This window comes from Schistocerca americana, chromosome 5 (genome assembly GCF_021461395.2).
Source record: "Schistocerca americana isolate TAMUIC-IGC-003095 chromosome 5, iqSchAmer2.1, whole genome shotgun sequence".
Classification (NCBI taxonomy): domain Eukaryota; kingdom Metazoa; phylum Arthropoda; class Insecta; order Orthoptera; family Acrididae; genus Schistocerca; species Schistocerca americana.
Genome location: NC_060123.1, coordinates 295,632,334 through 295,704,422, shown reverse-complemented (window position 1 = coordinate 295,704,422; position 72,089 = coordinate 295,632,334).

Sequence of the window (72,089 nt, the reverse complement as noted above, 5' to 3'; positions counted from 1 at the left end):
AAATTCCAGAGCAAGTTACATGATGACCAAGACTTAACTTCAGGGAAGTGCAAGTGTTTTGTCCTTATGTAGACGTGTGGTAGAATATTGTGTGATTTTGGTTGTTTGATTATTATATAAAATTTCCTTAGTTCAAATTATTCCTTTTTAAATAGGTGTGATAATTACTGTCAGACTTTGTTTATCAAATTACCAATATGATCAGTAGCTATTAAAATGTACGGAATCAAGTTATGCATACACTACAGAAATTCCTGACTCTTAGGTATGGCATGTATATTGATTTTAAAATGTGGACATTAAGAATTATGCAATTCTTAATTATGGCAATTAAATATTAATTACTGTTCAGAAAATTTAGCCTGTCGATAGTATGTTGACATATTCAGAAAATTTTTAGTGGTTTAGTTACAATATGAGCTAAAAGTTTGGGCTATTTTAACAATTTAATTAATTATATCTCCTGAATTAATTAGGTTTAAGCTAAAATAAATATGTCTTTCAAATGAGCAAAATTTTGTCTACAGTTTAGAGATAATCTCCTTCTCTGAATCTATTTATTAACTCACTAAATTTTTATGAATGCTTTTTACATTGAAAACTTTGAAATACAGTAACTTTTGAAATGTGAGTATTGTACATAATTTCCAGCAAAACCAATTATTATAAAATGTTTGGAAGAATGAATTGCATAAACTTAGTAAATACACTCCTGGAAATTGAAATAAGAACACCGTGAATTCATTGTCCCAGGAAGGGGAAACTTTATTGACACATTCCTGGGGTCAGATACATCACATGATCACACTGACAGAACCACAGGCACATAGACACAGGCAACAGGGCATGCACAATGTCGGCACTAATACAGTGTATATCCACCTTTTGCAGCAATGCAGGCTGCTATTCTCCCATGGAGACGATCGTAGAGATGCTGGATGTAGTCCTGTGGAATGGCTTGCCATGCCATTTCCACCTGGCGCCTCAATTGGACCAGCGTTCATGCTGGACGTGCAGACCGCGTGAGACGACGCTTCATCCAGTCCCAAACATGCTCAATGGGGGACAGATCTGGAGATCTTGCTGGCCAGGGTAGTTGACTTACACCTTCTAGAGCACGTTGGGTGGCACGGGATACATGCGGACGTGCATTGTCCTGTTGGAACAGCAAGTTCCCTTACCGGTCTAGGAATGGTAGAACGATGGGTTCGATGACGGTTTGGATGTACCGTGCACTATTCAGTGTCCCCTCGACGATCACCAGTGGTGTACGGCCAGTGTAGGAGATCGCTCCCCACACCATGATGCCGGGTGTTGGCCCTGTGTGCCTCGGTCGTATGCAGTCCTGATTGTGGCGCTCACCTGCACGGCGCCAAACACGCATACGACCATCATTGGCACCAAGGCAGAAGCGACTCTCATCGCTGAAGACGACACGTCTCCATTCGTCCCTCCATTCACGCCTGTCGCGACACCACTGGAGGCGGGCTATACGATGTTGGGGCGTGAGCGGAAGACGGCCTAACGGTGTGCGGGACCGTAGCCCAGCTTCATGGAGACGGTTGCGAATGGTCCTCGCCGATACCCCAGGAGCAACAGTGTCCCTAATTTGCTGGGAAGTGGCGGTGCGGTCCCCTACGGCACTGCGTAGGATCCTACGGTCTTGGCGTGCATCCGTGCGTCGCTGCAGTCCGGTCCCAGGTCGACGGGCACGTGCACCTTCCGCCGACCACTGGCGACAACATCGATGTACTGTGGAGACCTCACGCCCCACGTGTTGAGCAATTCGGCGGTACGTCCACCCAGCCTCCCGCATGCCCACTATACGCCCTCGCTCAAAGTCCGTCAACTGCACATACGGTTCACGTCCACGCTGTCGCGGCATGCTACCAGTGTTAAAGACTGCAATGGAGCTCCATATGCCACGGCAAACTGGCTGACACTGACGGCGGCGGTGCATAAATGCTGCGCAGCTAGCGACATTCGACGGCCAACACCGCGGTTCCTGGTGTGTCCTCTGTGCCGTGCGTGTGATCATTGCTTGTACAGCCCTCTCGCAGTGTCCGGAGCAAGTATGGTGGGTCTGACACACCGGTGTCAATGTGTTCTTTTTTCCATTTCCAGGAGTGTATGTTTCACAGGGGAAATTTATTTACATTAGTTTGTAAGTTATGTAACGTGTGCTCAGGTAATGGATTCCATGACCAAAATTTTTGGTAAGACTAACAGCAAGAAAAGAAAGAAAAATGTAAGTCCTAGTTATTGTAATTAGGAGTATGAAACACAAAATATGATGTTGGCGGCCAAACATGGTTTGTCACTGCAACCTCTTTCCCCCATGGAGCTACACAGATGGCTATTACGAAATGTGAACCTGGATGACTCTGTGGTAAAAAAAATTACATATATATCATGTGAAGTCAATATTTTGAATATTATATCACAAATTTCAGTAATTCCAATTAAGTCCTTGGGGGCACTGGCTGTCTATTAACATTTTTATACAAAAACAGAAAAAAATTACAAAATTTTATCTTTGTTATTTGTGGCATATTATCAAAATTTAGTAAAAAATGAAATTTGAAAAAAATCACCAAATGCAAAGTATTGTACATATTAAATTTACATCAGCCAATAGTCATTAATAAACTTGAAACTATTAACAAAAGGTATTAACTTTTTCAAGAAATGAAAAAAATTTACATCACTATGGGGGCCACATTTTTGCTGTCCATTTTCAACCACTTCACCTTCTCTCCATTTATTACATTTCACAGTCTAAGTCCTTGGTGGCAGCAGTATTAACTTGGGATCACATGAAATAAATATAAAATAAACTCTAATCAGTTTCTTGTAAAGAAAACCATTAAATTCACAACATTTAACTTACACATATCAATGCAAACACAAATATATGTATAAACCTTTTATTAGCTTTTTTATTTTGTTTTTTATTTAGTTATTTATGTAATTTTCAATAATAATCATAAAACTGTTGCACAGTTTGGAAGCTGTCCCTAATTTACCCTCAGGACTCAAATGTTCCTTTACTTTAAATCTTAGTCTCAAATCATCCTCTGCTCATTGTCAAGAAGCTCAGATTTGTGTCACATACTTTGTAAACATTTATAACTCAGGCCCTTTACCTTTGCCTATTTCAACATTTTCTTTGCAGATATAACAAAGAAATTTTCATAGATGTAACATAGAAATTTTCAGTTATTATTATCTTTTGCCAAGAAGAATAGAATCCATTCACCTTCTTTTGAGTATATGAGGCCACTTCAGAAAATTCCAGAACTATGTTCACAAAATTGTTCTGTGCTTACCTTTTACTTATTGTGCATAGTCTCCAAAAAACTCTCCTCCACAATTGATACACCACTTCCACCACTGTTTCCACTCCTGGAAGCAGCTTTGGTATGAGTCTTGCTGGATCACACGAAGTGCTACCTGCAAATTATTTTTTATCTCATCTATCATTGCAAATGTTCATCCTTTCAATGCAGTTTTCAACTTTGAAAATAAAAAAAAGTCCACAGGGGCCAGATCTGGAGAGTATGGAGGATGAGACAGCTTGGAGATTTCATTTTTTGTGCAAGAGTGACTTACCCAAAGAGATGAATGTGCATATGCATTATCATGATGCAAGAGCCAAGAAATATCTCACCACATTTTAGGCCATTTTCTTCTCACATCTATTTTGAGGCACCACAACATGTTCCCAATAGTGCCATAGATTAACAGTTTGTCCACGTGGCATGAATCCATAATGAACTAACCCTTCAAAGTCAAAGAAAACTATCAGCATGGATTTGACATTTGACCAAATCTGCCAAGTCTATATATATATATATCTGCTTGTGTCTGTGTATCTCTGTATGTGCAGATGGATATGTGTGTGTGTGCGAGTGTATACCTGTCCTTTTTTCCCCCTAAGGTAAGTCTTTCTGCTCCCGAGATTGGAATGACTCCTTACCCTCTCCCTCAAAACCCACATCCTTTCGTCTTTCCCTCTCCTTCCTTCTTTCCTGATGAAGCAACTGTTTGTTGTGAAAGCTTGAATTTTGTGTGTATGTTTGTGTTTGTTTGTGTGTCTATCGACCTGCCAGCGCTTTTGTTTGGTAAGCCTCATCATTTTTATTTTTAGATATATTTTTCCCACATGGAATGTTTCCCTCTATTATATATATGGTAGACAACGATGTGCACAAAACACGTTAAAGGGTGGAGCAATTTGGGAAAATTTCGAAAAGACTGCGTGTAAATGTATTAAAAGGAGTGGTTTTGTGGTGGCAGATTGTGAAAATGAGGCTAACAATTGTCTGACGAAGAAATAATGCCGTTAAAACCTGTGGGAAGCGGCTAAAAAAGATCAGTGATGTGGGAAAAACGGAAATGGAAAAAAAAAAACGAAAAAAGGGAGTTATTGGAACTAGCCGAAATGGCTGTTTAATAGTTGAAAGGAACTGTTTGTGAACTGGAAACGGTGAATTTTGTAGCAGCAGTATTGTTGAAAGCGGAAGAAAAAAAATTTTTTGTTTATGGTTTGGAAGTGGGTTACATATTATTGAGTATATATAGGTGGGACAAAATTGTATGGTAGATTCGGTAAAGAGGAGAAGGTGAATACAAAGTGAAACTACTCGCAAAAACAGAAAGAGAAAATAAGATGACAGAAAAGATTTCGAAATGCAACAGTGAAAATAACAAACGTAATTGTTGGGTTCAAATTAATGATATGAATATAATAGCGGGAAACATTCCACGTGGGAAAAATTATATATAAAAACAAAGATGAGGTGACTTACCGAACGAAAGCGCTGGCAGGTCGATAGACACACAAACAAACACACAAAATTCAAGCTTTTGCAACAAACTGTTGCCCGGAAGCGGAAAGACTCACCTTAGGGGGAAAAAAGGACAGGTATACACTCGCGCACACACACACACATATCCATCCACACATACAGACACAAGCAGACATATTTGTGTGTGCGAGTGTATACCTGTCCTTTTTTCCCCCTAAGGTAAGTCTTTCCGCTCCCGGGATTGGAATGACTCCTTACCATCACCCTTAAAACCCACTTCCTTCCGTCTTTCCCTCTCCTCCGTCACAGCAGGACCCACCTCCTCTTCCTCAAAATCACCCTCTCCAAACCTTCCAGGAATTTCTGACTTCCAGCCTTGCCTCTCAATCCTTCTTAAAAAACCTTAATCCTACTCCCAACATCACCACTGCTGAAGCCCAGGCTATCCGTGATCTGAAGGCTGACCGATCCATCGTCATTCTTCCGGCGGACAAGGGTTACACGACCGTGGTACTTGATCATCGGGAGTATGTGGCTGAGAGACTGCGTCAGCTTTCGGACAACACCACATACAAAGTTTGCCAAGGTAATTCCATTCCTGATGTCCAGGCAGAGCTTCAAGGAATCCTCAGAACCTTAGGGCCCCTACAAAACCTTTCACCTGACTCCATCAACCTCCTGACCTCACCGACACCCCACACCCCTACCTTCTACCTTCTTCCTAAAATTCACAAACCCCATCATCCCGGCTGCCCCATTGTAGCTGGTTACCAAGCCCCCACAGAACGTATCTCTGCCTAGGTAGATCAACACCTTCAACCCATCACATGCAGTCTCCCATCCTTCATCAAAGACACCAACCACTTTCTCGAACGCCTGGAATCCTTACCCAATCTGTTACTCCCGGAAACCATCCTTGTAACCATTGATGCCACTTCCTTATACACAAATATCCCGCCCGTCCAGGGCCTCGCTGCGATGGAGCACTTCCTTTCACGTCGATCACCTGCCACCCTACCTAAAACCTCTTTCCTCGTTACCTTAGCCAGCTTCATCCTGACCCACAACTTCTTCACTTTTGAAGGCCAGACATACCAACAATTAAAGGGAACAGCCATGGGTACCAGGATGGCCCCCTCGTACGCCAACCTATTCATGGGTCGCTTAGAGGAAGCCTTCTTGGTTACCCAGGCCTGCCAACCCAAAGTTTGGTACAGATTTATTGATGACATCTTCATGATCTGGACTCACAGTGAAGAAGAACTCCAGAATTTCCTCTCCAACCTCAACTCCTTTGGTTCCATCAGATTCACCTGGTCCTACTCCAAATCCCATGCCACTTTCCTTGACATTGACCTCCACCTGTCCAATGGCCAGCTTCACACGTCCATCCACATCAAACCCACCAACAAGCAACAGTACCTCCATTATGACAACTGCCACCCATTCCACATCAAACGGTCCCTTCCCTACAGCCTAGTTCTTCGTGGCAAACGAATCTGCTCCAGTCCAGAATCCCTGAACCATTACACTAACAACCTGACAACAGCTTTCACATCCCGCAACTACCCTCCCGACCTGGTACAGAAGCAAATAACCAGAGCCACTTCCTCATCCTCTCAAACCCAGAAACTCCCACAGAAGAACCACAAAAGTGCCCCACTTGTGACAGGATACTTTCCGGGACTGGATCAGACTCTGAATGTGGCTCTCCAGCAGGGATACAACTTCCTCAAATCCTGCCCTGAAATGAGATCCATCCTTAATGAAATCCTCCCCACTCCACCAAGAGTGTATTTCAACCGTCCACCTAACCTGCGTAACCTCTTAGTTCATCCCTATGAAATCCCCAAACCTTCTTCCCTACCCTCTGGCTCCTACCCTTGTAACCGCCCCTGATGTAAAACCTGTCCCATGCACCCTCCCACCACCACCTACTCCAGTCCTGTAACCCGGAAGGTGTATATGGTCAAAGGCAGAGCCACGTGTGAAAGCACCCACGTGATTTACCAACTGACCTGCCTACACTGTGAAGCTTTCTATGTGGGAATGACCAGCAACAAACTGTCCATTGGCATGAATGGACACAGGCAGACAGTGTTTGTTGGTAATGAGGATCACCCTGTGGCTAAACATGCCTTGGTGCACGGCCAGCACATCTTGGCACAGTGTTACACCGTCCGGGTTATCTGGATACTTCCCACTAACACCAACCTGTCAGAACTCCGGAGATGGGAACTTGCCCTTCAGTATATCCTCTCTTCTGAACATCTCATTGTCATTTGTGTGCTCCAAAAGCTTTTCACAGATTGCGAGGTGAATGTCTTTCTGATCTTGACTCATGAGCAGTGGAACAAACTTGGTGGCAACAAAATGCATTCCAAATCCATGTCAGGATTTCATGACATTATCCAACTGAAATGTTACATTCTTCTGCATTGATTGGCATGCACAACTTCATTGACATTCTGGACATGATCACAATTCGTAAACATCAAATAGTATCCTGAATGAGAGTCATCTTTAACTTCCGTCCCACCATGTTTAAATCATGTGAACCATTTGTAATACAGTATGGCTTAAGCACTCATCACCATAGGCTTCCTGCATCATTTGCTTGTGTCTCTGTAAAGGTTTTGTTGAGTTTCATGCAAAATTTAATGCAGACACATTGCTGCTCTACCTCTAGTATCTTGAAATTTACAAACTGTGTGACACAACGTTCTACTCAATATAGCACTGAACAATATCTAACATGCATACAACAATGAAACATCTGGTGGTTACACATTAAAGACAGGTGGTGCAGGGACGCCAACCACTTTTCAGTCCAATATACCATTGCTGTGAAATTACCAATGGTCTAGAATTTTTTGAACAGACCTTGTACACAAAGTAATAAGATTTTCATAACATCACTTCATTGTTTCATACAGAACATCCGTACCTAACATTATACAATCACAAAACATAATTATTTTATCAAAATTTGTTACTCTAACATTTTGGTGGTACCAGATCAAAGAGTTTTGGTAGGCTACTGTAACAAGAGAAGCGAAATGCCTCATTTTTTTAATGGATGGAAAGGTAAAGATATAGTAATGCTGCAGAACATTAACCTAATCCCCCTGTCATCAACACAAGAAGAATGAAAGGATAGACACAGCGATATGACAATAGAGTAAGTAACTGAAAGAGGAGGGCCTTGAAAAATAGCTGAAGAACATGCAACAGCAACCACCCACCAATATAAGTTATCATGTACATTAGCAGAAACGAATGGTTGTGGTTGTGTCCCACCCATACCCTAAGAAACCTTATCATTGAAATATTTTTCTACATTCCTTTACTGATGATACTAAAATTTATTGAAATTCTCTCATAATGCAAAATACATAAGTAAATAGAATCAATGTTAGTCATGACAATAATAATGCAAATTAAGACTGTTCTTTTGTTTAAAAGTAGAAGGTATTTTCATGTAAAGCAAGTAATATTCTATTTGTTGGCAGAACTGATACTTCTGATCATTTATGTATCTTGACTCTTTCTTAGTCAAAGTAAACTCATTTATTTTGTTCCACATTTGAATAAAACTCTCATAAATGCAAACACTAAAGTTCACAGTAAGTTACAATAAACGTGCCTAAGGATATACCAATCATAGTGTAGTAAAGTATTTTTTTTAAAGTAGTCTGTACTGATTTGTTTGGTTGTATGATATGTATTTCACCTGCACTGATGAGAACACTATTAACATGACCCATGAAATTTGCCCCTTTTGATGACTACTTTAAGTGATATGGCCATAAGTGAAAAATATATGTAGTACTAACAGTTTTCAGAGATAAAGATAAAAGTGAAGGAACTGCAAAAGGATTTCTGAAAAGAGTGTAGGAGCAGAACTAGGGTACCAAAGGAAGAATGTCACTGAATCAAGAGTGAGGAGAATCCTTATATGTGAAACCTATTGCATGAGAACTATTAAAGATTACTGATTATCAAGAATAGAGAAATTACATAAAGGACATTAATCAGACTCCTCTTAAAAACTTGGCAAGTGTTCTTTTCTGACTGGATCCAATGCCCCAAGTCTGGAGGATATAATATCCTTGCCAGATATTAAAAGCAACCCAGTCAGAAAGAGTGAGTGTGTGTGTGTGTGTGTGTGTGTGTGTGTGTGTGTGTGTGTGTGTGCGTGCGTGTGCGTGTGTGTGTGTGTGTGTGTGTGTGTTTTGCCATTTATGGCAACATTTCTGGAACTCATCTTCTGTAATATCCTCCAAGACCCTCATCATAGCTTTTTGGACATCTTGTGTTGTTTGAAAATGGTGTCCCTTGACCAATGTTTTGACTCTTGGAAATAGAAAAAAGTCACACAGAGTGATATCTGGTGAATAAGGTGGCTGTGGTAGTACTGAAATTTGTTTTGAGGTTAAAAATTGCTGTGCTGACAGAGCAGTATGGGATAGCGCATGATCGTGATGCGGAATCCAATTATCAGCACTGTTGGCATGGACATGAAGAACTATTTTACGAAGTCTTTCTAAAGTTTCTTTGTAGTAATATTGGTTAACTGTTTGTCCAGGAGGCACCCACACTTTATGAACAATTCCCTTGGAATCAAAGAAGCACACAAGCATGCATTTCACTTTTGACTTTGACATGCAAGCTTTCTTTGGTCTGAGTGATCCCTTTGAGCACCATTGCAAACTTTGGCGTTTTGTCTCTGGATCTTGCTGGAAAAAAAAAAAAAAACAACTTTCATCACCAGTGATAACATGGCTCAACAATTCTGGATTGATTTCTGTTTGCTCTAACAGTTCGGCTACCACGTTTTTCTGTGATTCTCACATTGTGCTGTGAGAGTTTTGGGGACCATTTTTGCACAGATCTTTCTCATACCAAGATCTTCACTTATTATTAGATGAACCGCTTCTTGACTGATGTTCAGTCCTTCTGCAATCATTTTCACAGATAATCTTCCATCAGATCGTACGAGTTCATGCACCCTGGCCAAGTTGGCATCCGTCCGTGAGGTTTATGATCATCCACTGTGGTCTTCATCTTCAACATTTGTTCTGCCTTCACTAAACATTTTATGCCAATGAAAAACTTTAGCTCTTGACATAACATTCTCTCCAAAAGCCTTCTGAAGCTTGCCATAATTTGTCATTGTGTTTTCACCCAATTTAACGCAAAAAGAAATGGCATACCATTGCGCAATATTATGCAGTTCCATTTCCATGATGAGAGACACAAACACCTGTTAACTTATTACAGCACAACTCATGACTGAGTAGTTGCATCGATGTGCTGCTTGGACTAGAAGCAGCTTACAACCAAGGTCAAAGATATTGTGCCTACGCAAGCCTGTAGGGTTGCCACATCTTGCAAAGAAAATCAGACTCATTACTTTATTGTTGCACCTCATAGATGATTTTATCAGAAGGAAGAATTATCTAACACACCTGAGGAGGCACCATTTGCCAGTTGATGTATTTGCTAAGGAGTAGTGCATCCTCTACCTAAACAAAATTATGACTCTCTAGTAGTTCTTTTATTCTATCAGTAAAATTAATGCCTTCACTCTTATTCAGTTCTATGTTGGTTAGTTCCTTTAGTTTCATAGGTCTTACAGGAGTCACATAAGGTTTTAAATCAACCACATTTTTCAATCAAACTTCCCTGATTTCACATAAGCCAATTCATAGGCATTATCATGAGTTACTCTGATGACTTCAGAAGGACCATGGTACATATGTAGGAACTTCTTAATTTCATCATTCACTTTGGTTCATTTTTCTTTTGTTTTTACCAATACAAATTAACCAGATTTATAACTCTCATTTTTGGGAAAAAAACATGTTTTACATTGTTGTCATGTCCCTTTTTCCATTTTTCTGCTTTCTTTTTCGTTGTTTCTTTGGCTAACCTTAGTTTTTCATCATGTGCTATTTCACTTAACACCAGAAAATCAATATCTTCCTCAATCATATAAGAACTTTTTTTTCCCAAACATTAATACTTACGTTGCAAAACCAGTGGATTTGTTTCACGAGTTACTAATGATGTTCTCAAACTGATGTATGTAATTAGCCCTAGTAGAGTATTTCTTACTACTGTTGATTTCCTCCATTAATCTGTTGCTCATATTGCTTCGAGGAAAACATGTAGATACTGATACTTTTTATATGTTTAATTTTGTGTTAGCCTGTGAACTGCAAAAATCTTTCTGAAGAAAAGTGAAGTTCATTATCTGAAACTAATGGAAAGTTATGGAAAAAAGTGAGTTTCAAATTTTTCAAGAATGCCCTTGATGTTGGTTCTGTTCATAGGATAATATTTAACATGTTTGGCAAAAGTGTCCAAAACAACCAGTACATGTTTGCACACCCCTGTAGATGTATGTCATGGTCCTAGTAAATTGACTGCTGTTAAATCTCTTGGTCCATTAGGTAACAAAAACTCTTCAATCTTCTTCCTCCAGAAATAAAGAGAGATTCATAACAAGAGTAAGTTTAAGATAGCATTAAAAATATTTCTGCTAGAAAAAGCTTTTTACAGTCTAGAGGAGTTTTTAAATAACTAAATAAATAAATTAATGATATCAATATAATGGAAGGAAACATTCCACGTGGGAAAAATTATATATAAAAACAAAGATGAGGTGACTTACCGAACAAAAGCGCTGGCAGGTCGATAGACACACAAACAAACACAAACATACACACAAAATTCAAGCTTTCGCAACAAACTGTTGCCTCATCAGGAAAGAGGGAAGGAGAGGGGAAGACGAAAGGAAGTGGGTTTTATAGGAGAGGGTAAGGAGTCTGTATGTGTGGATGGATATGTGCGTGTGTGCGAGTGTATACCTGTCCTTTTTTCCCCCTAAGGTAAGTCTTTCCGCTCCCGGGATTGGAATGACTCCTTACCCTCTCCTTTAAAACCCACTTCCTTTCGTCTTCCCCTCTCCTTCCCTCTTTCCTGATGAGGCAACAGTTTGTAGCGAAAGCTTGAATTTTGTGTGTATGTTTGTGTTTGTTTGTGTGTCTATCAACCTGCCAGCGCTTTTGTTCGGTAAGTCACCTCATCTTTGTTTTTATATATAAATAAATAAATTGTAAGATTTTAATGTCGTATAATACTAATTGACATAATGCCACTAAGAATGTTATTTAACTTGAGCTCTGTATCCATTTGTGCTCTGTATCTGTTTTTCTGTAGTGCTTTAATGATTCAAGGAAAATATGTATTGTCTAGAAGAGAATAGAAGCAATCAAAATGTGGTGCTACAGAAGAATGCTAAATATTAGATGGGTAGATCACATAACTAATGAGGAAGTATTGAATAGGATTGGGGAGAAGAGAAGTTTGTGGCACAACTTGACCAGAAGAAGGGATCACTTGGTAGGACATGTTCTGAGGCATCAAGGGATCACCAATTTAGTATTGGAGGGCAGCGTGGAGGGTAAAAATCGTAGAGGGAGACCAAGAGATGAATACACTAAGCAGATTCAGAAGCATGTAGGTTGCAGTAGGTACTGGGAGATGAAGAAGCTTGCACAGGATAGAGTAGCATGGAGAGCTGCATCAAACCAGTCTCAGGACTGAGGACCACAACAACAAACAACATGTATTGTCTCTTTCCTGTATTGATGCTCAAAGAAATTACTGTATAAATTTTTATATAATTATGTACTCAAATGCCTGTATATTCTATAAGGTTATCATAATGTATTTGTAAAAAATTGACTTGTTCCACATCCTTGTGAAGGCAACACAGCTGGACCTATGGAACGTGAAATAAAGTCAACAAATCTATCAGTCTACACTGAATGCTTTAACCCTTTAATGGGACATTACTATTTTCTTACTTTTTGACAGGTGTCATGACTGGCTAACCTTATTTTGACTAGCCTCAATATATTATCAAAAGTTAACATAATTTCCACTTATAACATTGTTTTATTTTTGGAAAATCAGCAAAATTGTAATATTGTTTAATGAATTTTATTTTGGGGTCTTTGTATTGATCTTGCATCACCTATTTGCAAATTTTTCTCGTAGATTTTTCTCCCTTCAAAGCATGGATGTAGAATACTTTGATAAATGCCCTGTTCTGTTTCTTGAATATTATGTCTTCTTCATTCTGGCAAATAGGACACTGTGCTACAGAAGATTTTTCACATCCTATGAATAAAAAAGAATCAGCAATAATGTTATCCTTTCCTTTTGTGTATATTACCTCTATTTCAAATTTTTGACATGGAGGTCTGCAAGAAACTCAAAGCTTTGTGATCAGCATAAACAACTCTTTTGTATCCTAATAAGCATCTCTCAAATTCTCAAAATCAAATATATAAATTAATCCTTCTAGCTCTGAAAACCCATAATTTTTCTTGTTAGTATGCAACATTCGACTGGCAAAGACTATGGTCCTATGTTCAAGTCCATTTTCTGTTTCGATGAGTTGAAAAATTTCTACTGCCAGCCCACAATAACTAGCATCAGTACTCATGCAGAAGAGCAAAGAAAAGACTGGATGATACAATGTTTTGCAATTAATGAATTCATCTTTTAATTTTCCAAAAGGTTCCATGCATTCATCTTTCCAGCTTCAAACTATATTTTTCTTTAATGAATTCCCCAAACATGAGTGATTAAATGACTGATCACTTACAAACTTAAGGTAGAAACTGGACAAGCCCAACATGGCTTTCAATTCTTTTTTATTCATAGGATGTGAAAAATCTTCACTAGCCTTAATTTCTTGGGTTCTGGATAGATTATCTTTTCATTTATTGTACGACCCAAAAATGCAATCTCCTTTTTAACCAACTATGATTTGGTGACTTTTTGAACAGCCTATAAAACTTCATCCCTTAAGCCCCAATGCTAAAACCAGTTTTAATCTGTAATAAACATGTCATCTACATAAACATTTATTCTATTTAGTAATTCATTACTGTTGTCAGCAGTGAGCTTGTTGTATTGAGTTTTTTTTTTTAGTGGCTTCATTTTCAGTTTTCATAGTGTGAGTGCACCAGATACTTATGTTCATTCTGTGTGTGGCCATGTTCCATGACATTATAAAATTACATGTTTTTTGTTTTGTTTTGTTGATGCAGATATAGTGTAACTTTTGGTTGCAATAAGGAAAGGAGCAATAATTTATTTTTACTCCAATTTACCATACTTCACTCTGTGATTTTCTGCCAAACATGATTAAAGACATCAGGTTATGAGCCCAGGCAAATGCATACGTACGGTATCTGTTTCTCTTCTGTTAATTAATTGCTTTTGATCATGGAAAACCTTCGTTTTCATCTTGAACTGAGTATTATAAGTCTGACTTACATTCAGCCTACACAAAGATGGGTAAACTGAAAATGTACAGTTTACAGAAATTTGACAGTAAAAATTTCCAACTGTGGAATTATCAGTTGCAAATTAATTTTTTGTGCTGAAAAAGCGCTCGATATTGTCGAGGGGAAACCGAGCCCAAATGAAGCTGGTGAGAGTCAAACCACTTGGGACGACTTAAATGCGAAGTTGATGCTCATTCTATCTACTGCGATGGAATTTGACCAATTGCAATCTGCTATGACATGCACAAATGCAGCAGAAAGGTGGGGCAGACTAAAGACTATTCATGAACAGCAATCTGCAGTTAATAAAATGGCATTGAAGCAGAAAATTTTGGTTGCAGAATGTCACCAACAGACACAATCGCAGAACACACCAGTCAAATTGAGTCCTTGGTACAAGCATTAGCTGATATTGGCGAACTTGTTACAGAAGTTGACAAAATGGCTAAAATTTTGGGAAGTCTGTCAGCAAAGTTTGAAATTGTTTCAACTGCCTGTGATTCATGTAGTGAAGATCAACAAACAGTCGATAATTTGACTTTAAGGTTATTGAAAAAACAACAAAAACTTTTAAAATCTGATGAAAACTCAACAGCCTTGACAGCAGTTAATGTGGACAAAACACACAAGTTCAGTTCAAATACCAGTAACAACAGTGTGTGCATCTAATATGGTCAATAGAAAAAATGTTGAATGTTATTACTGTCACAAAAAAGGACATTTTAAGTCTGAGTGCAGAAAACTTTTAGCAAAACTTAATATGATCACTGATATGTCTGCACACCAAGTTTTGAGTGCAGAACATGCTATGTTTTTGCTCCAGGCTGCATAAACATTTGGGTAGCTGACAGTGCTGTGTCAAAACACATGATGTCAGGCAAAGAGCAGTTCAACACATTTAAGCCAATTCAGTTGGATAACTCATTTGTTCAAATTGGAGACAACTTGATTGTCAAAGCAAAAGGCATTGGAGCAATTGAAGTATTGTCATTAGTTGAGGACAAATGGCAACCTCTCACTTTGGAAAACACATTATATATTCCTAAGCTAAAGAAAAATTGATATTCAGTGGGAGCAGTCACAAAAAGAGGAAAGAAAGTTATTTTTGACAACAAGAGAATTGAAGTTCGCAGTTCAAACCTAACTGCAGCAGGAATTAAGATGGACAGTCAGTGTTATCAAATGTTTCTTAAATGTCCAGATATACTACAGGCAAATCCTGCTTCCTTGAATTCCACCACGGTCTGGCATGAGAGTCTTGGGCACAATCATTTCAGTGGTCTCAAGAATATGGCTGATCTGAACTTAATACCTGGTTTCAATATGAAGAAAGTTGAAAATCTTCATTGTGAACCGTGTCAGTGTGGCAAGATGAAAAGAAAATCTTTTAATTTAAATTTGGATCAAGATCAAAAGTTCCTGGCAAATTTATTCATGTAGATATGAGTGGATGGATGAGAAAACCGTCTCTTGGAGGTGCACATTTGTACATAGTTTTCAAGGATGATTGCACGTCATATAGGTGCATGTATTTTCTTAAAAGTGTTCTGGAGTTTCAGAGACTGATTGAAAGACAAACTGGAAACAAAATCAAAGTTCTGAGAAGTGGAAATGGCACTGAATTCATAAATAAGCAATTTGAAGATTATTTCAAGCAAAATGGTATAAAGCAAGAGTAAACAAGTCCCTATACACCACAGCAGAATGGCCGAATTGAATGAGAAAACAAGTCCATTGCTGAGTGTACATGCACTATGTTATTAAGTACTGACTTGTCTCACAAACTGTGGGCAGAGGCAGTAAATTGTGCAGTGTATATCTTAAATCATTTACCACGTAAAGAGAAGAACAATGGTATGCCACATGAAAAATGGTTTGGAAAACCTCCTTCTTTACGACACTTGAGGAAGTTTGGATCAGCAGCATATGTACATGTTCCTGATAAATTCAGATCAAAATGGGTTAGTAAATCAAAGAAACTGATCATGGTTGGATATGATAGGTATAGTACCACCTCTACAATCCACAGTCAAAGAAAATTACAATCTCCGGCAATGTCTCTTTCAATTAAGAACAAACCCATAGCTTAAACATAGAACAAAGATATACTGAATTTTATCTGGGACACCATGCTGTAGATGATGTTCAAGAGGAGTCTGAAGAGGATGATACTGGAGGAGTCTGAAGAGGATGATACTGGTGAATAAAGGAAAGAAAATCAAAACAATGTTTGAGAGGAATCTGAAAAGGATGATACGGGTGAACTAATGAAAGAAAATCAAAGGATGAATCTGAGAGATCTGTCTAATCTGCAAATACCTGCTTGTTTTTGGGACCAAGATACAGCTTGTTCTATCATTATCTTTGAACCTCAAACTTTTGAAGAAACAATGGCATCGAAAGAGTCATCAAAGTGGAAACAAGCAATGGAAGAGGAAATGACATTCTTCAAGAAGAGCAACCACGCAACCACAAGGCAGTTGGATGTAAGTGGGTCTATCATGTGAAGCAGAATTCTGAGGGAAAAATTGACTGCTTTAAAGCTAGATTATGTGCAAAAGGTTATTCACAATGAGAAGGCATTGCTTATGAGGAGCCATTCTCTCCTGTGGTCCAATATGATTCAGTCAGAGTTCTATTAGCCACAGCAGCTTCACAAGATATGGAAATTAGGTGCTTTGATGTTAAGACTGCATTCCTGAATGGAGATTTGAAAGAAGTTTGCATGGAGCAACCAAAAGGTTTTGTTGTAGAAGGCTCAAATAATGTTTGCAAACTGAAGAAGAGTATATATGGACTCAAACAATCACCATGTTGTTGGAATAAAAAATCTGTACAGTTTCTGACAATGTTCGGTCTTTTGCAACTGAATGCAGGCAAAAGTGTTTTCATGCTGTGACAGATGACACTGATGTTTGCCTGGCACTTTATGTGGATGATGGCTTGCTTATTTGTAAGTCTCCAAAAATACTGTAAAAAGTTTTGACAGCACTGGGATCAATGTTTGAAATTACTGTGGGTAATGGAAAATACTTCTGTGGATTGTAAATTGAACAAAGCCCTTCTACAAAAGAAATCTATATAATCCAGCAAAGATACATCAATTGTTTGCTTCAGAAGTTCAACATGGATGATTCAAAACCAAACTCCACTCCTTTTGATGTTGGAACCGTGTTGTACAGTGGACAGTCTTCTGCAAACCAGCATGAGGTAAAGGAGATGGAAAGCAAACCTTATGGGCAGGCATTCAGCAGCTTAATGTTAGCACCAACTGTCTCATGGCCATTCATCATGTTCACTGTGAGCACAGTGAGTAGGTTTTTACATAATCTGGGTCTCGATCAGTGGCATGCTGTTAAAAGGATTATGAAGTACCTACAGGGCACCAGGGACCTGACCATAAGGTACAAAGCTGACTGTACTTGACTGGTGGTCTACACAGATGCAGACTTTTCTGGTGACTGTGACACTCATCAACAACAGGCTATGTGAGCTTGCCAGCATGTGGGCCTGTGACATGGTGTTCATGCCGGCATAAATGTGTAAGCAGATCAACAATGGAGGCCAAATACATAGCAGCTACAGATGCTGCCACTGAAGTTGTTTGGCTGTGTGGTTTTCTTAATGAACTCAGTTTTCAGTTAGACAACCGACAACACTCCATGTTGACAACCAAAAAGCTATTCACCTGATTAAAAACACAGAACATCACAAACATACCAAGCACATTGACATTAAATATCATTATATAAGTGAACATGTTGAAAATAATGAGATTGAAGTTTATTATGTTTATTCTGATAAACAGTTGGCAGGCTTATTCAAAACCTTTAACTAGAGACTTATCAAACGGAAAAGCTCTATCAATGATCTCAAAACAAACTCAATAAAACAAGAGTGGGAGTGTTGACAACAGTGGGCTTGTTGTATTTAGTTTTTTTTAATGGCTTCATTTTCAGTTTTTGTGGTGTGAGTGAGCCAGATATTTATGTTCTTTCTATGTGCAGCCATATTCCATAACTTTATAAAATTATATCTTTTTTTGTTTGTTTTGTTGTTACAGTTATGGTGTAATTTTTGGTTGTGATAAAGAAAGAAGCAATAAGTTATTTTCACTCCAATTTACTGTATTTCACACTGTGATTTTCTGCCAAACATAATTAAAGACATCAGTTACACAACAGCTAATACATAGCCCTGATGAATACACAAACTGATACATTCAATCCAAAAGGCACCTCACAATAATGATAACACTTACTTTCGCATAGGAAAGCATGTACAAGGACTTGATTCCTTATAGAAACTAGTATTCCAGCACCAAAACTCACATCAACAGAAGTTGAAAATTTGGCACCACGGAATTTGAGCTATATTAGCAGGCCTATCACTTTCCCTTAACACAATTTCATTCAATCTTCTGACATCCAATACCGATCTCACACTCCCAGTCTTTTTGCCAACTACTTCTAATGCAATATTATAACTGCTATCAGATCTTTCTATAATTCCCCATGAAATCATGTTTTTCTGTTTCTTCTTTCCTTGAAAATGGGATTACATAAGGTTTCTTAAAAAAGAGTTCATGATCTTTAAATTTTAATTTACACTCACAGTTTTTACTAATCCATGTTTTCTAGGGAATACTGCACTACTTTGCATTAATATTTTGCTGAATCATCCTTCCTTTTGTTCTACTTTTAAACCATCAATATTTTTTGCTTTGTCTCTGTTGAGTTCAATAGTCTTTTCCCCCTCTCTCTGATTATTTCTCCCGCATGATTCACATTAACCAATTTACCAAGAAAATTTACTTCATTTGTAGTACCATTACAATCAAAAGAACATTTTCCAGCAGAAAAATCGATTTTGAGATTCCCTCTACACAAAAACTCAGTTCCAAAAATACATCAATATTAAGCCCAGGAATAACTAAAAATTTACAGTCCATTCTTTTGTCAGCCAATTCTATGGATAACATTACATCTTCTCTAAAGCTTTTTGATATTTTTCCAGTAGCATTAATAATACAAATTCCAGAAACATTCATGGCAACTATCCCCTTTTTATTGTTTATAGAATCAAAAAATTCTTGAGATACCCGATTTAATTCTCTCCCACTGTCCAAAAGGCACTTAACTACTACTCTTTGTACCTTAGCCGTAACCAGAGAATTCTATATTTCATCATTATTCTCTGAAATTTCTGGTTTGTACAACAAGTTCTCATTTTTTTCTGGAAAAGCTGTCACCTGGATCACCAGAATTGTTTACAACTAAAGTCAAGTAACACATAATAATATCCTCTCCACTACTTACTTCTTCTATACTCCTGTCTTCATTAATAACTCAATTTTTCAGAATTACTTTTTATTTACTAATTAAATTACTTTTTTCATCACAAACAAATTCAAATACATCTTCCTCATCTCACTACTTGACAATTCATATTTCACCTTATCTTCCAAGATACTATTGGTATCATTATCATTATCATTCAATATTTGGTTAACCATTTGATCCTTTTTCTCATTATTATTAGTCTACAAAGCCCACTTCAAAGTTAATGCTCCTCGTATGGACATAGCTTCTGGTATCTCCTCTTGAATTCCCTTGTTCTCAGTTTGTAACAATGGAATGGTATTTTCATTTTTAGTTTCATTAATTTGATCAGACAAGTTTTCAAATGAATTATCTACACTACTACTACTACTACTACTACTACTACTGGAAATCGCTCAGTTTAGTTCCAAACAAGAGCTACTAGCTTCCTCTTTAAAGCTATTTACTCCTTCTGTGTTATTCACTTTCATGATGACGTAGCCCATAATTTGGTTCTTCCCATTTCCTTTCTGGTATACAAGCTGCTTTCTTACCATATCTGTAATTCTGACGGTATATATTGGCCTTATCTTTATTAAAATGTTTCATTCCACAACTTTTTGGTACATAACCAGTGTTATATTTGAAACTGCATGTTTTTCTTTCTTTTTTTTTCCCTCAACATTTTGCCCAAGTTTGAGCCTCAACTGGTGCAAATCTTAGTTTTACTGATCCTGATTTGTATGACTATTTCTCTTTCCATTTCATTTACTTGAGCATGTAACTTAAGCCCTTCTTCTTTTGTTACTATTATGTCTCCAGTTATCCCTGTGATTATTTTGCTCATCTGCTCAGTGCATCCTATTCATTTGACAATTATTTCCACTCCCATTTTTTCTTACTGAAGTGGGGTCATGATCCTCCAAATTAGGTTTTGCTCTTTCTACTCTTCCCACATAAGTTAAGAAATTAAGAAATCATTTATATTTTCTTTGGGGGCAGATAACAGTAATTCTTTCACTTACAAAGTGTATAATTGTAATTTAGTAGCACACTCATGTATAGTGTTTGTGAAACACCAACATTAGTTGATAGATGAACATAACTTTTTAAGTATATAATGACAAATGTGAATCATGTTTCAAACAGACAATCAGACCACAACAGACCTGCAGGTGTGACAAAATTTAAAAGAAAGCTCATATAGTAATTCAATAAACACATCTTAGCACCATAAGTAAAAAAAGTGTACAGAAACTTTCAAAATAAAATCACCTACTATTCTTTTACTGTTGTTGATGTTGTGATCTTCAGTCCAGTGACTGGTTTGATGCAGCTCTCCATGCTACTCTATCCTGTTCAAACTTCTTCATCTCTGAGTAAATACTGCAACCTACATCCTTCTGCATCTGTTTAGTGTATTCATGCCTTGGTCTCCCTCTATGATTTTTACCCTCCACACTTCCCTACAATACGAAATTGATGATCACTTGATGCCTCAGAATGTGTCCTACCAACTGATCCCTTCTTCTAGTCAAGTTGTGCTACAGATTCCCCTTCTCCCCAATTCTTTTCAGTACCTCCTCATTATCTACATGATCTACCCATATAATCTTCAGCATTCTTCTGTAGCACCACATTGCCAAAGCTTCTCTTCTCTTCTTGTTAAACTATTTATCATCCATGTTTCACTTCCATACATGGCTACAACCCATACAAATACTTTCAGAAAAGGCTTCCTCACATTTAAATATATACTTCATGTTAACAAATTTCTCTTCTTCAGAAACACTTTCCATGCCATAGCCAGTCTACATTTTATATCCTCCCTACTTTGCCCATTCTCAGTTATTTTGCTCCCCAAATAGCAAAACTCGTTTACTACTTTAAGCGTCTCATTTCCTAATCTAATTCCCTCAGCATCATCTGCTTTAATTTGAGTGCATTCCATTATCCTCATTTTGCTTTTGTTGATGTGAATGAGAAGGGAGTGAGACACAGTTGTAGCCCATCTCCGATGTTATTCAATCTGTATATCGAGCAAGCAGTAGAGGAAACAAAAGAAAAATTTGGAGTAGAAATTTAAATCCATGGAGAATAAATAAAAACTTTGACGTTTGCCAATGACATTGTAATTATGTGAGAGTCAGCCTGGACATTCAATGAATGGGATGACATGAAGAAAAATATGGCGAAACAGGCTGAACTATGGGGAAAGGAAGAGAAGAAACGGAAGCACTGGTGGTGGAACAAGGAATGTGAGGAAGCGGTAGAGACTCGCAGGAAAGCCTGGAGAGACTGGAGCAGCAAGAAGGACCTGGAAAAATGGGAAGTTTTCTTAGGAGCAAGAAAGGAAGTGGCCCGAACAATAAGATGGACTAGAAGACAGAAGATGAAGCAGGAACTGGATGAGATTGAGACCAACTTCAGGAAAAACAACAGCAGACACTTTTTCGGGAAATTCAAAAAGAGTCTGATTGGATACAAGGGTAGAGGACTGTTTATAAGAGATAAGAAAGGGGAGCTGGCTGTCAGTGCAAAGAAGAACTGTCAGATTTTTGCCGAGCACTTTCACAACCTGCTGAACTGTGAACCACCTGAAGAAGAGCTGGAACTGGGGACTGACACAGAAGAGAGAGAGCCACACTCTCCAACCAGGGATGAAGTCGCACATGCCATAAGTGATCTAAAGAACAATAAGGCAACTGGAGAAGATGGTATAGCAGCCGAGATGATAAAGAGGGGAGCCAACAAAGCAATAGACTACATGACCAACATAATTCACCAGATCTGGAGAACAAAGAAGTTGCCAGAAGGATGGAAGAATGCAATTATAGTACCAATACATAAGAACAGGCACAAGAGAGATGCAAACAACTACAGAGGAATATCACTACTAGAGGTCGGATACAAGATGCTGTCAAAACTATTGCTCAAGAGAGTAGAAGAACAGGTAGAAAGTACAGATGATGACTACCAAGTGGGATTCAGGAAGGGAAGAGGTTTTATAGAACATATATTTATACTGAAGCAACTGACAGAACATAGGGCCTTAAAAAACAAAAAGACGGTAATAACCTTTGTGGACTTCACAAAGGCATATGACTCCATCTACAGATAGATTTTGTTAGGATCCTGAAGAACAGAGGACTTGACGGAACTACACAAGAACTCATAAAAGAAATTCTGACAGACACAAAAGCAAGGATGAGATTTAGAGGAGCACTGTCAGAAGAACTTGAGATTAAGACTGGTGTTAAACAGGGAGATGGATTATCACCATTGTTGTTCAATATAGCACTGGACAAAGTTATCAGGCAGTGGAGAGCAATAAATGAGGAAATGAGAATACCAAAGACCCATGTGGGGGACAAAAAGGACAACAGGGCTCAAGTGGACTGCCTAGCCTTTGCAGATGACATAGCAATAGTAAGTGAGATGGAAGAAGACACAAAGACACAACTTGACAACTTAAGTAAGGTAGCCAGAAAGGTGGGACTGAAGATCACCTATAACAAGACAAAGACATTAAATACCACTGCAGACTGAGAAACACCGGAAGGCATTGTGCAAATGGTGAACAAATTTAAATACCTGGGAGAATTTATACCAGGAAGGAACAGGATCAAGGAGGGAATAACAGAGAGGATAAAGAAGATGAGGTCAGCCTTCTGCATGACGAGAGAGATATACAATAAAAAGAATATGTCCACAGAGGCAAAGATAAGCCACTACAAGGCAATGGTGAGGAATGCAGTATTATATGCTGCTGAGATGATGACACTAGGAAGAAATGGGGCAGAACAACTAGAGAAAGAAGAGAGAAAGAAGAGAGAAAAATACTGAGAAAAATACTAGGTCCCAAAAGAGGTGGATGCGAAGACCTAGGGAAGAATTGTACTGGAACATGAGAACAAAACTGGGAAATCAGACTCAAAAGGGCAAGGTTTGCTGGACATGTAGTTAGGATGAGTACCGACAGAATGACAAAGAGAGTGTGGGAAACATCAGGAAGGACAAGGGGAAATACAGGAACCAAGTGGGTTGTTGAACTTCGGAAGGACTGGTGGGAACTGGGGATCAAGGTCGAAGGAAAGGAAAATTGGAGGAACAAATATACACCGACCAATATTCCGGAGATCAATGACAGAGAAGGAGACACGAAAAGATTAGAGTGTCACCAGTGGAGAAATGGAAACTGAAGATCTTGGAAGAAGAGTGGGAGAGAAGAAGAGAAAGAACGAAGAGGTTCTGGGAGAAGAAGAGGAAAATGCAGTCCACAAAGGGGCTACCTGTGGTCCTACAGAGGCTGTAATGCAAGAAGAAGAAGAAGGAGAAAGCTGTGTAGTGTATCTTGACATAATGTAACACAGACAGGAGATGAAATAATTTAAAATATGACGTGAAATGCTACAGAATGGGTAGTTATGTTTCCACAGGTATAATATATCATAGCTAAGTTTGATGACATATGGTCATTCCAAGCAGTGTGCCAGACTTTAGCACAGAAATGGTCTCTACAATTTATCCAAAATTTGACTTACCCTGAATTTGTTTGTAACAATGAAAATAATCAGTTTTTGACAATATAATGTAAATGGATGGATAAAAATATCTACTCACCCAGGAGCGGCAGGAGAACTCACACACAAATAGGTTTAACTTAAGCAAGCCTTCAGAGCCAGTGGCTTCTCCTTCCAGCAGAAGAGTTGAAGGAGGTGGAAGAGGGGTGAAGGAAAAGGGTGGGAGAGGATTAGGGAAAGGGGTACAGTCTGGAAAAGTCACCCAGAACACCGAGTTCAGGGAGATTTACCAGACAGGATAAGAAGGAAAGTCTGATAAGTCTCCCTTGACCAGGGTTTTGGGTGACTTTTCCAAACTGTACTCTTTCCTCAACCTATCCAGTCCCTGACATTTATTTGTGTTTTACTTAAATGTATTCTTGTTGTTTTGGAATTAGCTCAACTGACCAATTAGCAGTAAATTCACTGTAACTACTCCATGAGCATAAATATTATCAAATGATACAGGCTTTCATATGAAGAGTTTCTCTGTGTAACTCTATGGATTGAGGAAATATCTTTTTTCTCATCTTTTCCATACCTACTCTGGTACTGCTTTACACCAGTTTGTGTTCACAGTAGTTTGTGCACAGCTGAACATATAAGATGGATAAACACATAATTATTAATATAAATGGTGACATAAGAGAGACATAAAGATCAGTATGAGACACTGTGACATCAGAAACATGAAAAGGTGCAAGTAAAAATCAGATGAATAAGCTTTTGTATTTGCCACATACTTGATGCACAGTGACGAGTGCATCCCTCTGAGTGAGTATTACAAATGACAGTTGCATATTCATGAGGGATCTGACATACTAAATGTTTTTACTAGATATGGTGTTTGACTAGATCACTGATTTTAAATTATCCCCTTCACTTTATTGTCATTCCTGTTTTCTGCTGCAGTGATGAACCATGGAACCATGGTTTTCCTAACTATTTCTTCCTTCTCATCTGAGTAATGCTTATATTCACTTGATATTTGATTAACTTATTGATTAGGTTAGTAGGCTTCTTATCATAAAGTATTTTATACAGTGAAGGGCCTGTTGCTGAATGCTGTAAACTGTTCAAGACATCTTCAAAGCAACTAACAACTTCTACTCAGTTTGAACGTTCTTTACTACAGTAAGTCACACCTATCACCTTACGCAAATATCAAAAAGTGAAAAGTTTTATCCGTGAATGAGGTTGTCCAATGCTTGCTTTCTGACATGCTGTAACACTCATATTTTCTGCTGCATTGTGACTAATTATTCAGTGTTTAATAAATGTATTTCCATTGAAACATATATTGTTAGTGATGTTCATTATCTTACTGCACTGGTGACCCTGACAACCTTTAGTAATTTAAAAAAAAACTGTGAGTGTTTATCACCTTCATTTTATATGCTTTGGTTCCCGTTGTTCACCACAACCAACATGGAGCATATTATTACTTCACTTCCATAATTCTCCATGCCTACCCTGAACTTTGACTGTAAATCTACTATCATATCTACCTCATCATTCACAGCTACAGCAGAACTATGTGACTTTGTATCATACATTTCCGATGCCACTAGGCCTGTCTCACCCAGCACCATATGGCCTACCTTACCTGCTGCACTGTATAATGACCCAGTCATGCCAAGTGGCCTGCTCACTGACCTCGTCCCTGTAAAGGATGCTGCCATGCCATTCCACATTACATCGCCAGCCCAGAGATAAGGTTGGAGCTACATGGTCCATTTGGTGAATCCACCATGTGCTGCCTCATTCCACTTGGCTCCTCATTCTGTAATGTTCTCAACAATTCATATCAACAATGACCCCCCCCCCCCCTCCCCTGCTGTGATGGCCCTTGGCCACACGGTTTCATTTTTGCATGCTTACTGGGTGATGCCAGTCACCTCGGTTCATCTGCATGATCACCAGGCCTCTCCTGTGCCGTCTCTACTGCCTGCTTTAGTGGCACAGGCACAAACACCCAGGCCAGTCTGCCATTGCAATGCCACTGGTGCCTGGTGGCCACCAGCCTGCACTGCCAATGTCAACAACCCAATGCGCAATGACTTCAACCAAAGCCATGCCCGACCGGCCATTGAGTGCTCAACAATGGCCCTGTCCATCTGCTGACACTGGCTCCACACCCTCCCCTCCCGATCTATCTGCACTGCTGGTTCCACACAATGTTTGATGCTGCAGCTCGCAACTGCAGGCATTTATGCAGTCACCCAAATGCCAATGGCAGGCACATTTAGGTGCCATGTCCTGCCTTGATGCTACAAGGTGCCTGATAGTCCAGGTCACATAATGTCTGCCTAAGGCATCTATCTGCACTGCTGGTTCCATGCAATGTTTGGCGCTGCCATTCACAACTTCAGGCCTCTATACATTCATACAAATGCCAAAGGCAGGCACATTTAGGTGCCACATCCTGCCTTGATGCTACATGGTGCCTGCCAGTCCAGGTCACACAATGTCAGCCTAAGGCAAATGCTCACCACCTCTAGGTGAATGACATCATGTCCGGCCTCCACTTCCTCATGGACACAGGAGTGGATGTCAGCATCATCCCTGCCACTGCAATGCCTATTGATCCCTCTCCAGCTTAGTTACCTCTCACTGCTGCAAACAGGTCGCATATCACTCACTGTTCATAGCTCCTTCAGGTTATCGCTCTGATTTCCCACAATAATCCCTTTCCATGGACTTTTTTGGTGGCAGAAATCGATGAACACATCATAGGGTTGGACTTATTCTGCTACTATGACGTCTCAGCTGACCAAGCCACTGCACTTTGCCACTCTCCAGGTGCTTTGATCTCCTGTGACAACAGCCATGTGCCACACCTGATGCCTGATTCTTTGGCCTCACAACTGTCAGTGCCCACCAAATACATGTATCTTGCCTCTCAGATGTTGACCACACTCTCTGAGCTCTTCCACAAGTGCTCTCAGACAGCAGCCCTCCACACACAACACACAAAACTTGGAGCTGCTCTCACACATTACAGCAACGTCCCACAAACTGTCACATGTACTGGCAGACATGCATCACCTCTCTACCAACACCCAGGTTTCTGAGCATGATCTCAACCAAATGGTTGTGACCCAGGTAGACATGCCACTCCCTCCATCCACAGCAACACCATGGATGCCACTACATGAGGACCAGAAACCGTGCACTGCACTAAAGACATTGTCAAAGACTTAATTGATGCAGATATCCAATGGCCCTTGGACACTAACTGGTCCTCGCCAATACACCTTGTGTTAAAGAAAGATGTTACGCACCAAATTCTCATGCACCCACCCTACATGTCTAAGACTGCTATTGTTACACCGTTTGGGCTCTTTGAGTACCAGTTCATGCCTTACAGCTTTAAAAACACCACACAAATGTGGCAACATTTTATCAACTCAGTGTCTTTTAACATTCCATTTGCCTATGTGTACTCGATGATATTGTCATATTCTCATCATCTGTCAGTGAGCATCAGCAGCACCTTGAACAATTTAACGCAATCTTGGAACCTAACAGCGTCAAGATGAATCATGAAAAGTCAGAGTTGAGCAGCAGCACCATCACTTTTTTAGGTAATACCTTTTTGTCTTATAGCATGTGCCCCACTTTGGACCAGGTCGACCTCATTGTCAGCCTGCCTCTCCCAGAATATTATTCTGAGTTGAGAAGCTTTCTAGACATGCTTATTTTTATATTGCTGATACCTCCCCCACGCAGCTTCCATACATTTAACTTTGACTGATGCATTGGCTGGGAAGAACATGTCAGGCAAAAGGTGTCTGCCTTGGACTAATAACATGATTTATGTGTTCAACAATCTGAAGACCACGCTTTCCAGGGCTGTTACCCTTGCCAACTCCATCCCAGAAACACATGTGTTCCTCACAGCAGATGACAGCGACATGGCCATCGGTGCCATGCTACAAGAGTATGTGGGTTAGACTACAGATCCACACCACTTCTTCTTGAAAAAATTGACAACATCTCAGTGTAAGTAGTTAGCGTTTGATCAAAAACTGTTAGTGGTATATGAGGCGATCAATCACATATGTAATGATATTGAAGGGTGCCCCTTCAGTATATACATGGACCATAAACCTCCGGCCAATGCTATTTGCAATCTATCTCAGGATCTCCCTCCCCGCAGGTTTTGCTACCTTGACCTCATCTGCTAGTATTTCAAAGACACACAATACATCCATGGGGCAGTGAATGTGGTGCTGGATACTTCTAGATGCATGTGTGGAGCACAAGGAGGACCTGGAAGCATCACTCACATAAATCCTGTATGGTGAGCCACTAATCCTGCCTGCCCCCACCTCCCTCTCAAGAGTCACTACCTGCTCTGGTCGAGCATGTCCGTGCACACATCTCTAACCTTCCGACATCAACCCTAAACCTCACACCAAGCCACACATATTCCTCCTTAAGGACTTTGAAACATGCTACTTCTCCATGTTACGGGATGATTCTGTACATGCGGTTCTTCAATCCCCTTTCTCAGGGCCACATAAAGTGCTCGGATGCAGCACCGATACTATGCGCATAATATTCAACGGCATACCTCGACCAGTACTGGTGCACTGCATAAAACCAGCTTGGACCCTAGATGACTCCCCCGAGGCCCTGGCTGCCCCATTGCCCCAAGACAACACCCCCTATGGCCTCCCCTCAGTGCATGAACTTATGATAATGCCCCTGCTGAACTGACACAAGCTGATGTCCCTCCCATCTCCAGAGCTGGTTGCTGTATTCAACCACCCTGCTGGCAAGAAGACTACTACATCTTGCTGCAGCCAGTCGTCTGCACAGTTCTGTAGGGGGGGGCGGAAGGAGGGGGGGAAGGGGGGGGGTCTCTGTGGTGACATCAATAAGTGGTTTTATCTGTGAATGACTATCTTTGAGGCTGTCTGATGCCAGCTTTCAGATGTGCTGCAACACTCATGTTTTCTGCTGTATTGTTTTTAGTTACTCAGTATTTAATAAATGTATTTCCAATGAAATATGTGTTATTAGTGATGTATGTTACCTTCATTGCATTAATAACCACAGACCTATCCACATCACATATATCTCAGTTGGATTACATGATGGAGAATAAGCTGAAATCAGTATGTTTTATTTTTTTGTCACAAAATTTTTCCAAGTTTTTTAAGTGAAGTGACTCCCATTGCCAGAAAGAATTCCCTTGGAATCACCTACATTCTTGAGTGATCTTTAACACATTTACCTCCAATTACGAGTTATCTCATACCTGGTGCCCACTACAAGTTAAATCATAGGAAATGAGTTTCTGCATAAAGTCAGATACAAAAACATTCGCAGCAAATACATGCAATTTACAGGTCTTGGGCCTCAGGGACAGGTATAGCAAATCTCTGGACATGGTGGAACAGAACTTCTATTTTCACAGTTCAAATAAACAAACAGAAAATTGCATACAAAAGTTTATACAAATATTTTAACTTTAGACATAAAATGTATACTTTATTTTATTGATGTATTCTACCATGCAAAGAGCAAGCTTTTCTTCAGAAATGGGATGAAAGTACTGTGATTTACAGACTTTCTTTGTTTGCATGCCCACTCTGCATGACTTTGTTGATTACACTTTCTTCTCATTGGTGGGCATTGCCTGTAAATAATGGAAGATGCCATCTGTCCTGATTTTTCTCTGTGTGTCTGGCATTTTATCCCCAATCAATTCCTGAATAAACTTTTCTCTAAAAGCTAGAAACTTCACTCTCCTTCTGGCTGTTTGATTATAAAAGCTCATCTGGTGAGAAGCTCATCAGCAGAAATCAGCACAGTTTTAGGGACAGCGGTCATGTGAGACACAGCTGGTCCTCTTTGTGCATGATATACAACAGGCTCTAGATACCGGCTCCCAGGTTGATGCCATATTTCTTGACTTTCTAAAAGTGTTCAACTTAGTTCCACACTGTTGCTTGCTCCAAAAAGTGCACGCTTATGGCCTATCTGATGACAAATGTGGTTGAATAGATAGTTTTCTAACAGACAGGGAGCAGTATGTTGTCCTGAATGGGGTGACTTCAACAGAAACAAGCATAACTTCAGGTGTGCCTCAGGGCAGTGTAATAGGGCTGCTGCTTTTTACGATTTACATAAACGATCTGGTTGATGGTATTGACAGTGGCATTAGACTGTTTGCCAATGATGCTGTAGTCTACAGGAAAATAGTATCACATGAAAGTTGTGGACAAATCAATGAGGAGTTGCAGAAAATAAATTTGGGTAGAAATGACTGGCAGTTATCTCTCAATATTAGTAAGTGTAACCTACTGTGTACAACAAGTTGAAAATCCCCATTAATGTACAAGTACAATATAAATGCCCAGCCTTTGGAAGCGGTAACATCTGTCAAGTATCTGGGTGTGACAATTCAAAATGTTCTCAAATGGAATGATCAGATTACACAAGTAATGGGCAAGACGAACTCTAGATAGCAGTTTATTGGTAGAATCCTGAAGCAATGCAGTCCTTCAACAAAGGAAATAGCTTACAGTATGTTAGTTCATCCAGTCTTAGAGTATTGTTCGTCTGTATGGGACCCTTACCAGTTGGGTCTGATTCAAGAGATTGGGAAGTTCCAAAGGAGAGCGGCAAGATTCGTGACTGGTACATTTAGCCATTGCGAGAGTGTTACAAATCTCGTAGAAAGTTTGAAGTGGGACACACTTGCAGATAGACAGCGTGGAAATCGGAAGGGGCTGCCCACTAAATTCCGAAATCTGATCTTCACTGAGGATGTAGAGCATATATTATTACCACCAACTTTCAAATCACGCAGTGATCACCATTCAAAGATAAGGGAAATTAGAGCTCGTACTGAGGTGTTCAGACAGCCGTTTTTCCCTCACGCAATCTGCGAGTGGAACAGATGAGGGGAAATATGACTTTGGTGCATATTGTGCCCTCTGCCACACACCGCTTGGTGACTAGTGGAGTGTTTATGTAGATGTAGATAAGTAGATGTAGATGTAATAGGCATTGTGGAGATAAATTTTCATTACACATGAACCCAGCTTGTTTGGCCATCTAATACATTTTTGCAGTGCCGAATAGTACAACAGCATTTGATCTGACTGATCAACACCTGCCATGCCATTGTTGTAACCTCTGACTATGTGTGGTTTCAAGGCAACATTGTCATTTTGATTGCAAACTTCCTCGATTATAGCATGGTGCATATTATAAATGGTCAGGACTTCCCTTTTGTCCTTCCATTTGCAAACAACAATGTTATTTCTTTTCCACACCATCTGACATTTCTTCAGCTTCATTTTAACTGATGATTTCATGTTTCCCTTTTTGCTGTTACATAATTTTCCACAAACTTAGGTTTTGTAAGTTGACAACAGTTTTGTAAATGTTACAGAATTATAAAAATTGTCCATATGGAGCACATAGCCTTCATTCATGAAAGCTTCCATCAGAAGTAAAACAATATTAGATACATGAGCCATCTCAGCCCTCTCCTTTGACTTGCCACAGCACATTTTTATTTTGAGAATCACATCATTAGTTTCACAGAGTTTATAAAGTTTTACACCATACTTGTGTCTTTTGTTCTTGATGAAATGCCTGAAGAAATATGGCTGTGCCACAAAGCCATTGATTCATCTATACATAGATTCTTATCTGGAACATAATTATTGCTCATGATGCTATTGAAATGGTCCAAAACTGGTCTAATTTTGTAGACTCACCCCTGGAATTGCAATCAGTTGTCTCCAAAGTATCAGATGAAATTTTCTCTATTCATAATGTATCTCCAGAATGTGACAATATAAAAAGGACTTGTACTCTAATTATGTTTTGTTGGTGGGAAACAACAAGATCCCATGTGCAGCAATGGCTCCACAAATACTTTCATTTCCACACATCTGTATCACTCCATCACAAGAGCCTGGTTGATCTTCTCCCCCCATGTTTTTCTGCCTCCTGTGTCACATATAAATTTGTTTGTTCACATAATGACTTTAGGAACTCTTCAGAAAAAAATAATAATAATAAATCAACAAATGCATTGACACCAAATTTTTATAAGTCTAATTTCAGTCCCACATCATTGTTGAACACAAATACTAGTAGATCTTGAGGCATGTCACCCCACTCATCACTGTTGTTCATAGTGCCTGTTATTACACCAACCTGCTCATCTTCTTCATTGCATTCACTGTTGTCTACATCTGAATCCTCACTTGAATGCTCACATGAAGGCAGTTTATATAAACTTCCACCATCCAAGAATTCATCCATAAACACAACCCACTCTGATTTGTTCATGTTATCTAGTTGTTCAAGTTCTAAATCACTCAGTTTCCTCCTATTAGTAGCCATTTTATGAGAACAATAGAACACAGAAAACGATAAACAATGGACCAACCTGCTTATCCTCTTTGTTGAATTCACTGCTGTCTGTATCTGAATCTCATTTGAATGCTTGCATGAAGATGGTTCATAGAAACTTCCACCATCTGAGAATTCATTCATATGCTCATCCCATTCCAATTCGTTCATGTTAGCTAGCTGTTCGAGTTTTACATCACTCAGAGTCCTCTTGTAAGTAGGTGTTTTACAAGAACAATTGAACATAGATAATGATTAAAGCTAATGAAGCATCTCCAATGATGAATGAACAACTATTGACACAGTTACAACGGATTGTATTGTCAAACATGCTTCAGAATTAGCATGCTGGTGACTAATTTTTAACAACAAGTGATCTCATAGCTGGTGTCTGAGCTGAACTTTCTATTCTGTACACCAACTATGAGATAACTGGCAGACTACATCTTCCCACCAAGAAAAACATTTTTTAATTTTTGGCGGTTCAGATGGACTACAAATTACATGACAAATCAAACTGCATGAGCCACTTAACATGGCTTCTGGGAGCAGTTTACCCATCTCAGCCGTGGTAGTCAATGTGTTAATATGGTTTTCTTACTTGTTGCTTTCTTCAAAGGATACAACTTCATAAACTTAGAAGATAAATCTACCATAAAAAATATGTAGCTGTGCCCTTCCTCCCCCTCTTGCTTTGGATAGCTGCCCAAACAAGTTAGTTCCTACTAGATCCATCTGCCCTTTGGGAAGTAATGCTCTTTAAGTATTCTTTACATGTTTGATTGCTGACTTTTACATATTGGCTCCTATCATGGGTAGCTAAACAATTTGTAACTCTCCAACAGTGCTGTAGAAATACACATTTTCCTGAATCTTTTGAATGCATTTTAATGACCTGTAATGTCTGGTACTTTGTAATTTATAAGAGTATCAATACATTGCTATGACCAAAAAACTTACCATTTGTCATTATCTGTACTATGACTTTGGAACAAAATTCCCATATATAGTTGATAATAATGTTGAAATTTTTCATATGTCTTCTTTCTTAATTGCATTTCACTAGTTTCCAGTTTTCATCATCATTCTGATTCCTCCTAAATTTGGTTACAAATTTTTCTAGCCTCATTTTCATCTTTGCTCTTTTCTTGTACAAAATTCTGAAACTTCTTTCTCCATCCCCAGTAGTATTCTCTGCTTCAGCCCACCCCCATAGGTAACCTAGATAAAGCAATAACATTCTCTTTCCCTTTTATATGTTTTACTTTAGAGTCAAAGTGTATGAGATAAACTGCTAATCTTGTGAACATAACATAGAGCTTTGTGATCAGAATAAATAATGATTTTGTGCCCAAGTGAATAATTTCTGAATTTCATAAACACCATACAATGGCCCAAAGTTCTTTCTTGTTAAGTATGTAATTCTTTTCATGTTTCTGAAGTGTTCTTCTTGAAAAGACAATTGAGTGATCTTCTGTTTTCCCATTAACCATCTTCTCTTGGACTATGTGAACTCATAATACAGAATCACTACTGTCTGTCCTCAGACTAAATGGTAATGAAAGATCAGATCTGTGTAGTATTCCATTTTTACAAAGTTGTTCTTTTATCTCACCTTAAGCTTCCTAGTATACCTCACTCCATTTCCATCTAATAAAGGCTACAATAAGAAGTACCTTCTGCTATGCTCTTCGCAGTGGTATGCCAAGTGTGGATTTCTTCTGTGAAAGATTATTCAATACCAGCATTCAATACCAATGTTTTTACATATTTTCTATAAAAATTAGCTATTCTGAAAAATGACTTTAATTCTTTCTTTGACTTTGTTTTTGAAAATTTTGTTATGGCTCTAATTTTACCATTGTCAGCCATAATCCCCTCTTCAGGTATGTTGTGGCATAAAAAATTTAGTTGTGTCACACCAAACTTAAACTTTTCAAGTTTTAAGGACTTCCCTCCCTTTCATTACTTCTCTCCTACTTCTCTTAAGGTGTAAGATGTTCTTCCCATGTTTTCCCAGTTCTCAGATTGTCATCAGCATAAATGATCAATTCTGACAAAAGTTCACTTCATAAAACAAAGTCAAATGCATGAATAAATGCTGCTGCAGAAACATTTAGCATGAATAGTACTTCACAGTCTTGAATACATTGCCCATTACACAAGAATACTGTGTACTTTCTTGAGCCAGGATCCAAAGCAATTTGATGAAATCCAAAAGTCAATTCAAGTTAGTCATTTATTTAATACAAATTTATTCAGTAATTCACTTATACTTTCTGGGTGATCTGTTTCCTTTTCTAAACATTTATTTACACGTTTGGAGTATAAAACCCCCATACCATTTTGAGACAGCTACCAACACGTTATTGTACTGACTACTATATCTCTCTATTATTTTCCACTTTTGCATTTTCTATAGTTCCCTTTCAACCATCTACCATTTACAAGTTGTTACACCATAGGGCTCTATCAAAAATGCATAATGTGATCTCAACTTCAGCTTACAGTGAATTTCTTGCTCTCCCTGGTTTTTCATCAAAAAAGTTACAATATTTCTGTACAAAATTCTTTAGTTCCTCATTCTACTCTTAGTTCAATTTCTCAGTTTCCCCTACCTTTTCTGCTGTCAGTTCATCATCTTCTTTATAATAATGCCTTCATCCAACTGTTCCACTTCCTGATGTGGTTATTACTGTTACTGTTATTTATCATTACTTACTACATCTGCCTCAGAGGAAATTCCACTTTCTGGATGTGTGGATGACAACTTCGTGTTACCCTAACAGAAACCAACTTTTTCTTTTACAGTCCAATTTATTCTTAAAATTAAAGTTTCCTTCATGCCTTATGTCATGAAGCAGCCTTGCCCAAAATAAACATTATTTAATTGAAATGATAACAATATTTGTCTTTCCAGTATCTTGCTGTATCTTCCTGTAGCACCTATGATTTTAATTCCAGTTACTGGAAATTCAACAAAATTTTCCCTGCTATTTATTCTATCCCTTAACTTCCCTGAGATTCCACTTAAAAGACTTCTAGTGTCAACCAGGCAGTTTCCTTTCCAGAGATCTTTTTGTACTCAAATGTATGGATTTAATTGCATATCACTTTCCCCTTGATTTTCACCTTCATCTAAGAAATCACTTTGTATTCCTTTACAATCCATACCTTTCTCTTCTTCAATTAACTCTTCTTCTGCTAACTGTTGTGAAGGCCCCAAAGTTTCATTACAATCTGTTAACTCATTACATGTTTTAGAATCTACTACCATTCTTAATGCAAATCCAGACAAATCTAATTCAGAACATCACTATTTGATTACTACTTCCTAAATCATTATAATAATGCCATGTAATCCCTAATATTGTATCTCCAATAAGTTCCATTTCCTTTTTTACATTATTACAAGTGGACACCACTTCACTGATGTTTACACATATGACCTGTGAGTCATGTACTTACCTAATATTCCCCTGTTCTTCCCTACCACATATTACTGCATCCCTATCCTCCCTTTTTTATTACTTCTTCTTTCACTTTAATATAAATCATCCCATCTAATTCTTCACAAAGTAAAACATCTTCCTAATCTTCATTACCAGAAGCCTCACAATTAACATTACCATCTACAACATAACTATCTGTCTCTAGTTCTTCATTATCCTCAGTAACATCATCACTAATAACCTTGATATTCTCTTTATAACTGCTGTCTATCCTGTTCTCTTGTTGTTTCAGTTTATGATACTGTAATCTCCCCTTCCCTCAAAATTTGTTGTTGCAACTGTCTGTAAGGTTAACTCTTTTAACAAGTTTTGAGAGGAGTAAGATTTGCAATAAACTTTTTACTTATCTTCTTTTCTCATAGTTGGCTCCAGTTCTTCATGTCTAGGGGCTGATTACTGAAGCTGAAATCTTTGACATATAAGTTTCTCATGGTTCCAATTGACATAATTAACTTTGAAGAATTGCCTGCACTATATTTTTTTGTTTTCACAAATATTTTATTCTCTCACATTTTTCTGTATCACACTGTCTTTTGAATTTTCAGATTAACAAAGCCAAAATTACATTGCTCTTCCCAAGTATAAAAAACACATCCAGTCACATCAGAGGATGCCCACTACTGCTTCACCGTGCAGTAATAACAATATTCCAAATTTTCTTGACAAATGAATTTCTATCAATTTATGTTATTATTTTATAAATGAATCCAGAAATAAACATAATAAATAGTATTAGATTGCATGATTAATAATAGAAATTTTAAGTATGCCAAAATGTTTCAAATGTTTCTAGAAGAAAATAATTTCAACTGTACATTCAGAGATAATACATGTCAATGTAACAAAGAAAATAAAGTAATTTCTTTTTACAGATTTTAGCTTGAAGCAGTGCTGTTTTTCTGGGGGAACGCTGGGGGGATTGTACCCCTAAACTTTTTCGTTGACAAATTAATTTTATTACGATGTTGAAAACTTGGAAGAGTGCCAAAGAATTATTTCATGGACATAAATTTTTTATTTCATTTTTTGTGTTGGTAATTGCAATATGAATGACACCAGTGCAGTTTTTGGTGGTAAAAGCGATGCCATTGACTGTTTCAAGCATTTTGAAGCTGCGCCAACTGTTCTCGGCAACTGAATCGCTGGCAGCCAGTTCGACAAGCATGTAGTGCCCTCACCCGCTAATAGTGGGCAATGGTAGTGCTAAATGGATATTCATATGCATGTTGATGATGTCATGGCTAAAAGCAGACGGGTGGTATCCCACGGTTCAGGTATAAGTAATTTTCGCTGCATTATATCCAATGTCGGAGCACCCTCAAACTTTTTTTTTAGAAAAAAAGCCCTGGCTTGAAGTATAACACATTGAATACAAATCATATGATATTTCTTAGAAAAACAATTGAGATAGCATTAACCTGTTCAAAATTCCAAAATTAGTTCTGGTATCAACTACCTATGTTGAGGAAAATTAAAACTAGAGGAGGGTATCTCTTTACAATCCTTAGCCTCAACACCTTCAACCCCAGAAATTTCCATTGATCTTACAATTCCATATTCATCATAATTATTGTTTACTTTCTCTTCTATGCAAACAGACTATTTGACTCATCAAAAAGGTTTGTCAGTCCATGTTCACCCAGTTCTATTCCACTATTCTGGATCCTGTTTCTCTTGTCTTTCATTTATTTAGTATGGTTTCCCAAAATTCCCTGCCAAAATTAATTATATTAACCTGGTATGTTCTCTTACTATTGAGATGGCGGAATCTCATTTGTGTATCATTTCTTCCCTTTCTCCTGTAGCCTGATTTCTGCACAGTTTCTTTGCCTCAAACTTACAAGCTCCCAATGGGACTTTTCTCACTTTTCCTGACTATTCCCTTTATTTTCTATCTTCTTGATATCAAACGTTTTGTTATTCCTTCCCATGATCTGCCTCTCTGTTCATGTTCCCTAATTTCATTTCATTTCTGTCATTCCAACAGTTTTCTGTCCTTTTATTACTACCCTGATAATCATTTCAATAATTTTCTGGCTCTCTCCTTCTATATCTCTCATAGTGATAATTTTGAGACAACACACCATTCAGGAGTGACCATATTTTCTTTGTGTATCTCCTTGTCTTGCATTTCCCTCCCATGCTCTGTCCAACTTGCCTACATATCCTAGAAACTATTGAAAAGAATCATGGGTTTCATATATAAACGTCCATTGGACTGTGTTTGGTAACCTTCTCGTCAAGGCATCATATCGACTCAATTCATTATATGGTTTATCGAAATGTACTTACAGTTTTAACTCTTGCCCAAAGAAATCTTTCACTTCATCAGTAACTTCCCTGAAATTAAGTGCATTTAGGTATTCACTTTATATTCTAACATGGTACTTCCAGTCCTAACAATGGTATGGTAGAGGATGGACATCACCAACAAGTGATTTATTATCAAGAACTTTAACGAAGTGTAGAAGCACAATACAATGGTGCCCAGACATGAAGACAAAGAGAGCAGAATCAAATATCATAACATCAAAGATGAACGATAGTGTTCTAGTGATCAATGGTTGCCACACTAGCTTGTTTAGTCTCTGATCAAAACTGGTTTAAAAAATATTTTTCAGAGCCACTGAAATTCATACCTGTGCTAATATTTTTGTTGATCCAAGATAATGCTTCCCCATCCAAAACTTTCTCACAGATTTAATTTAAATGCTTCAGACATTCAAATTTTCTCCTGAAAAAGTCTTCATGTTTACATTTCCCCACACATGGTTACAACTCTTGCCGACACTCTTAGCAACTAAACTTTCTCATAATTCAGACAGTTTATTATTAAATCTGATATGTTACTATGACAAGAATCAATATTACTGTTACAAATATGACTTTGTAATGATTTTTCAATTTATCCTCATTTTACTGTGTAATCTGCCAATTTCATATCAACAGACTCATTTCTTTTAATTCATTCTTCTACAAATAATTACCTTCCATTTTAATAATGTTATGCATTTTCCAAAAACCTTTATCATTTCTTACCATTTTTTTAACAATTCATTGTCTACCTTACTCACTTTATCCTCTACTGCACTAATACGTGTGGCAATCACCTGGTGCTCAGTACAGACAGAAAATCTAAAACTGCATAGCTTAAAACCACTTAGCTAATCCATCAAGTTGTCAGAGTGTGTGATTCTATTGGTTAACTGGTCTTCCACTCTTTTTACTTCTTTGTTTGTATTATTTATTTCATCCACTAAGAATTTTGAAATCTGTTCAAATAAATTGCTGTTGCTGCCCAATATTTCCTAGAGATGAAATCCATGCAAAAGAGAGGATAAACTACATAAATCTTCACCTATGGCTCCATCTATGTTACTTTCATAATGTAAATTGTCATTTCTCACTAAAGTTTGCACATCAGCACTGTATTTTTCTGAGCCTACATTTTCACCTACCTTCTGTTTCCAGTCAACAACTTCACCCAGATCACTCATTTTTAAGAAGTTACTAACAAACAAATCTACACAAGATGTTCATCACACAATTTAACCATTCAGAGCTGAACAAAGTAGATGACATTAATTTTTTAAAGTACTTGAACTCCATGATGTTGACAGTCACACATTTGATTTTGCTTCCAAAATTCATTTTCTGTCATTTTTTCTAGTTTGCCTCAAGCATTTTTCTCCACATTCCTGGTTTTGTTTGTAGGTTTCTCTGTAAGTTTTACTTTCTCATTTTTGTATGATTGGCATATCTGAAACTCAGAACAGAATCAGCACTTTATCCTGCACTGTGTCATATCCCAGCTCCTCTACCACACTGTGGTGTAACATATTCAACTAAATGTATTCTATTTCTCAACAGTAGAAATTGATATAAATTTGTTGTAGTTGTGACCTGATCAAATGTAAACAATTCAGGTGGGTGCTGTAACTCAGTACTTAACATCTTCTCATTTGATGTACTGGAATTCATCACAAGAACACAATTTGGAAGTATAGCTATTCGGCATGCTGGGTGAATTAAGTAAAAGGTACTTATTCATATGATTTATGTCATTTAATTATTCAGAGGCACACAGGTGGTCCATCACAAATATGGGATCAACAGTGAAGCATGAACTCCCTGTCTCAAGCCCATATAGTTACTTCATTTTTTTATATAACAATTTGTTGTATATTACAATTAAAAGATGTATCATCAAGTCAATTCGACATTTGTGCAGAAATGTCACAATCACTAATATTCTTTTCATTTATAGAAATCAGCTAGAAAGCAATGTTGTCACTTCAACTTCCATCAAATATGCAAAACAAACAAAGATATTAACAATTTCATTAATTAAACAATACTAAAATTATGCACAGTGTTCCTACCATGTTTTTAACATACACACATCAAAAAAGTTTTGCATCACCCCAGTTCCCAGAATTCCTGAAGATAGATGTTGACTGTGGATATCGTATCACAGACACAGTCCCTTTGACAATTCAGAGATATCACTAAACCTGCTCAAAGATGTAAACAACCATGCTTTTGCAGCACCTACTAGACAGAGGGGGTCTGACAGCTGCTCAGTTCCAGTCATTCCACCAGGAAGGAAGTACACGGCTCCAGCATTGTCAACCTCAGGTACTGCCTGTTGTTAGACCAGTCTCTACATTACCACCATTGTGAATGATCATAAACTGTCTTCTACCTATCTAGAGTAGGATACTACAGTGGCAATGAGGACAGTCTCATCTTGTAACTGTCCAACGAAGCATGGATCCCATGTTTATACAGTGATGTCAGCAGCAGTTGCAGCCACAACAACAACAACAACAACAACACTGTACAGCAGCAAGACCAGGCAATTGAAATTCCAGAAGCAGCAGTAGCAGCAGCAACAGTTGCAGCAGGAACATCCGTGGAAATTCAAACAGCAACAACAGAAATTGCTTTTAGAACTGCTGCAAAGCCAACAACAGTCTGCAGCTACAGCTTCATCACCTCCCTCTGCACTATTTGCTTGCTTTGACAAAGCAAAGGCAAGCTGGGGGGTCTATTTACTTCGTTTTGTTCTTCACTGCAAAGCAGGTCAAACAGCTGATCCGGAATGTCAGAATGCACTCTTACTGGCTTCTTGTAATACACCGTACATGCACAGTGTGGAAACTAATCCTACTGCTAGACCCCCACTAGTTTCAGCTTTTCTGATGTTTGTGGTTTGCTGATTGACTACCAACAGTCACCAAACCTATACAGTCGCAGCCAGGCTCAGAGTTAACCATTCTGTTAAGTACCTTAAGCAAACATTTGGAGCATTAGCTGTTGATTTGCAGGGCTTGCAAACAGTGTGATGTGTCATATGCAGACTCATGAATCTGTGAGGTTATTATGTCTTTCTCCTGTTAGTCTGAAGGCTTTACAGCTATCTCATTCAATAAAGCTGACAAAGTAACGGCATCAGTACAAGCTATGTTTCATGATACTTCTGTTGTTGACTTTGTCAGTAGTATTAGTGGCCATGGTGTTTTGCAATCAACTGATGACTTCCACTCAACATTATCATCGAACTTACCGAGCACCCATTCGTCTGGTAGTCCGGCAACATAGGATTCAGTTACTAGTGCAGTAGCTAGTGATTCGCCCTCGTTGTTGGTTGTTGTTGTTGTTGTTGTTGTTGTGGTCTTCAGTCCTGAGACTGGTTTGATGCAGCTCTCCATGCTACTCTATCCTGTTCAAGCTGCTTCATCTCCCAGTACCTCATGCAGTTTCATATCTCCAATTTCATCTTCCTCTACATCCTCTTCCATTTCCATAATATTGTCCTAAAATACATTGCCCTTGTGTAGACCCTCTATACACTCCTTCCACCTTTCTGCTTTCCCTTCTTTGCTTAGAACTGGGTTTCCATTTGAGCTCTTGATATTCATACAAGTGGTTCTCTTTTCTCCAAATGTCTCTTTAATTTTCCTGTAGGCAGTATCTATCTTACCCCTAGTGAGATAAGCCTCTACATCCTTACATCTGTCCTCTAGCCATCCCTGCTTAGCCATTTTGCACTTCCTGTCGATCTCATTTTTGAGACGTTTGTATTCCTTTTTGCCTGCTTCATTTACTGCATTTTTATATTTTCTCCTTTCATTAATTAAATTCAATAGTTCTTCTGTTACCCAAGGATTTCTACTAGTGCTCGTCTTTTTACCTATCTGATCCTCTGCTGCCCTCACTACTACACCCCTCAAAACTACCCATTCTCCTTCTACTGTATTTCTTTCCCCCATTCCTGTCAATTGTTCCCTTATGCTCTCCCTGAAACACTGTACAACCTCTGGTTTAGTCAGTTTATCCAGATCCCATCTCCTTAAATTCCCACCTTTTTGCAGTTTCTTCAGTTTTAATCTACAGTTCATAACCAATAGATTGTGGTCAGAGACCACATCTGCCCCTGGAAGTGTCTTACAATTTAAAACCTGGTTCCTAAATCTCTGTCTTACCATCTCTGTCTCGTCGTTGGTATAGATACTAAAACAATTGTACTTTGAATCCGATAGTGTGCCGCAAAGCGAGAGTGAGCTCATACAATTGTTTCCTCCTTGTCGTCAAAGGTCCCAGAGAAGTTCATGACATAAAATCATATTCCAGTTGTGGTCCATGGCAACAACATCGTCACTGCCCTTTCCGTGGCGTTAACTGTTTCAAATGTCACAAACCTGGACGTCTCGCAAACGCCTGTCGCAGCAGCATGCGACACAACAATGGCCATGGCGCACTGTAAGCTATCTTGCCGTTGCCTTGCAACAGAAGGGATGCTGAAGCTCGAAATAAATAGAGCTGCGGTAGATTTGCAGCTGTATACAAGAGCGGTTGTCTCTCTGATGAATGTGGACATGTACCAGTGCGTCGGCTCCCCACAGCTGCGGTACCCTCAGCATAAAGTGGTGACGCACAATGGCCAGACGATCCCACTGCGAGGTCAGATTGTAGTACAGATAAGTATAAAAATGTAGCTCAGCAACTAATCCTGCCAGTAGTAAACTCCTGGATGACAACTATAGTTTTTGGTTTAGATACTTGTGCACTTTGGTTTTGGTTTCCCAATTCAAGACCAACTGAATCTAGTTTCAATTGCGTTACCGTTCACAGAACTTAATACTTTATTTGAACAATATAAGCAACTGTTTGAATCTAAATTAAATTATGGAATATGTTTCCAAGCTCTTGTATCACACAAACAACCAACAATGACTAAGTTTTGTAGAGCATATCCAGTGCCTTTCACGATCAGCTTAAAGTGGAACTAGATAGACTGCAAAGCATGAGAGTGATACCCTAGTATCATATAGCCAGTGGGCATTGCGCATAGTCATAGTTAAGACGCCAAATGGATCACCTAGAAATTGTGATGATTTTAATTCTACTATCAATGCTCAAGCAAGTGTTCATTTGTATCCAATTCCTAGGTTGGAGAAATTGCTGGCAAAATTGGCTGGGGCCATTATTTTTCAAAGACAGATCTCGCTATTGCCAACTTCCAGTTGCCTGTAGATGATCAAGTGAAACAGTTTTTAGTGATTAATACGTGTATCATTATAATAGTTTGGCGGTCGTGGTTGGAAGCTCTCCCACGATATTTCAGAGATACCTTTGGCAACTTATCTTAGATATTCCCAGCTGTGTTAATTATATCAATAACTTGTTATTTAAGAGGACTGTATGGGACGCAACCTGCTCAATCTGTAGATGTTATGTGAGTGGCTCCAAACTCGTAGTCTGTATTGTAATTCGATTTCTTTGAGTTAAGTGTAAAGCGCTTAGGACATACTTTAAGTAAAAATGGGCTCACGTCCACACAGGGTCACAGGACCACGAGGCATGCAATCGTTAACTTACCAGTCCCTAAGAACCTCAAAGAACCACAGTCGTTCCTGGGCAAAAGCAATTATTGTGCGACATTTATTCCCTTTGCCGCCCAGATAACCCATCTGCTTAATGAATTACGTAAAAAATGTGTTAAATTTGTGTGGTCTGAGGAGTGCCAGAAAGCTTTCTTGCAACTTAAAAAAGTCTTATGTCGGCACATTGTTTAGCAACGTTCCATACTGGCTAATGCTTATGGCTTGCCTCTAACGCATCATATTGTGGCAATGGTGCCATGCTGTCCCACGAATTCGCCAGTGACACGGAACAGCTCACTGAATTTGCATCTACAACGTTAAATGCGGCACAGAGGCATTATTTGCAAACTGAGAAAGAGGCATTGGCTATCATATAAGGCGTCAGGAATTTTCATGTCTATCTCTACAATACCCAATCACAAGCCCCTCATTTCGCTGTTCGGCCTCCATCCGAAACTTCTCGATATGACGGCGCAGTGGTTGCAATAGCGCGTATTGTTCCTGAGTAACTATCCCTAAAAAGGTCATTATCGACCCACCACGCAACACTCAAACGCAGACTCACTTTCCTGATTACTGTACGGCCCAGATGCAGAGTTTGACAGGCACAAAGCATTGTGTCTCGACTTAAAATCCTCGATCGGGTTCTTGATTACGGCGCGTAAACTAGCAGCAGAAACAGGTTGTGATCCATTACTGATCCATTACTCCGCAGGATGTTGTCTGCTATACGGCGGGGTTGAATGCCTACGGGCATTAATCCCGATTGGAGCACCTGCTTTTTAATTACGGTACAGGTATAATGTCACTGATGGTGTCGTTTTGTTAGCTGCGGACGATTCTGAATGCTGGGTGATGGTTCCTCCCATGTTCCACTTCAGCATATTGAAGCTTCATTACCTTGCACATTGGAGAATGTGCAAGATCTAGGCAATAGCGTAGCATCATAAAAATTTTGACCTCGATTCCGCCATAGAACACACCTCCCGAAACTGCCAGTTCTGTGCACACAGTCAGTCCCAGCATAGCGTTTCAACCCTTGGTCACGCCCAGGCCACCTTAGCTGTGGAGTGTATGTTGACTTTGCTGGACCACTCCGGCTGGCAACGGGGTCGCTGGTTGTCAGTGCCCTCTCTGTCTCTCCATATGTGACACGAATGACTGACACCACTACAGTAGCTACTATATGTATAACCTCTATCGTATTTGCAATAGAGGAGGTGGCTTCAGCCCTGGTTTCCAACAGCTCTCAGTTCACAGCATCTGCATTTCAGAATTTTTGTCAACAAGTGGCACTGAGTGCCTGATCACTGTTCCTTTCCATCCCGCCAATCCAGAAACTGAGCCGACCGTCAGAACCTTCAAAATGTAGATGTGCAAGAAAAGACGACAGCTGACACCGCGTAGTACTCACCAGCATCTTCACCACCTACAGTCTACCTTCATAAAATAACACAGCACCGCGGAAATTTTATAGGTGTGCAGGCCCTGCAGCCTCTTTGACCTTCTATGTCCAACTCAGAGGACAATCCACCCACCCATTCCCCCCCCCCTCCCTCCCCCCCCCCCCTCCACACACACACAACCGTATTACCACGTGGATTCCCACAATCAGGCTCATAATATCGGCCAGGACCATGGGCACGTCCGGCATTGTAGTTGGCAGTAGGGGCCAGAAAATGTTTCAGGCTGCAGCCCGCCAGGAACATCTAGTCAGGCTTCGAAATCAGCAGAGTTTAAACACTTCCTCTGGCCACCAAACTCCACAGACACGAAAGTTATTTAGTATATTTGGGATACCTTGCAACATGCTGTTCAGAAGAGATCTCCACTCCCTCGTACCTTACGGATTTATGGACAGCCCTGCAGGATTCATGGTGTCAGTTTCCTCCAGCACTACTTCCGACATCAGTCGAGTCCATGCCACGTCGTGTTGCGGCGCTTCTGTGTGCTCATATATATATATATATAAAAAAACAAAGATGATGTGACTTACCATACGAAAGCGCTGGCAGGTCGATAGAAACACAAACAAACACATACATACACACAAAATTCAAGCTTTCGCAACAAACGGTTGCTTCATCAGGAAAGAGGGAAAGACGAAAGGATGTGGGTTTTAAGGGAGAGGGTAAGGAGTCATTCCAATCCCGGGAGGGGAAAGACTTACCTTAGGGGGAAAAAAGGACAGGTATACACTCGCACACACCCACACACATATCCATCCGCACATACACAGACACAAGCAGACATTTGTAAAGGCAAAGAGTTTGGGCAGAGATGTCAGTCGAGGCGGAAGTACAGAGGCAAAGATGTTGTTGAAAGACAGGTGAGGTATGAGCGGCGGCAACTTGAAATTAGCGGAGGTTGAGGCCTGGCAGATAACGAGAAGAGAGGATATACTGAAGGGCAAGTTCCCATCTCCGGAGTTCTGACAGGTTGGTGTTAGTGGGAAGTATCCACATAACCTGGACGGTGTAACACTGTGCCAAGATGTGCTGGCCGTGCACCAAGGCATGTTTAGCCACAGGGTGATCCTCATTACCAACAAACACTGTCTGCCTGTGTCCATTCATGTCAATGGACAGTTTGTACCTGGCCATTCCCACATAGAAAGCTTCACAGTGTAGGCAGGTCAGTTGGTAAATCACATGGGGGCTTTCACACGTGGCTCTGCCTTTGATCGTGTACACCTTCCGGGTTACAGGACTGGAGTAGGTGGTGGTGGGAGGGTGCATTGGACAGGTTTTACACCGGTGGCGGTTACAAGGGTAGGAGCCAGAGGGTAAGGAAGGTGGTTTGGGGATTTCATAGGGATGAACTAAGAGGTTACGAAGGTTAGGTGGACGGCGGAAAGACACTCTTGGTGGAGTGGGGAGGATTTCATTAAGGATGGATCTCATTTCAGGGCAGGATTTGAGGAAATCGTATCCCTGCTGGAGAGCCACATTCAGAGTCTGATCCAGTCCCGGAAAGTATCCTATCACAAGTGGGGCACTTTTGTGGTTCTTCTGTGGGAGGTTCTGGGTTTGAGGGGATGAGGAAGTGGCTCTGGTTATTTGCTTCTGTACCAGGTCAGGAGGGTAGTTGCGGGATGTGAAAGCTGTTTTCAGGTTCTTGGTGTAATGGTTCAGGGATTCCGGACTGGAGCAGATTCGTTTGCCACGAAGACCTAGGCTGTAGGGAAGGGACCGTTTGATGTGGAATGGGTGGCAGCTGTCATAATGGAGGTACTGTTGCTTGTTGGTGGGTTTGATGTGGACGGACGTGTGAAGCTGGCCATTGGACAGATGGAGGTCAACGTCAAGGAAAGTGGCATGGGATTTGGAATAGGACCAGGTGAATCTGATGGAACCAAAGGAGTTGAGGTTGGAGAGGAAATTCTGGAGTTCTTCTTCACTGTGAGTCCAGGTCATGAAGATGTCATCAATAAATCTGTACCAAACTTTGGGTTGGCAGGCCTGGGTAACCAAGAAGGCTTCCTCTAAGCGACCCATGAATAGGTTGGCGTACGAGGGGGCCATCCTGGTACCCATGGCTGTTCCCTTTAATTGTTGGTATGTCTGGCCTTCAAAAGTGAAGAAGTATATATATATATATATATATATATATGGGGCAGATGTGTCCCTCTTTCATCTCCTCTATCGAAGTCTTCAAAATCTCGCGAATAGGAAAGCTGATTGTCAACCCAACTACAAACATTGCGCTTTAGCATTATGCACATAGTCATTAATAATAAAAAAATTCTGTCGTTGTTTGGGACCACCAAATTCGAACATACTCAGTCAATGTTCGGTTCAGCTGGGCCAGACGACACACTCTGTTTCATGTAAACTACACACTATCATGGCGCCACGACCAGTTTGCACAGTCTCTTGTTGACTGCTTGGGTCTATGGCTTCGTAGGGTCTGTGTCGTACACGAACCCCACCATCAGCTCTTACCAACTGAAATTGGGACTTATCTGACGATGCAACAGTTTTCCAGTCGTCTAGGGTCCAACCGATATGGTCACGAGCTCAGGAGAGACGTTGCGGGCGATGTCGTGTTGTTACCAAAGGCATTCGCGTCTGCTGCCACATCGCATTAATGCCAAATTTCGCCGCACTGTCTTAAAGTACGTTCCACGTTGATTATTCTGTGGTTATTTCACGCACTGTTGCATGTCTGTTAGCACTGACAATTCTGTGCAAACGCCATTGCTCTCGGTCGTTACGTGAAGGCCTTTGGCCACTGTGTTGTTCGCAGTGACATTGTAATGGCTGAACTTTGGTATTCTTGGCACACTCTTGATAATGCAGATCTCTGAATATTGAATTTTCTAACGATTTCCGAAGTGGAATGTTCCATGCGTCTAGTTCCAGCTACCACTCCACGTTCAGAGTCTGTTAATTATCACGTTGGGAACCTTTTCCCATGAATCACCTGAGTACAAATGACAGCTCCGCCAATGCACTGCCTTTTTATACCTTGTGTACCCGATACCACCGCCATCTGTGTATAAGCTTAGAGAACTGCATTCAGAACTATTTTTCGGATGTGGAAGGGGGGAGGGCGGCAAATCGGAAAGTTAATTTTACTTAGTGTGACTTTTTATATTGCCATACCTGAATACATATTCGATTAAACATTTTAATAGATCAGGCAGAAGGACAAGAATTCATATGATTTTTTCATTCGCCTTAAATTATCCACAAACGTGTTAGTTCAAACGGTTCAAATGTCTCTGAGCACTATGGGACTAAACATCTGAGGTCATCAGTCCCGTAGAAAAAAATGGCTCTGAGCATTATGGGACTCAACTGCTGAGGTCATTAGTCCCCTAGAACTTAGAACTAGTTAAACCTAACTAACCTAAGGACATCACAAACATCCATGCCCGAGGCAGGATTCGAACCTGCGACCGTAGCGGTCTTGCGGTTCCAGACTGCAGCGCCTTTAACCGCACGGCCACTTCGGCCGGCTCAGTCCCGTAGAACTTAGAACTACTTAAACCTAAATAACTTAAGGACATCACACACATCCATTCCCGAGGCAGGATTCGAACCTGCGACCGTAGCAGTCACACGGTTGTGAATGGAAGCGCTAGAACCACTCGGCCACAGCGGCCGGCCACAAACGTGTTAGTAGATCAAATTTCTGCAAAACTACTAGGTAAATATTTATTTAGTTGATAGCGGTGTTATTTAAGTAACAGTCTATGGTAAACAGTAGAAAAGCAAATAACTCGAAATACACTACTGGCCATTAAAATTGCTACACCAGGAAGAAATGCAGATGATAAACGGGTATTCATTGGATAGTAGAACTGACATGTCGTTACATTTTCACGCAATTTGGATGCATAGATCCTGAGAAACCAGTACCCAGAACAACCACCTCTGGCCGTAATAACGGCCTTGATACGCCTGGGCATTGAGTCAAACAGAGCTTGCATGGCGTGTACAGGTACAGCTGCCCATGCAGCTTCAACACGATACCACAGTCCATCAAGAGTAGTGACTGGCGTATTGTGACGAGCCAGTTGCTCGGCCACCATTGACGAGACGTTTTCAATTTGTGAGAGATCTGGAGAATGTGCTGGCCAGGGCAGTAGTCGAACATTTTCTGTATCCAGAAAGGCCCGTACAGGACCTGCAACATGCGGTCGTGCATTATCCTGCTGAAATGTAGGTTTTCGCAGGGATCGAATGAAGGGTAGAGCCACGGGTCGTAACACATCTGAAATGTAACGTCCACTGTTCAAAGTGCCGTCAATGCGAAAAAGAGGTGACCGAGACGTGTAACCAATGGCACCCCATACCATCACACTGGGTGATACGCCAGTATGGCGATCACGAATACACGCTTCCAATGTGCGTTCACCGCTATGTCGCCAAACACGGATGCGACCATCATGATGCTGTAAACAGAACCTGGATTTTTCCGAAAAACCAGGTTCGTCGTTGAGTACACCATCGCAGGCGCTCCTGTCTGTGATGCAGCGTCAAGGGTAACCGCAGCCATGGTCTCCGAGCTGATAGTCCATGCATGCTGCTGCAAACGTCGTCGAACTGTTCGTGCACATGGTTGTTGTCTTGCAAACGTCCCCATCTGTTGACTCAGGGATCGAGACGTGGCTGCACGATCCGTTACAGCCATGCGGATAAGATTCCTGTCATCTCGACTGCTAGTGATACGAGGCCGTTGGGATCCAGCATGGCGTTCCGTATTACCCTCCTGCACCCACCGATTCCATATTCTGCTAACAGTCATTGGATCTCGACTAACGAGAGCAGCAATGCCGCGATACGATAAACCACAATCGCGATAGGCTACAATCCGACTTTTATCAAAGTCGGAAACGTGATGGTACACATTTCTCCTCCTTACACGAGGCATCACAACAACGTTTCACCAGGCAACACCGTTCAACTTCTGCTTGTGTATGAGAAATTGATTGGAAACGTGCTCATGTCAGCACGTTGTAGGTGTCGCCACCGGCGCCAACCTTGTGTGAGTGCTCTGAAAAGCTAATCATTTGCATATCACAGAATCTTCTTCCTGTCGGTTAAATTTCGCGTGTGTAGCACGTCATCTTCGTGGTGTAGCAATTGTAATGGCCAGTAGTGTATTCAAGAAAACTAACAGAAGGTTACAAAATAAACTCAAGTCCTCGAGCGGATCGAGCGAAAAAGTCAGTTATAACGTCGGGTTAATGGTCAGAGGTGCCTGTCCATTCAGGCTGCCTTCTTTCCAGTCGACGCGGCAGCTAAAACTTCCCTCACAACTTCAGGCTGATACAGCAAGAACAGCAAACATTTGAAGCAGTGTTCAGATGTTTGGGAGGAACTGAAATAAAGAATTAAATGATTCGCATTACTCCTAGTAATTTCAGTGATTGGAGAGGCTATGGTGACCCTGTTTCTGTCCGAGTACAGTTGAAGAAAGGACGCAAAATATTGAATCCTCTGGCTTATCTAACTGCCTTCTTCATTAATAGCCCACACACACGCTGTACCGAACAAACTGCAAATTTACCTGCAGTAGCTATCTGAGTCGAAAGCTATCTTATAAGTCGATCCATGAAAAATCCCCAGTGACTCCGAGTTAGTGTCTTCACTTTTTATGTGGATGGAGGTGCTTATATTGATAGCCGGCCGTTGTGGCCGAGCGGTTCTAGGCGCTTCAGTCCCGAACCGCGCTGCTGCTACAGTCGCAGGTTCGAATCCTGTCTCGGGCAGGGGTGTGTGTGATCTCCTTAGGTTAGTTCGGTTTAAGTAGTTCTAAGTCTAGGGGACTGATGACCTCAGATGTTAAGTCCCATAGTACTTAGGGCCATTTTGATTATTTTGATATAATTTGACATCGGCTTCTAGATAACTTTCGCCTTGATAAGTCTGTTCCACTCCACGTGACCCTTCCAGCTAAAATCATTCGCTATTTGTTTTTCTGCATCAAAGATATCTATTTACTTTGTTCGAAAACTTAAGTAAAGATACTAACCTTGCGTCTATATTGTTCTGTTCCGAAATAGCCCAGACGCAGCCACGTCACACCTCAATTTCTGCTAAGTATGGCACTGAGACTGGAGACAAAGGAAGTTAATTACTTCAAACTTGTTCTTGGGTGATCTATTTTCAAGTACACGGAAGTCTTTACAGAGATACAGATTTGGTAATGTTATGAAACTGTTCACCATGTACTCTGCTATACAAGAGTTGAAACCTTATATAGTTTCCTGAATCTTTCTCTCCTGTTTTCCTTCAACTTCTTTACACCTGAAACTCCTTTCACTTGACTTTCAGTCATAATCGATAATGAACAATATTAAGAAAATATTTTGATGCTAGAAAATTTCCACTGTGGCTAGTATAAGGCCAAAATTTTCGAGGGTGGGGGTGGAAGTAGGGAAGGGGCCTCTAGCCCTCCCCCTTCTCCCCCCCCCCCCCCCAGCCCCCAGCCCCCTTGTGTGGGGGCCTGTTCCGATATCGTTGCCCCATGACTTTTGTCACCTCCTTGTATTTAAAATGACTTCTTACAGGAATTTTCATGTCGGATAAAGAAACAACGAATGAGGTGACTGTAGGCGATTGACGGCGAATGAACAGGGCTTTTTGTGACGCAATGTCCTAGTGCTGTACGTGCAATTTACTTTCCGGTAGCCCCCGCGTGCTGCACGACTAATAAAAGCCACCGGTGCCGCAATAAAGTGTGCGCGGTCGCGCACGGCGCGGTATGGTGCGGTAGGCGGCGATTGGCTGTCGGCAACGGCGGCGGCGGCGGCGGCGCTCGCGAAGCATCCTCGCGAGAAAGTGAGGGAAAGTGGCGGCCGGCCCTTCTCTGACCCCGTGGCCTTGGCTCGCGTCGCTCACCGCCGCATCCTCCAGGCTGTATGGACGGCGACCCGCTGCGTGTTTTCCCAGCCTGCTATGTTCTACTCTATCACCACAGACCGTACGATATCTACATCTCGGAACAAGGTTTACCGAGTCGCTCATTCTTGCTGCTACAGTAACTTCAACCAAAGTCTGGTTCGATGCAGATCTCCATGTTGATGTAGTCTGTGCTGTCGTCTTGATCTCCGTATAACTGCTGCAACCTACACTGGAATATCTTCATTCTACATTAAAGGTATTCGCAATTGCGAATATGGAAAACCAGCTGTAGAATGAATTGACAACAATGAATATTTGTGTAGGACAGGGATTCGAACCCGGATTTCTCTCTCATCGCGAGCAATCGCCTTACCATAAGACAATCCGTGCACGATTTATGGCAGGCCCGAACTTCCATATGTCGTCAACCATATTCTACAACATTACATCGTAATTCGGAATAGCACAGACACCGCAATATCCTTCTCTTTATTGTAGTCAAGGCTTGACGTCTCATTGTTGCTGTTGTTGTGGTCTTCAGTCCTGAGACTGGTTTGATGCAGCTCTCCATGCTACTCTATCCTGTGCGAGCTTCTTCACCTCCCAGTACCTACTGCAGCCTACATCCTTCTGAATCTGCTTAGTGTATTCATCTCTTGGTCTCCCTCTACGATTTTTACCCTCCACGCTGCCCTCCAATACTAAATTGGTGATCCCTTGATGCCTCAGAACATGTCCTACCAACCGATCCCTTCTTCTGGTAACTTCCTCTTCTCCCCAATTCTATTCAATACCTCCTTATTAGTTACGTGATCTACCCACCTAATCTTCAGCATTGTTCTGTAGCACCACATTTCGAAAGCTTCTATTCTCTTCTTGTCCAAACTATTTATCGTCCATGTTTCACTTCCATACATGGCTACACTCCATACAAATACTTTCAGAAACGACTTCCTGACACTTAAATCTATACTCGATGTTAACAAATTTCTCTTCTTCAGAAACGCTTTCCTTGCCATTGCCAGTCTACATTTTATATCCTCTCTACTTCGACCATCATCAGTTATTTTGCTCCCCAAATAGCAAAACTCATTTACTACTTTAAGTGTCTCATTCCCTAATCTAATTCCCTCAGCATCACCCGACTAAATTCGACTACATTCCATTATCCTTGTTTTGCTTTTGTTGATGTTCATCTTATACCCTCCTTTAAAGACACTGACCATACCGTTCAACTACTCTTCCAAGTCCTTTGCTGTCTCTGACAGAATTACAATGTCATCGGCGAACCTCAAAGTTTTTATTTCTTCTCCATGGATTTTAATACCTACTCCGAACTTTTCTTTCCTTTACTGCTTGCTCAATATACAGATTGAATAACATCGGAGAGAGGCTACAACCCTGTCTCACTCCCTTACCAAACACTGCTTCCCTTTCAAGTCCCTCGACTCTTATAACTGCCATCTGTTTTCTGTAGAAATTGTAAATAGCCTTTCGCTCCCTGTATTTTACCCGTGCCACCTTTAGAATTTGAAAGAGAGTATTCCAGTCAACATTGTCAAAAGCTTTCTTTAAGTCTACAAATGCTGGAAACGTAGTTTTGCCTTTCCTTAATCTTTCTTCTAAGATAATTCGTAGGGTCAGTATTGCCTCACGTGTTCCAACATTAGTATTTTGCAGCTGCGACTTACTAAACTGATTGTTCGGTAATTTTCACGTCTGTCAACAACTGCTTTCTTTTGGATTGGAATTATTATATTCTTCTTGAAGTCTGAGGGTATTTCGCCTGTCTCATACATCTTGCTCACCAGATGGTAGAGTTTTGTCAGGACTGGCTCTCCCAAGGCCGTCAGTAGTTCCAATGGAATGTTGTCTACTCCCGGGGTCTTGTTTCGACTCAGGTCTCTTAGTGCTCTGTGAAACTCTTCACGCAGTATCATATCTCCCATTTCATGTTCGTCTACATCCTCTTCCATTTCCATAATATTGTCCTCAAGAACATCGCCCCTGTATAGACCCTCTATATACTCCTTCCACCTTTCTGTTTTCCCTTCCTTGCTTAGAACTGGGTTTCCAACTGAGCTCTTGATATTCATGCAAGTGGTTCTCTTTTCTCCAAAGGTCTCTTTAATTTTCCTGTAGGCAGTATCTATCTTACCCCTAGTGAGACAAGCCTCTACATCCTTACATTTGTCCTCTAGCCATTGCTGCTTAGCCATTTTGCACTTCCTGTCGATCTCGTTTTTGAGACGTTTGTATTCCTTTTTGCCTGCTTCATTTACTGCATTTTTGTATTTTCCCCTTTCATCAATTAAATTCAGTATCTCTTCTGTTACCCAAGGATTTCTACTAGCCCTCATCTTTTTACCTACTTGATCCCCTGCTGCCTTCACTATTTCATTCCTCAAAGCTACCCATTCTTCTTCTACTGTATTTCTTTCCCCCATTCCTGTCAATTGTTCCCTTATGCTCTCCCTGAAACTCTGTACAACCTCTGATTCTTTCAGTTTATCCAGGTCCCATCTCCTTAAATTCCCACCTTTTTGCAGCTTCTTCAGTTTTAATCTACAGTGCATAGCTAATAGATTGTGGTCAGAGTCGACATCTGCCCTTGGAAATGACTTACAATTTAAAATCTGGTTCCTAAATCTCTGTCTTACCATTATACAATCTATCTGAAACCTTCTAGTATCTCCAGTGTTCTTCCAGGTATACAACCTTCTTTCGTGATTCTTGAACCAAGTGTTAGCTATGATTAAGTTATGCTCTGTGCAAAATTCTACCAGGCGGCTTCCTCTTGCATTTCTTAGCCCTAATCCATATTCACCTACTACGTTTCCTTCTCTTCCTTTTCCTACTGTCGAATTCCAGTCACCAATGACTATTAAATTTTCGTCTCCCTTCACTACCTGAATAATTTCTTTTATCTCATCATACATTTCATCAATTTCTTCATCATCTGCAGAGCTAGTTGGCATATAAACATGTACTACTGTAGTAGGCGTGGGCTTCGTGTCTATCTTGGCCACAATAATGCGTTCACTATGCTGCTTGTAGTAGCTTACCCGCATTCCTATTTTTTTATTCATTATTAAACCTACTCCTGCATTACCCCTAACCAAAAGTCTTGCTCCTCCTGCCACCGAACTTCACTAATTCCCATTAATTCTAACTTCAACCTATCCATTTTCCTTTTTAAATGTTCTAACCTACCTGCCCGATTAAGGGATCTGACATTCCAAGCTCCGAGCCGTAGAACGCCAGTTTTCTTTCTCCTGATAACGACGTCCTCTTGAGTAGTCCCCGCCCGGAGATCCGAACGGGGGACTATTTTACCTGCGGAATATTTTACCCAAGAGGACGCCATTATCATTTAATCATTCAGTAAAGCTGCATGCCCTCGGGAAAAATTACGGCTGTAGCTTCCCCTTGCTTTCAGCCGTTCGCAGTACCAGCACAGCAAGGCCGTTTTAGTTAGTGTTACAAGGCCAGGTCAGTCAATCATCCAGACTGTTGCCCCCGAACCACACGTTTGTCTGGCCTCTCAACAGATACCCCTCCGCTGTGGTTGCACCTACGGTACGGTTATCTGTATCGCTGAGGCACGCAAGCCTCCCCATCAACGGCAAGGTCCATGGTTCATGGGGGGAATTACGTTGCAATTCGTAATTCGTACCCCTCCCCTCCCCCCCCCCCTCCGCCCCTCCACACACACACACACACACACACACACACACACATACACACACTCACTTCCATTTTCCGTTTCATCCATGACGAAACTGATGATTCCTTGATGCATATGGAAGTGCCCCATCGGTCAGTCCCTCTGTAAGCTTTCTATAAAAGAAATTGTATGCACGTGAGAAAACTGTATATATTGATTTCAAAAAGTTTCTCCTCATATAACATGTACTTTTGGTATCGTATCGAACTGCTGAGCGAAACTGTTTGTTGGCCCTGTGTTTTGCATGTGAACAGGCCAAATTTGAAACAAAGAAAATGAATCTAATTAATTGCTAAAAGAAACTGTGTGCTCAATGAAAACTATAAACTATACCTCAGCACTGAAGTACGTTAAGAACGTTGTGTACCACGAAGTGCAACGTTTGACTTGGAATATCCACGAAAATAAATTATTGCACTGCTCGGAAGAAAATAATTGTTTGAAATTGCCAACATTGTTCACTTAAAACTAATCTGTTTGCTAGCACAACACCTGACAATCCCGACTACCAACTGTTTCCTCGAGAATGCAAGATGTGATCTTCCCTGAAATAAAAGTGACTTACCTCTTGCTAAGCATACCGTTTTTCTGCCTGAAATACTGACGTTCTCGAAAGCAAATACAAGCCAGCAGGTATAGCAGCTAAAGGAAAATAAATTACTCACTACTTACTTTTTTCCTTTTGCTTCTCAGAAATAATCTGTTGCTGCGTGTGGCATAATGTGCAATGCGCACATGACAGAATATTTAAAACTTTACTATGAGTCATAGAGATGGGTTTTACATTAAAGAAAATCGTTCTTAAGAAATCAAACACCGACTATTAACAAGACTGCACAGTATAAGAAGACTCTACAATTACAAAATTCTCTCATAAAAAAATCAACCAATTGAGTTATTTATGACATAAATGAATCAGTGAGATAAAGTTAACACTAATCGTGAGAGTTATTAGTTACCTGAGGGACAAAGATTTCCTTCAATTAATACTTCTGACAGTCATTTCATTCTTGCTCATGCTTTCGTTAACTTTAATATTCCTCCAGACTCTTCTCCATCAATATAAAGAACGAGAAAGCATTATAAATGAATTTCCATCTCCATTAAAACGTATTCCAGATCGCTTCACCCAGATTCACAGGAAACAGATCTCATTCCCTGAAAAATTCAACTGTTTGCCACTGTGCCTCAAATAATAGTGTCCCAACGTTGCACAACTTACTGACTACTAAGTCAACCACAAATAAAAGTAAACATTGAGTCAAGTATCTTATTCACTACCAGTGGAGTGCACTCATCCATCTTTGTCGCAGTACAGTAATGCTGAATTATTTACAATATCAGAAAACAGATGAGAACCTTACACATTCTTTTAGTAAGTTTTTGACATAATTTCTTCTCTCCCCAATTCCATATAGTACCTCCTCATCAGTTATTTAATATACCCATCTAGTCTTCAGCAGATTTCTGTAGCACCACATTTCAAAAACTACTTTTCTGTTTTTATTTAGAATGTTCAGCACCCACGTTTCACTTCCATGGGTGGATACACAAATATTTTCAGGAAATATTTACTAACTTATATATTTATATTCGGTGTTAACATATTTCTCTTATTCAGAGAAGCTTTTCTTGCTTCTGTCGATTTGGATTTTACATCCTCTCTGTCTCGAAAATCTTCAGTTACATTGCTGCCTAGATAATAAAATTCGTCTACTACTTTTAGCGTCTCACTTCCTACTCTAATTCCGTCAACATAGACTGACTTTATTTGACAACATGCCAGTACCCTTGTTTTACTTCTGCTGATATTCATCTTATAACTTTTTTTCAAGGCATTACCCATTCCGTTCATCTGCTCTTCCAAGTCCTTTGCATCCCTGATAGTATTAAAATGTCATTGACTAACACCAAAATACTATATTGTAGCGCCTGTGTTTTTCAGAAGTACTCGACAATATTCCTTCAGACATGCATGCATGTCCGATGGAACATCGCATCGTACTTCTGAACAACACAGGAACTGCAATATCGTTTTTATCCCCTGCACACGAATATACGTAATGAATGTACGAATGCAGTTTGTAGACAAATGATTGACGACATATGGAAGTTTGGTTGCGGCTCTGCGTCGTGCTCTGATAGGGAAATGGTAAGGCGAGTGTTCGCGATAAGCAGGAAATACGGTTTCGAGTCCCGGTCCGACACAAATTTTCAATGTCGCTATTCCATTATACAGTTGATGGTTGTCCATATTCGCAACAGCTAATACATTTTATGTAAACACCAAAATGTTTTTTTTTTCTTCCTGAAGACTAATTCCCGTTTCAAATTACTTCTTAGTATTCGTTACTGCTAGCTCAATAGAGAGACTGAATAACTAAAAACAAGGAGAGAATTTACAATACAGCTGTCAACTGCAAGTACCTCGAATGAATGACAAGTTTGTTTCAAAATAAGACACTCACCACATATCGTCGAAATTCGCACTGTTCTCACTATTGCACTATTTACAGTGCAATTAGGATAAGCGATAGATGGAAGTAAGAAATCATTACGGTGTAATGAGCCATCTCAAACAACGGCTTCCTGTACAACCAAAAATGCTTGGAAAATATTCCTCAAGAATCTCCGAAATTTTATCGCCGCGACTCAGTTTCGCCTTGTATACTCAGTAAGTCACTGTACAGTATTCTGTAGCAGTATTTGAGGTTTTCTGTCCTAGTCGACTCACGTACTGAAAGAGGAATAGGCAGGCCATTACGCCTCTCTTACTTATTCTGATCTCTAAGTCAGGTATACGACGATGCTAGTATCATTGTCGCACATTCCTCCTCAAATTTCCCAGCCGCTGTGGCCGAGAGGTTCTAGGCACTTCAGTCTGGAACCGCGCGACCGCTACGGTCGCAGGTTCGAATCCTGCCTCGATCATGGATGTGTGTGATGTCCTTACGTTAGTTAGGTTTAAGTAGTTCTAAGTTCTAGGGGACTGATGACCTCAGATGTTAAGTCCCATAGTGCTCAGAGCCATTTAAACCATTTTTGAACCTCCCCAAATTTAATCTAATAGAGTTTCGCTATAGAAACGTCGCCTTTTTTTTTCCAGAATATCTCGGCACCTTCTGCGGGCACATGGAAAGTTTTTCATCAGGTGCAACGGGCAATTACGTCGCTCGAGTTGTTGTTATGGGATCCACAATATAAATTTTTCCTGGAGCGGACTCTAGTCGTGCGCTGTACTCCTGGATTGGAGAAACACAGTAACAAAACGATTTGTATGCCCGTTCTCAACTCAGTCTAATACGATGAATCTCAGTCCTATAATCTGGCACAATCGGGATCCTCAGGCACGCTTCTAACAAAGAAACAAAAGTGACGCTAACAGTTACGAATTTATAGAAAACAGTCCTACATTCACCGTAGAATCATATTCTTATTTTATAGATTAGTTAAGGCAGTGATTCCCAACAGGTGGTCGGCGGACCCCCAGGGGTCCGCGAGCTATGCCAGAGGGGTCCGCAAGATGCTGTTAGAATAAAAAAAATATTAAGTATATTTCGTATGATAACAGATTTTTTTGTTTTGGCCGCTCAATATTTTTTCAGGAATGAATATATCAATGTTTTTTCTAAGTACCATAAATAGAAAACGTATAAGAAGACTCTTTATTTTACTTTTTTGGGTACTTGATAGTGTGATATGACAAGGTACCAATCATGCTCGATGAGGGGGTCCTCGAGAAAATTTAGTTGGGAACCCCTGAGTTAAGGAATTAACTAGTAAGTAGTGAGATTTTCTTGAAGGTGAGGTATCACAACTGGTCAGTCAACGTGAAGAAATTACTTACGGGCAACAGAGTTTTACTTGTCCAGTCGTATTAAGTCGTTCAGAAGGTCTACAAATCGGCATATTTTTCGAGTGAATTAATTAATGTCCCTACTTCCATAGTAAGTGCTGCGAGTAGAAGTGTTTCTGTAATGCGAGTCCCACTTTCCATTGACTGGCTCCCTACCACCGAGCGTTTCTCGTAGCTGTAAAGGTTTGCTTAGGAATGCATTAACCCAGCAGCTCGTCAGTGGAGATGCTGTTCCAGTTGGCGCCATGCCTCAGGCGCGTTCGTTGCCCCCCCTCAGCCCCTTCTCTCGCCTCATCTGCCGTAGTGGTGCGTCACTGGAAAGTGGACAGCCAGCGTAGTGGTTGTAACCAGGTTGGCGAACTATTATCCAAACATCTTTGTACACTGCCTGACGAAAAACTAAAGCATCAAGAAGGGGAGGAGGAAATCAAATAAAGAAAACTGCGGGTTGAGAGAGTATGTGGTGATGGTTTGGTGGTTACAAAATCAAGAAAAATTTACAAAAGGACTTAGCAGTGTGGTCCACTTATCAGTATGACGTTGCGCCTGCTGTGACCTGAATGCGTGTACTGATTCGGTCCAGAAAGCCGTCGTAATGCAGTTGTACCCTCTCCGAGATAAGCTGACCAAAACTGTTGTGACTGGACCTTCACATCCTGGCTACGTATAGTGGGTCAGAGCTGAATTTTGAACAGCTCCAACCCCCCTTCTATTGGGGACGGATCTGGAGATCTTGCTGACCACAGGAGTACCTCAACATCACGTAGCCAGTTCGTAGACACGTGCAATGTGTGGACGAGCATCGTCCTGTTGGAAAATGGCACGACGATACTGTCGCATGAGAGGCAGCGCATAAGGACATAGGATGTCCCTGACATATCGTTGTACCATCAGTCACTACCAGCCATGACCTGAGATCAGCCGGCCGCGGTGGCCGAGTGGTTCTAGGCGCTTCAGTCCGGAACCGCGTGACTGCTACGGTCGCAGGTTCGAATCCTGCCTCCGGCATGGATGTGTGTGATGTCCTTAGGTTAGTTAGGTTTAAGTAGTTCTAAGTTCTAGGGGACTGATGACCTCAGATGTTAAGTCCCATAGTGCTCAGTGCCATTTGAACCATTGATCACACCCGATGGCTCCCCGAAGCAAGTAACACAGATGTTCTTCTGTAAAACATTGGAAGAATGAGATCTCTCCACACGGCGCCGCCGATCCGACATTCATCATCTGGAGGAGTGCAGCACCGCGGTTCATTTGTGAATACAATGCAACGTCAGTGATCAGCAGTCCAAGCCTCCTTGTGAAGACGCCACTATAAACGCAGCCGTTTGTGTTGTAGTGTTAAGAACAGTCTCTGCACGCTGTAACGGTCGTGAGCGTTAGTTACCTTTGAGATCGGGTGTGGTGAGTTGATGTTAGTCAAGAATGCCTTTGAGGCGACAAAGACGCCATTATCAATTCCTCACTGAGTTTGAACGAGGTCGCGTAATAGCGCTATCAGAAGCTGGGTGTCCCTTCTGAGATAGTGCAGAGAGATCGGACAGGAATGCGGCCACCGTACATGGTCGCTGGCGGCAGTAATGACGATACCGTACGGTCGCTGGGAGACCGGGCTACAAACGGCCACTTGGCACTTGGCACTATCGCGCAGGAAGACCACCGTGTTCGGCATCGTACTGCATCTCCAGTCGCAATTTGAGAAGCAGGTGGCACCACAGTGACGCAACGAACTGTTGCAAATCGGTTACTTCGAGGACAGCTCCGATGTCCTCGAGCCATACGCTCAGTAACGTACAACGTACAAGTAGGTGTTTTAGCTGCTGTCGCTGCTAATCCGCACAGCAGCAGCAGACAAATTGCGCGAGAATCTGGAATCTCAAAAACGTCGGTGTTGAGAATGCTTCATCAACATCGATTGCACCCGTACCATATTTCTATGCATCAGGCATTGCATGGCGACGACATTCAACGTCGTGTACAGTTCTGCCACTGGGCACAATAGAAATTACGGGACGATGACAGACTTTTTGCACACGTTCTATTTAGCGACGAAGCGTCATTCACCAACAGCGGTAACGTAAACAGGCATAATATGCATTATTGGGCAACGGAAAATCCACGATGGCTGCGACAAGTGGAACGTCAGCGACCTTGGCGGGTTAATGTATGGTGCGGCATTATGGGAGGCCCCCATTTTATCGATGGCAATCTAAATGGTGCAATGTATGCTGATTTCCTACGTAATGTTCTACCGATGTTACTACAAGATGTTCCACTGCATGACAGAATAGCGATGTACTTCCAACATGATGGATGTCCGGCACATAGCTCGCGTGCGGTTGAAGCGGTATTGAACAGGATATTTCATGACAGGTGGATTGGTTGTCGAAGCACCATACCATGGCCCGCACGTTCACCGGATCTGACGTCCCCGGATTTCTTTCTGTGGGGAAAGTTGAACGATATTTGCTATCGTGATCCACCGACAACGCCTGAAAACTTGCGTCAGCGCATTGTCAGTGCATGTGCGAACATTACGGAAGGGAACTACTCGCTGTTGAGAGGAATGTCGTTACACGTATTTCCAAATGCACTGAGGTTGACGGACATCATTTTGAGCATTTATTGCATTAATGTGGTATTTACAGGTAATCACGCTGTAACAGCATGCGTTCCCAGAAATGATAAGTTCACAAAGGTATATGTATCACATTGGAACAACCGAAATAAAATGTTCAAACGTACCTACGTTCTGTATTTTAATTTAAAAAACCTACCTGTTATCAAATGTTCGTCTAACATTGTGAGCCGTATCTTTGTGACCATTACAGCGCCATCTATCACAAAGCGAAAAAAGGGGTCCAACTAAAACATTCATATTTCTTTACGTACTACACGAATGTGTAATAAAAATGGGGGTTCCTATTTAAAAAAAAAACGCAGTTGATATCCGTTTGACCTATGGCAGCGCCATCTAGCGGGCCAACCATGGCGCCATCTGGTTTCCCCCTTCAAGCTAGACAAGTTTCGTTCTTTGTAGTTTTTCCGTTTGACGCATATTTCGTGAGATATTTGGCCTGGTCACGATCAATGGACCACCCTGTATATATGTAAATGTTCGTTTGTTCAAAATCGTGTACCTCCGAAAGATCTTGATCAATTACTTCGAACTTTTGACACAACATTGCATTTCAATACAGGCGTGTTTTTACATACCTATTTCTTGATTTTACATATATATATATATATATATATATATATATATATATATATATATATATATATATATATATTCGTTTTTTCTAGCGAACATTCAGCCTCCCTTCAACAATCTACATACATAAAAATATTCGTTTGTTCAAAATCGTGTATCTCTGAAAATTCTTGAAACTTTTTAGGTACCTACTTCAAGATATATATCCTTTCAAGAATTTTCCGAGATACACACTTTTGAACAAACGAACATTTTTATGTATGTAGATTGTTGAAAGGAGGCTGAATGCTCGCCAGTATGTGGAAAGAATGGTTGATCCACTGTGATACCCTTCACGAGCTGGGTACCAAACGGCATATTCTAGCAATATAATTCAAGACTCCACACTTCAGTTCACACCACAGTCGCCATGAGGAATGTGCTGATCCGTGACTAGCCAGCAATGTCACCTCATTTGTCAGGTATCGATCAGTCTGGGATGCGATAGGAGTATGTATACTTTCATATCAACCTCAGTATAAACAGATGTACAAATTAATTTGCAGTATGAATGTAAAATGACTCGTTCCACATCATGGCTATTTATCGTGCAGAATGGTCCATGGAACATGAAAGTAACTAACTAACTAGCCAGCATTCTTCATAAAGTGACACAGGATGTGTTTTAGGCGTAGTAAGAAAGCTCTCAAGATTCCATATGGAGGCTGTGTGCTTCCATTCCACAATGATTACAAGAGTTTTTACTATTTAAAAAAATGTGTGTGAAATCTTATAGGACTTAACTGCTAAGGTCATCAGTCCCTAAGCTTACACACTACTTAACCTAAATTATTCTAAGGACAACACACACACACCCATGCCCGAGGGAGGACTCGAACCTCCGCCGGGACCAGCCGCTTTACTATCAAAAAACAGTCTTGATCACAATTTATTTATCCCGGTGACCGGTTTCGACCACTACTGTGGTCATCTTCAGACCAATGAGTAAGAACCTCCTTCTGTTGGTAAATCACTAGAAGAAGGTTCTTACTCATTGGTCTGAAGATGACCACCGTAGTGTTCGAAACCGGTCACCGTAATGAATAAATTGTGATCAAGACTGTTTTTAATAGTAAATATTTGTAACAACATTGATCACTGTTCACTCCCACAATGTATTCAAAAGTAATTGATTACAAGAGTATAGTCGTGTCCACGAGTGTCACACTAAAATCTGATACTGATGATGGGTATCAAATCCGAATTGAAATAAAGTTAATTGTTTAATACCTGTTATGTGATGAACATCTCCACGAAGTCTGATAAACATTGGATTGGTGCTTCATGGTGTAAAACTTTCTATTTACGGCAGTGTAGAACCTTCTGCTACCATCTCAATGCAGAAACATCACTGCAGTGCAATGACGGATGAGAAAAAACTCGTTTCACCATCGACTTTTTTTTTAACTGTGCGCTTTCAAAGGAACAATCTCAGATCTCGCTTTAAACGATTCAGGAATATCAGAGACAACCTACATCTGCCGGACGGGGATATGAGCCTCTGTCCTTCCACTGCGCCATCCGACGCGATCGTCCTGCTTAGACTCAGCACAAGGTACGGTTTACGTAGATCTGCCGATACTTATGGCCAGATAGTGTACGCGAAGAGCATGAGCCACTGCGCCATCTGACGCGGTCGTCCTGCTTAGACTCAGCACAAGGTACGGTTTACGTGGATCTGCCGATACTTATGGCCAGATAGTGTACGCGAAGAGCATGAGCAGACCGCTCTACCAGAAGAGCAAAGTCACGCTCTCACAGGATACTCGCGGGTTCACGCCTGTCACAATCCACCGTGGAATCCGCCTACTGCGTCTCACAACTTTCGACCTGCAGATTCGGGAAACCCCTTAACTTTTTGCACATTTGCTTTCTCTGCATGCCAATACGTGCTGCCTCTTCTCTCAAGCCTGTGGACAAGCAGCCTGCAAGTTATGTTAAAATTCAATTAGGGAGTAACATTGCCGGCCGAAGTGGTCGTGCGGTTCTAGGCGCTGCAGTCTGGAACCGCGAGACCGCTACGGTCGCAGGTTCGAATCCCGCCTCGGGCATGGATGTGTGTGACGTCCTTAGGTTAGTTAGGTTTAATTAGTTCTAAGTTCTAGGGGACTAATGACCTCAGAAGTTGAGTCCCATAGTGCTCAGAGCAATTTGAACCATTTGGAGTAACATTCAGGTAGGAAATTTGGAAATTTGTGGTAACGTCTTAAGGGACCAAACTGCTGGGGTCATCGGTCCCTAAGCTTACACACTACTTAAACTAACTTAAACTAAATTACGCTAAGGACGACACACACACTCATGCCCGAGGGAGGACTCGAACCTCCGTCGAGGGCAGCCGCGCGGTCCGTGACAAGACGCTCTAGACCACGCGGCTAACATTCTGGTTCAAAATGGCTCTGAGCACTATGCGACTTAACTTCTGAGGTCATCAGTCCCCTAGAACTTAGAACTATTTAAACCTAACTAACCTAAGGACATCACACACATCCATGCCCGAGGCAGGATTCGAACCTGCGACCGTAGCGGTCTCTCGGTTCCAGACTGTAGCGCCTAGAACCGCACGGCCACTCCGGCAGGCTAACATTCTGGTCTCAGCACTCTGGTCTAGGAAAAAATCTAAGTTACAAGCTAATAAATTGTTCAAGCATGATTATCTTTGTGTGTGCACAGTCTTTAAGCAAGGAATTTGTACTCAATGTACAGTTATTGAACTTAAATGACACGTACACTACTGGTCATTAAAATTGCTACACCACGAAGACGACGTGCTACAGACGCGAAATTAAACCGACAGGAAGAAGATGCTGTGATATGCAAATGATTAGCTTTTCAGAGCATTCACACAAGGTTGGCGCCGGTGGCGACACCTACAACGTGCTGACTTGAGGAAAGTTTCCAACCGATTTCTCATACACAAACAGCAGCTGACCGGCGTTGCCTGTTGAAACGTTATTGTGATGCCTCGTGTATGGAGGAGAAATCCATCACATTTCCGACTTTGATAAAGGTCGGATTGTAGCGTATCGCGATTGCGGTTTATCGTATCGCGACATTGCTGCTCGCGTTGGTCGAGATCCAATGACTGTTAGCGGAATATGGAATCGGTGGATTCAGGAGGGTAATACGGAACGCCGTGCTGCATCCCAACGGCCTCGTATCACTAGCAATCGTGATGACAGGTATCTTATCCGCATGACTGTAACGGATCGTGCAGCCACGTCTCGATCCCTGAGTCAACAGATGGGGACGTTTGCAAGACAGCAACCATCTGCACGGACAATTCGACGATGTTTGCAGCAGCACGGACTATCAACTCGGAGACCATGGCTGCGGTTATCCTTGACGCTGCATCACAGACAGGAGCGCCTGCGATGGTGTACTCAACGACGAACCTGGGTGCACGAATGGCAAAACGTCATTTTTTCGGATGAATCCAGGTTCTGTTTACCGCATCATGATGGTCGCATCCGTGTTTGGCGACATAGCGGTGAAATCACATTCGAAGCGAGTATTCGTCATCGCCATACTGGCGTATCACACGGCGTGATGGCATGAGGTGCCATTGGTTACACGTCTCGGTCACCTCTTGTTCGCATTGGCGGCACTTTGAACAGCGTACGTTACATTTCAGATGTGTTACGACCCGTGGCTCTACCCCTCATTCGATCCCTGCGAAACCCTACATTTCAGCAGGATACTGCACGATCGCATGTTGCAGGTCCTGTACCGGCCTTTCTGGATACAGAAAATGTTCGACTGCTGCCCTGGCCAGCACATTCTCCAGATGTCTCACCAATTGAAAACGTCTGGTCAATGGTTGCCGAGAAACTGGCTCGTCACAATACGCCAGTCAGTACTCTTGATGAACTGTGGTATCGTGTTGAAGCTGCATGGGCAGATGTACCTGTACACGCTATCCAAGCTCTGTTTGACTCAATGTCCAGGCGTATCAAGGCCGTTATTACGGCCAGAGGTGGCTGGTCTGGGTGCTGATTTCTCAGGATCTATACACCCATATTCTGTGAAAATGTAATCACATGTCAGTTCTAGTATAATATATTTGTCCAATGAATTCCCGTTTATCATCTGCATTTCTTCTTGGTGTAGCAATTTTAATGGCCAGTAGTGTAAATCACTTACACTGATGAGCCGAAACACTATGACCAGCTGCCTAACAGCTTGTTGGTCCACCTTTGGAAAGCAAAACAGCAGCGATTATGCGTGGCATTGTAGCTTTCTGTTGGTATGTGGCATCAAATGTCTATACCGTGGCCACGCAATTCCTATAAATTTCTCACCGGTGATTTGCAAGCGCGTAGCTGGCGCCCGATAGTGCCCCAGGTGGGTCCCATCAGGTCCACATCAGGCGAATTTGGTGCCCAAGACATAACGTTAGTTTATTATAATGTTCCCCGAACCAGTGCAGAACGTTTCGGCCTTCTGACACGGACACTTACCCTACTGGTACATGCCCTCGCCGGCGGGAAATACATCAAAAGTGAAGTCATGCTCGTGTCCTTCGTTAATGTTCACGGTCATCCACAGCTGCCATGGTGCCTTCGTTTACTACGACAGGTCCCATGGAACACCAGTTGAATGAGATGAGGACTTAATTGAAAAGGTTATATTAAAAAAAAATTACTGCACATTCGCAAGTTTCCTGCAAACGTGTCGTTTGCGAACCCATGTTTACTCCAACGTCTTTGCTTCCATTATCACGTTCTTTCACCGGTGTCAGCTTGCTATTAATTATGGAAATGGAATTGTCTTGTGGCTAGGGCCTCCCGTCGGGTAGACCGTTCGCCTGGTGAAAGTCTTTCGAGTTGACGCCACTTCGGCGACTTGCGTGGCGATGAGGATGAAATGATAATGAGGACAAAGCAACAGCCAGTCCACGAGCGGAGAAAATTTCCGACCCAGCCGGGAATCGAACCAGGGCTGATAGGCGTGACATTCCCTCACGCTGACCACTCAGCTACCAGGGGCGCTATTAATTATGATGCACCCTGTATATTGCTCATTAGTACTTCTATGATTTTTTAAATGAAGCGTATCTTCTCACACCCGGTGAAGTCGGCTGTCTTAGAAACAGGTTGATTTAACAGATTTAAATGAGTGAAGCAGAGGAACACATGACAACAGTGGGATGTTGAATGGGATGACCGAGCGAGTGCTTAGCACACTGGACTCGCATTCGGGAGGACGACCATCCAGATTTAGGTTTTCCGTGATTTCCCTAAATCGCTCCAGGAAAATGGTGGGATTGTTCCTTTGAAAGGGCACGGTCGGTTTCTGTCACCGTCCTTGACACCATCCGACCTTGCGCTCTGTTTCTAATGACCTGGATGTCGACGGGACGTTAAATCCAGTCTTCCTTCCTTCTTTTTTCAGTGAGATGAATGTCTACAATTGCGTTAACTGAGATTTTTCTTCTTGTTTGTGATCTTTCATTCTATTAATCATTGTCTTATGTTGCTTTAATCCAGACTGGTTGCTAGTGATAGTACCTTTAGTAAAAGAAACTCAAAAAACTCTGGATGGATCGAATGAAGTATCATTCGAATATTAAACATCAACTTATTCACAAAAAATATTCCTCAGTCAATGAGAATAACTTCTTGATATCAACGCAAGCGACCTTTGGTCGATTTATAAGCTTCCTGGCCGTATGCGGTCACCTCAGTTCTTTGACTTGTCATCTTACGACTTTCTGCTACATGCTTTCAGTAGAATTGTCTGATCTCTACACATTTACGTAAAGACGTTAAGTCAAATTAAGGTCACTGCCACAAGAAACAAACTCTGCTGAGCATATACGATAAGATACTGGCAGCTTCAATTGCGATTTTCATCTTCTCTCAGATGTCACTTCAGTATTCTGTGGACTTTTATACTCCAAACTCTTTCAAGTAACACCCTACACTTACCGTCTGAAACACAGGATTTAAGAACACTCATATGCCAAGTCGCGATGGCTAACGTGCGTATAGAACTACCTGGTCTAAATTCTTAGCGTTAACGAAATTTAATCATCAATATTTGTCAGCAGAGCGGAAAGCGATGCTGACATTACGAGAGCATGCTATGTAACTGATGGTGACCAATCTGTTAAATACGTATCCAGAGCCCAGTGATTCCGTACAAGCTACTCGAAAGGACATGTTATGACCCACAATTGGACCCTCCCGCCTCCTTCCATCTCCGTAGTTACCGTTAACAATACAAACGCATCTCTTCAGAACCCAAGTGCTCATCAGAACTATCCACACGACAGAGGCATGCACTCGGCAATCTACGCAGTGGAGGCGGTAAAATAACCAGCTCAGTGCCATAGTATATTTTACGAGGGAAATTGCATCAGATATTACACAAAAAGAATTTTGATATTCTAAAACACGCCATTAGGACCATTGTAAATAAAAAAAATACAGAATCTCTTGCAGATACGCGCTGAAATATCGGCGAATATTGATATTTCCATTTGTGTACAAATACAAAACAGTAGGTTCTTGACAAAAGAATGAATGAATGTCGTGTGACTAGGGTCTCCCGTCGGGTAGACCTTTCGCCGGGTGCAAGTCTTTCGATTTGATGCCACTGCGGCGACTGGCGCGTCGATGGAGATGAAATGATGATGATTAAGACAACGCAACACCCAGTCCCTGAGCGGAGAAAATCTCCGACCCAGCCGGGAATCGAACCCACATGCCCTTAGGATTGACATTCTGTCGCGCTGACCACTTTTTTTTAATTTAAAAATCTCATTTTGCTCCATATTGCTCGATGAATTTGTTCGTGGCGGACGTCCGATGACAGCCGTTCAGGTTCTTTGTTGATCCGTTCAATCAGTTTTTTATTACAGAGTGTAGCTAACCCTCTGACCAAGCACGCTGAACTACCTTGCCGGCACCACTCAGCTACCGGGGGCGGACATTGACAAAAGACATTACTAGACATTATTACGAAAAGAAGAGATGTTCATTTATATGACAAAAGAAGTGAAGACCAATCGAGAAGTGAACTACAAAGACAGAGTTTTTGAAGAACGTCCTCGATACACACAGGTGTACAACTGGTGAAGTTTTGTGAATGAAAACATTGTCCAGGTAGGCTATATTATTTTTTGTTATCCACGCGATTGGCCAGTTTCCATCTTTGGTCATTTTCGAGCACGTATATTAAGCTTCCAGCTTCATTTTACATTATAATATATGGCTAGTACATGCCGACAGGAATACATCTTACTTCTGTGTGCATGTAGCACAGAAACAATATACTATTGTACATGGTGGCGTGTATTTGCCTACACAAACAGAAGGATGTCGCCTCAGAGTATAGTGACAGCTGTGACGTGGTAATCTATCCTGCGCGAGCTGCCTCAGAAAGTGCCCCATCAACCGAACCCTTCCTGTAGTCAAATTGTGCCATAAATTTCTTTTCTCCCCATTTCGACTCAGTGCCTCCTCATACTCTATATAACTACTTAATCTTCAGAATTCTTCTTTAACACCACGTTTCAAAAGTTTCTATTCCCTTGTTGTCTGAACTGCTTTTGTTCTCATTTCACTTCCATACCTGTAAAAGGCTACGCTCCACACAAGTAACTTCGGGAAAGGCTACTTAACATTTAAATTTATGTTAGACATTAACAAATTCCTCTTTTCAGAAATATTTTTCTAGCTGTTACTAGTCTGCATTTTGTATCCTCTATACTTCGGCCATCTTCTGTTATTTTTCTGCTGAAATAGCTAAACTCATCTACTACTTTTAGTTTCTGATTTTTTAATTTTATTCCCTCGACTCGTCTGATTTTATTTGACTGCATTCCATTACCCTTGTTGTAGTTTTGTTGATTTTCATCTTATAACCTCTTTTCAAGATACTAACCATTCCGTTCAACTGTCCTTCGCATTCTCTGGAAAAATTACTGTTTCGTAGCAAAACCTCAAAGTTTTTATTTTTTCTCCCTAAACTTTCTTTCATTTTGCAAACTTATCCTTGGTTTCCTTTATAGCTTGCTCAATTTACAGACTGAAGAACATCTGGGATAGGCTACAACTCTATCTCACTCCCTTCTAAACCACTGCCTCGCTTTCATGTCCTTTGACTCTCATAACTGCAGATTGGTTACTGTATAGGTTGTAAATAACTTTTCGCTCTTTGTATTTTACACCTGCTACCTTCAAAAATTCAAAAAGTGTAGTCCAGTGAACATTGTCAAAAGCTTTCTTTTAATATGCTAACGCTATAAATCCATGTTTGCCTTACTTCAACCTATCTTCTAAGATATGACGTAGGGTCAGTATTGCCTCGCTTGTTACTGTATTTCTCTGCAACCCAAACCGCTCTTCTTCTGGTAACTTCTACAAGTTTTTCCATTCTGTAAATATTTCGTGCCAATATTTTGCAACCTGACTTATTGAACTGGTTTTCTGTAATGTTCAGACCTCTTAGCACATACCGTGTTTGAAAACGGAATTATTACTTTCATCTTGTAGTCTACGGGTACTTCCTCTGTCTCACAAATCTTGCATACAAGGTGGAATAGTTTCGTCATGGATGACTCTCCCAAGGATCTGAATAACTTTGTGGGTATGTTATCTACCGCAAGGCACTGTTACGAGTTAGGTCTTTCAGAGATTTGTGAGATTCTTCTTGCAGTATTATATCTCCCATTTCATCTTCAACTACTTTCTTTTCTCTTTCTGTACCACCGTCCTCAAGTTTTTTTTTCCCTTGTGCAGCCCCTCTATATATTCCTCCCACCTTTCAGCGCGTCCTTCCTGGCTCAGTACTAGATTGTTATCTGAACTCTTGATATTCATGCAGTTACTTATCTATCTTCCAAAGGTCTCTAATTTTCCTGTAGCCGGCATCTATTTTTCTGCTGGTCACGCAGGTCTCTACAGCTTTGTGTTTGTCCTCTAGCCATTGCTGTTCAGCCACTCTGCATTTTCGGTCTATCTCATTTTTAAGCGTCTGTATCCCTTTTGCCTGATTCATTTGCTGCATTTTTATATTTTATCTTTACGTTAAACAGAT